This window comes from Haliotis rufescens, unplaced genomic scaffold, assembly GCF_023055435.1.
Source record: "Haliotis rufescens isolate VD_foot unplaced genomic scaffold, xgHalRufe1.0.p SCAF_1, whole genome shotgun sequence".
NCBI lineage: Eukaryota > Metazoa > Mollusca > Gastropoda > Lepetellida > Haliotidae > Haliotis > Haliotis rufescens.
The window spans coordinates 67561152-67625776 of NW_025963779.1; the positions used below are offsets into that span (position 1 = coordinate 67561152).

At 40.5% G+C, this 64625-nt stretch overlaps 4 protein-coding genes across 4 annotated transcripts in view; 2 read left to right on the forward strand and 2 right to left on the reverse strand.

Annotated features, from left to right (window-relative positions):
• LOC124134101 (very long-chain acyl-CoA synthetase-like) overlaps window positions 1–5555 on the forward strand; it is a 13191-nt gene extending 7636 nt beyond the window's left edge. Inside the window, exons 7-11 of the mRNA XM_046498749.2 lie at window positions 566–757; window positions 1589–1682; window positions 2004–2202; window positions 3952–4049; window positions 4648–5555. Coding sequence (XP_046354705.2) covers window positions 566–757; window positions 1589–1682; window positions 2004–2202; window positions 3952–4049; window positions 4648–4964 — 900 coding nt within the window. The 3' untranslated portion in view covers window positions 4965–5555. The remainder of the gene's footprint in view (window positions 1–565; window positions 758–1588; window positions 1683–2003; window positions 2203–3951; window positions 4050–4647) is intronic.
• Window positions 5556–9575: 4020 nt separating this feature from the next.
• LOC124134150 (very long-chain acyl-CoA synthetase-like) lies at window positions 9576–22596 on the reverse strand. The gene is made up of 10 exons (XM_046498830.2): window positions 22013–22596; window positions 21350–21460; window positions 20152–20361; window positions 19139–19297; window positions 16776–16900; window positions 15032–15223; window positions 13017–13110; window positions 12092–12290; window positions 10756–10853; window positions 9576–10414 (listed from the first exon to the last, which is right to left on the reverse strand). Exons 1-10 carry the CDS (start codon window positions 22413–22415, stop codon window positions 10098–10100), a joined length of 1908 nt encoding a protein of 635 aa, XP_046354786.2. The 5' UTR covers window positions 22416–22596; the 3' UTR covers window positions 9576–10097.
• A 939-nt stretch (window positions 22597–23535) lies between these two features.
• Window positions 23536–26965, forward strand: LOC124134100. Its single transcript, XM_046498748.2, has 4 exons — window positions 23536–23651; window positions 24457–24614; window positions 24948–25222; window positions 25702–26965. Exons 1-4 carry the CDS (start codon window positions 23633–23635, stop codon window positions 26786–26788), a joined length of 1539 nt encoding a protein of 512 aa, XP_046354704.2. The 5' UTR covers window positions 23536–23632; the 3' UTR covers window positions 26789–26965.
• Window positions 26966–32674: 5709 nt separating this feature from the next.
• On the reverse strand, window positions 32675–60559 carry LOC124134099 (zinc transporter 5-like). Its single transcript, XM_048399944.1, has 16 exons — window positions 60105–60559; window positions 57086–57208; window positions 53449–53515; window positions 52112–52197; window positions 51444–51531; window positions 50516–50606; window positions 49698–49780; window positions 49066–49236; window positions 41348–41636; window positions 39702–39907; window positions 38172–38329; window positions 37884–38013; window positions 37280–37580; window positions 35777–36003; window positions 35479–35607; window positions 32675–34465 (listed from the first exon to the last, which is right to left on the reverse strand). The coding sequence occupies exons 1-16, from the start codon at window positions 60140–60142 to the stop codon at window positions 34292–34294; spliced, it is 2361 nt and encodes a 786-aa protein (XP_048255901.1). The 5' UTR covers window positions 60143–60559; the 3' UTR covers window positions 32675–34291.
• Window positions 60560–64625: the final 4066 nt, after the last annotated feature.

A 64625-nucleotide genomic window follows, 5' to 3' on the forward strand; every position in this document is an offset into this window, starting at 1 on the left:
TGTGAAAAACGGATGCAAAAATGATAATTGACGGACTATAACAGTTGAAGCGTTCGCCCGTCGCGCCGAAGATCCGAGTAAAGCCCATTAATGGCGTCCCGCCGTGATATTACTGGAATATTGCTAAAAGCGGCGTAAAACAATACTTACTCACTCACTCACTCCAACTTTATGACTGATTCTTGATAATTGATTCTGGACCAAACAAACCAGTGATTGATATAGCAACGCCCCACACCGCCGGGATATGGTGACACACTATCAATCAAGTCACCCAACCTGTCCATTTCGTTGCTACGTACGACGAGCATAGGTTTCTGGGGGGCTTTTTCTAACCCGGACTACCCACAACATAGCAGTAAAAGTATATGTCAAGAGGCGCGTTGGCGGACAAATTCGTTTTTTGGGGGTATAACATTATTTCAAAAACTAAATAATTTTTACATTTTACTGTCTATTGATAGATAGTAACATATTAACCGACTGCATGTCAGTAAGCATATGATGGGGTATGTGTCAGGAGAAGAAAATGGTGGACCTTAAAATTATTCTGTATTTTGCATAGACCCAGGAAGATGGGATTCACACTATCCGGACAGCTGTAGGCAACGGGCTGCGAAAAGACATCTGGGAAGAGTTCGCGACAAGGTTCAGGATACCGCAGGTTCTGGAGTTCTATGCAGCGACAGAATCACCAGTAGGCTTCACCAACATCTTCAACAAAGTTGGCAGCGTTGGAAGAGCCTCGCCACTGACGGTAAGAATAGGTGAGGTGAGGTGAAATGGGTTTTAACGTCGCGTTCAAGATTATTTGGGTTTACGTCGCATAAGATTATTGCACTTACATAGCGATGTGCATGCACGTGTGTGTGTGTGTGTGTGTATGTATGTGTGTGGGTGTTTGTGTGTGTTTGTTTGTGTGTGTGTGTGTGTGTGTGTTTGTGTGTGTGTGTGTGTGTGTGTGTGTGTGTGTGTGTGTGTGTGTGTGTGTGTCTGCTTGTAGTAGATACCATCTCGCAGTATAACATGAATACCCCACTCAGAAACAGGACACCGTCCAGTCCTTGTTATATGCCCTTTATGCCGAGCGCCAGGCAGGGTATCAAGTACCATATTTTAACGTCTTTTGATATGACGCGGCCGTAAATCTAACCTCCGAAAAAGTTCTATTCAAGTTTCAATGTAAGGTGAGTGAGTTCGGTTTAACGCCGCTTTTAACAGTATTCCAGTTATATCGCGTCGTGTCATCTTAATGCGGGAGGAAAGCCCGAAGTGATGCAGGTCTCAGACGTTTACCACTTCGGTGAAACCCACGAGCACGACTATGGTGCTGACAAACCTAGAAACATAATCGGGGCGAAACGGGATTCGAAGCCACAATCAAAGGTTTCTGGCGTACCCAAGGGACGAAACTCTGCAAAGCGAATCACTGCGCCTTAGACGACTGGGCCACCCGTGCCCCTTCAATGTAAGGAATCAAGATTTGATCAGCATCACAATTGTTGACGGCGACGGCAAGACATATTGGGTATCGAACCCTGGTTCGCTTGAGCTAAATTTTCACCAAGTATATGTGTTCATTTTACAGAGCTTGCTTTTCCCGGCTGTTTTCGTTGAGTTTGATGAGGCTACGCAGACCGCAAGGAGGGACGCAGGTGGACGTTGTATCAGGGTGGGGAAAGGCAAGAAAAACACATTCATAATATGCGCAAAGAATACAAAACTGCTTGACAGAATTTGATGTGTTTTGATGGGGTTTCACATGCAGTCCTATTTGTGAGTTGTTGTTACTTCAGTTTGTTATTTGTTAGCTTCTAGAAATTACTACATACGTTTGCCTATTGCGTACGGCATGTGCAATAAAAATGCATGTATTATGATGGCATTAATTTGTAGGAAGGGGTCAACACATAAGGGTCTCCCCGACTGAATATTCACAAATATAGTTTTCTTTTTGACATACGTATAAAATATTTTAGACTCACGTTTGTTTTTAATTTCAGATCGCGTAGGGCTCCTGATTTCGCCTCTAGATAAAATCAGGACATTTGAGGGCTACCATAATCGCCCCGTAGACAACGAGAAGAAGCTGCTCCGTGACGTCTTCAAGTCTGGTGACGTCTACTTCAACACGGGCGACCTCTTCTACGTGGACAACGAATACTTTGTTTACTTCCAGGACCGCACTGGAGATACGTATAGGTCAGTAGTAACTCTACAGTAGGTTCCAGACAGTGCGCTGGTTAAGTTGAACACCACTTTGAACAGTATTCAGTTTTATTATATTATAATGCGAACATTTCGCCATATTCATTGGCCTAGAAGCGGCCCCTTGTCTTTCGACAGTAACGCATATAGCCAGCACGTCTGGTCTTCCAATTTACAGATTGACTTGAGTTACTAAAAACAGAATGTGAACTACCCGGAAGAGGTATTCCCCAAACCTAAGCCAATTAGATGTCTGTTTGTTGGAACTTCCTAACGTTATTGTAGCTCACATAGATTCCAAGAGTAAGTCGGTTTTACTCTCCTTGTTATATAATAAAACCTGTAACAAATGTCTGAGGTTTTATGGTCCGAAAAAAGGAAAATTGACCTCGGACTAGTACTTCGTCCACAGTACCGAACTAAGATAAATTGTATAATTGTATGATATCATGGAGTGACAGCGTGACGTGGAAGGGAAACCCGAAGTGACGCATGTTATAGACGTTTACCGTTTTAGTGAAACATACGAGCACGGGTATGGTGACGGCAAAACAAGAATTATGGCTGGTTTGAAGTGCAAAACCTTTTTTACCTCCTTTCTTTAAATTTCCTCAGGAAATGACATCCCAATATATAACTGCATCGTGCACGGAACAATCAGGGGTTACTAGCTACCAGTGTTTCCCACAGCTCTGTGGGCAGTAGGTCCTCGCCGCTTGTAATAGAATCACGAAACATCGCGATGGTAGTTAACGAAGATAGCTGCCTGTATGTTAATACCTATGACGTGATACAAAATTTTAAAGTATGCTTTTCAAGAAATAGCTATTTTGCTTGCGATGAACATCATCATTGAGTTTTGATCACGTGTTTACTCTCCGGGTAATCTTCGGCAGGTTAGGTGACAATATTTAGGTTATATCAGTAACGTGTGCAGCTTTCCTACATTACTAGCACGAACAGAAAGAAACAAACGGGCTGGTGTATTTAAGCGCTTTTGGCCAAGTTTACTGCTAAATATAACCTCTCGCGATCACTTGACTGTCGATTCTTGCCCGGATTATAACCACGTGATCAGAACTCAATGATATTTATCGCTAGCAAAGTGGATATTTCTTGAAATGCGCACTTTGCAGTTTTTGTCATTAAAGTAATTAATACTCCTTTTCGGCGGAATGTCTTGTTTCCACTTCTAAATATTAGCTCACATGGAGTTATCTTTGTTAAATTAATCATCGCGATATTTCGTGATTCTATTTCAAGTGGCGAGGACTATGGGAAGTTGACCTATCCCCAAGTTGAATCCCATAGGTATATATAGCGAAGCGTTAAAAAAAAAACCCAGCTCACTTTTAGCTCACTGGATTCGCTCGTCACGCCGAAGACCCGGGCTCGATTCCCGACATGGGTACAATGTGTGAAGCCCATCTCTGGTGTCCCCCGCCGTGATATTTCTGGAATATTGCTAAAAGCGGCGTAAAACCATACTCACTCACTCACTGGTACCGAAGCTTTTAAAATTCCTGTTCTGGAAATGTTCACACAACTCTGGATTTGTGAACAGCGGGGATGAGGTTTGGAAACACCGATGTTACGGTTTGCTTATGGGCCCCTGACCTAAATTTGCGAATATTCATGAACTTTCTGGTGAGCTACAGAGTCTGTTTGTATGGTTTGTTCAGTAATGATAGAATCGGCTCACCATCCTATAGTGTTCTGATACAAAGTCCACATGTTGTACAGGTGGAAGGGGGAGAATGTGTCGACTAATGAAGTATCCAATGTGCTGTCCACCGTCGACTTCGTCCACGATGCCAACGTTTACGGCGTCACTGTTCCAGGTACGACCTTACAAGTTCACCAATATGTTTGGTGTGTCTGTTTGGGTTTTTTTTGTTTTTTTTATGAAACATATTTTATTGTCCAAAAAGACAAAGGGATTGGCCACAAGTGCACCACGTAATACCGCCTTCTCCCTTGCTGTTTAACGCCACACTAAGCAATATTTCAACCATACGACGGTGATCTGTACATAATCTAGTAGGGACCGGACAATCCAGTGATTGGCATTATGAACATCGATCTTCGCATCAACTAAGTCAGACAGCCTTACCGCTCGATCCCGTTAGTCGCCTCTTTTGACAAGCATGGGTTTACCACACATCCGAATCTTCACGGGGACCAGTATCCACTAGGCTCACTGTTGGTATCGTTAACTGGAACTCCTTTAACTCAATATATTAAAAGTTGAAGTAATGATGAGTGATTATTGATGCATAAGAAATCTTGCAGCCATTGGCGGTGAATGATGGACCTTTGGCGATAATATGGCCTAATGTCGAAAACCCTCTCGCCTACAGACAACTCGATCTTTATAAAATGTTTCCATTGACTTCGAGTTATAGGGTATCACTGTTGTCTTCGACTGTTCATCTCCAGGTTGTGAAGGCAGGGCAGGAATGGCTGCTATTCATCTGAAGGAGGACGTTCAACTTGACTCTAAAGGCCTGAAAGATATCAGTAGGCATTGTGCCCAAGAACTTCCGTCCTATGCACGACCCAAATTCTTACGCGTTCAACGACAGATGAGTCTGACAAGCACCTTCAAGCAGCAGAAAGTTGACCTTATTAATGAAGCATTTAACCCTACGAAGGTTGACGAGCCTCTCTACTATTTTGACAGTAAGAAGAATGCGTTTGAACCAATCAGTGAAGACATATACGAGGACATTGCAAATGGTCGGGTAGCTTTGTGAAAAGGCTTCGAGTAGTTACTTGGTAAAGTGAGGGGTAGGTTGGTGAGCTATGAACCCCCAGGCCTTACTGTAACCCGTCCTGTCTCACAACATAAGCAGTGTTGTCGGTCAGTTACACCGGAGAGATTATCTCCGACCATGCCAGGTGAATGGTTCAACATACACCACCTATATGAAGGCAACTATTCTCATACGTGAGATCCGTGTAAAAGACCTTGAGCGTTCACATCCAGCGGTATTGTAGCAAAATGTCCGCGTCATTTTGGTCTGATCAAGGGCGACAACAGGATGAAAGTACATTCAGAAATATCCTCGCATCTTCGCAAAAATAACCTTCCATAGTTGCAGTAACGATGTCTAATACCCCGTTCACATGCACAACATTTACTAACATAAGTAATTTTGCACATGTGTAACTATATACACATGTGTATATGTAAATGTACTATGCATTCACGTGAAACTTAACTTAAAGGGGAAGTGTACACGCAAAAATCACTTTCTTTCTTTTTCTAAACAAAACGCAATTTTAGAATTAATTAGTATCTGTGTTTGAAAATATACACTCATTTTTTTCACAGTGAAAGTAGGAAGCTCACAATAGTGTGAAAATGATATGCCGTCATGAGGCCTTCGTTTTTCGAGCTAAACAGGCCTGAGTTATCCCCCTTAGATTATGACGTAATTGGTGCCAATTCAACTGGGTCCCTGTCTATTCTCAACGCAAAATATATCAAGGACCAGTTTGCGGTTAAACAACATGGTCTACGACACACTCCGGCGCAGTGGTGACTCAGCATAACACAATTCTGGCTGGCATCTGAGACGCTAGAATCACAAAACTGTACCTACACCACGTGAAGCGGCTCTAACAAAGCATGATGACGTCATAATGTTTATCAATTGGCACCAATGACGTCATATTGCAAGGGGCATAAGCCATGGTGTTTTTGTTGTGGAAATAGAACACTTGGTAAATGTGAAAAATATAAATCGTTTTAATGCGAAAAATATGTTAATTAATTGTGATATTTTTATATTTTTGTCTATGACACTTCTAGGTTAACACTTTTAATGTGGAAAAAGTACAAGAAAAATAGGTTCATTTCCGTGTGAACTTGCCCTTTAAGTGTGTAAATAAGGTACGTAAATGGCGTAAGGCACACATCCCTCTGTTCACGACTTTCAACATGAAAAGGTTGTTTTCGAATCATTAGAAGAGAGTTACCTACAGAAATCTTCGCATGAAGCAAAATGTGTTTGATTTAATATGTACAACAATTTTTGACTCCTTGATACCCCAAAAAATACACCGTCCACCCAGCTCTGGATGTCAGCATTAAAGTTGGTATTGCTGTAGTCTGAATAGTGTCATTTTGAGAACTGTTTACAATTTGTTTGGTGTTGGCAAAACAACAGATATATCGTAATTAGATCATCCTCTGACGTAGGCATAAACATTCACATTACAACATATACGACATACAGTCAAATTTACATTTACATTTGCACCTGCTCAAGACATGATGTAAGTTTGCTCCTGGTGCTAATATACATACGTGAGTAATAACAAGTATACTCACGTATGTATATTAACACACGTGTGCAAATATACACCCGTGTTTAGAGGTGCACGTGAAAGGGGTATTAGATAATAATGCCTGCTTGATATTTGGTAATATTCTGCACAAAAATAACAAAATGGTTGAAAGTGCTTGGGTTGTTTCGAAATATATGACTATGTGATGCATTTGATATATAGATATTGCACGTGCCGCTTTATGGTTATTTTCGTATTCATAATCGTGGTGAACAAGGGTATGTTATTCTAATTGTTCAACTTCAGAGTTTATATTTTATCACGCTTTTATTTGCAGAATCTGAAACCAATAAAATATATTTTTTACTAATATGAATGTGTACATGTTTATTCGTCGTTTTCGCTGTGCAGAGGTGCGTCCCTTGGTCACGCCAGAAACCTATGATTGTGGGTTCGAATCCCGGTTCGCCCCTATTATGTTTCTAGGTTTGTCAGAACCATACCCGTGCTCGTGGGTTTCACCGAAGTGGTAAAGGTCTAAGACGTGCATCACTTCGGGTTTTCCTCCTACATTAAGCTGACACGCCGTGATATAACTGTAATACTGTTAAAAGTGGCGTTAAACACAACTCACTCACTCACTCACTCACTTATTCGTTATTATGATCCTGATATTCAAGGTCCCGTAGAGTCAAAGGAAAGGATGCCGATTGTGTACACAGGCGAAGGAACAGCTTGGCCTGGCGTATGCGAAGGAAAGGATGTTCCGATATATTCACAGGCGAAAAGCGCGATGTGTGGTTTTGTAGTTTCTTGGGAGAGTGTGATCTGGTTTGTTTGTTTGTTATATAACGTCGTACTCCGCAATAATCCAGTCTGGGCCAGATAATTCAGGGATTGACATCATGAGCATCGATCTACCCATTTGGGATATGGCACACCATCAACAAAGTCAACGAGTCTGACCACCGATCCATTTCGTCGCCTCTTACGACCGGCATAGGTTGTTGGGGACGTATCATTTTTAACCTGGAATTCCCACGGACACTCGTAGGCCAACAAGGCGAACATAAATGAACATTAAGTATAAACGACATTTTTTACTGACGGTAGAAAGCCTTGTTACTTATACTTGCAGACAGTTAAATCAAGGTCGTTATGAATATTTCTTTCATTTGATGATTTATTTCAGATAAAACCTTCGTGTTGTTTGAGACAATTAGACAAACATTAATATATCATTATTTACATTTGATTTGCAAACGGTCTTACAAAAGTGCATGTTTGGTCTTTGAGATTAAAAATAAATATTGTGCTCATTTTAAAAAAACCAACTAAATTATTGCCAGGCGTTATATATATGTAGGTATTGTTGATGTATTGCTAATGCTGAACACAATTGTTTCCCTTGGTCGATGGGCATGTTTAAAAGTTGTCAAACCGGTCGATGCCTAAACAAACTTTACCGACGCGGTAACACGCTGTACACATGACGAACTTACACTGAAATCAATACACGTGGCGTCCCCAGCTTGCAATAGGTGCGTGGTTAGTTCACCTGTGACACAGCTTCATCAACAGCTTCCTTGGTGGGCATTGATTCATGTTATACCAAACGTACATCGGTGACCGAGACAGGTTACATAAATCTCCCATTACAAAATACCACACTTCAAACTTGCATAACTCATATTACGTTTGAACCCGTGAAGACCCGGGTCAGAATAAGTCTTCAGCAACCCATGCTTGCCGTAAGAGGCGACTAACGGGATCGGATGGTCAGGCTAGCTGACTTGGTTGGTGCATGTAATCGTATCCCAATTGCGTGGATCGATGCTGATGATGTCAATCGCTGGATTGTCTGGTCCAGACCCGATTATTTACAGACCGCCGTCATATACCTGGAATATTGCTGAGTGCGGCGTTAAACAACAAACAAACAAACAACATTACGTTTGAAGACCGCCTCCGTGGTCTTGTGGATAAAGCGTCAACCAGGAGGGCGGAAGATCGGTTGTTCGATGCCTGGCTGCATCACGACTAAATTAAGACATACAAATGATGTACTTGTTGTTTCCCTTCCTGGCGCTCGCCTTTAGGGGGATAAAACATGGACCGGTCGTCTCGGAGTCAGTACAGCATCCATGTTCAGCTGCATGGTATCACAGGGGGTTAGCACTATAAAACCGGCATTGGTCTGGGTGCCGTTGTACAAAACAACCCTAGCGCTACGACTGTGTAAGTCTATGTTAAGGTATAGGAATTACGATCCCCTTAGGGTTAAGATAACTTTGCACAACGGCACCCTGGACTACTACAAGCAGCCCACACGCTATACAAGTGCAAATATCTTGAAGCTACACTAAACCCCATTTCACCTCACACGTTTGAACAGACTGACGTATGGAGTTCTGGGCAGGATAGGTCCCAGGTAACCAATGCTTGTTCAGCCGAGCAGTGCTTCTTCACTGTGACACGACGGCGTGGATTTTGGTCATGATGTTAACCACTAGTTTGCCTGGCTCTGATGATGTACAGGCTACCATGACACAGCTGAGACAATGCTGCCTGCTGCGTCAATTGACAGGTGGAGCAAACAGTGTCTTTGGCATTATAACGGCATCAGATTCCGAGAGTGAGTGAGTGAGATGACGGCGTGTCAGCTTAATGTGGGAGGAAAGCCCGAAGTGATGCAGGTCTCAGACGTTTACCACTTCGGTGAAACCCACGAGCACGGGTATGGTGCTGACAAACCTAACGAACCGGGATAGCGAACCCACAATCATAGGTTTCCGGCGTACCAAAAGGGACGCAACTCTACACAGCGAATCGCGGCGCCTCTGACGACTGGGCCAGCCGTGCTTCTACGAGAGCGTTGTCACTTTTCGATATGCAGTGAAGTTGATCAAACGGTATCTGTGTCAAATAATGTATGTGGACCTTGTATTATGTAGTAGAAAGGGTCAGAACCCGAGTACACAGATACAGAAGCTGGCAGTGATATATATATACCTTTGAGATGTGCTCAAGTAGCCATAACGTATAAAAAAACATAACGTATAACACTGGGCTTTTTTTTTTAATTTATAAATTTCTCGGAACCATTTGTCAAACGATTTTTGAATGACTTCGTAGAGTGCTGTGTATGCTGACAAGAAACTAAATCACTACTAAGGGTCCGGACAAGACAAAGCAGTGGTACATTGTCGGGTGGCTATAGAACGACGCGCACCATCAGTCACCCAGTGCTCGGCTCTCACCACAAGCATGAGATTTAGGGACACATTCAGCCCCGGAAACCCATGGGGTCTTGTTAAATTGAGAATAAAGCATCTTATCTAAATGCTGCAAGCCGATACACTTGGACGTTACCGTGGTAAACCAGTTTTGACAAACAAGTTCCGGATCTACAGTTACCATAGTATAACATTCACGCTGTGTTTGTAGCAGTCAATAGAATCCCTGTTAACTGAATACCAAACATACTTTGTAATTATGACTTCAGCTGAGGCTGAGTAAGGGATTGGTGTGACTGTCCTAGTGTCCTAGTTCGCTCATGAAAACTCTGTTGGCGACACTTCAGTCATGTCTCCTTAGACAGTGATCTTCCCAACAAAGATGTCTGCATACACTGCCCGTGTGAGGACCCTGTACTGGTTTGAGACCTTGTCAAAGTAATACAGCGGTTCGTCTGTGATGGATGGATCAAATCCGTCATTCACTAGCCGAACCTTCTGGTGCTTGAAGGTGCTAGTCAGGTTCACTTCTCGCTGAAGGCGTATGAATTTGGGACGTGCATAAGCAGGAAGTTGTTCCGCGCAATGTGCACTAATTTCTTGAAGTTTCTTGGAATCAATAGAAGTATTGTCTTTCAGACGAACAGCAGCCATTCCGGCTCTTCCTTCGCAACCTGGTAAAGGAAACAGAGACTGACGAATTTGTAACCTACGCAAAACATTATTTATTAACATAGTAATAAAATTTTAAAAATCGATCATAAACGTCATCTCAAACTATAAAAAATTATTATTTATAAAATATATTTACAACATTCACCAATTGCCATGAGATACAAACCAGGAATATGTCGTTTAAAAGTTCCAACATCATTACCGTTTACCCACATAGATCATGACATTCTGTAAGTGCTATTAATTGTGTTACATCTGCTTCAGACAGGTTCCTGCACATATGCTGCTGAATGAGAAGTTAATCCCAAGGCCGACATTAGAGGAGCATAAACACACGAACCTGGGACAGTGACGCCATACACGTTGGCGTCATGGATGAAGTCGACGGCGGACAGCACAGTGGCTACTTCATGCGTGGACACATTTTCTCCCTTCCATCTAAGTCAAACATGAGACACAGATATATAGAGCATATCTCCCTTACCCCCGTCACGAGATGAGAGAAACATGAAATATCCTATTTATGATATACTTTTTGTGTAGTTTTCTCCCGGAAAATTAAATTCTTTCATTACAAATGTAAAACCTTGCCACATAGGGAAGGTTCACTACTCCTTGTATTTTGCGACTAAAAATGTATTTGCGTGTTTGCAAAATTAAAAAAAATGTAAACAAAAGTTTCAAAATATATTTGGGGTCACGAAAATTCTTTGTCATACATTTCGATATGATTGTATACAAAATCAACTTTAACAAAAAATATTCTCGAAAACCAGGAGACCGCTGTTGGAAGCGAAAGAATACACGCTGGTCAAGTAACAAAAATGGCGTTTTGCAAAACGAACAGTCTTGATTGACGAGTTAATGGTCACTACTGGTGTCTACGGATCTGTACTACATTTCCGATTGACTTATTTAATCACTTACCTCCAAATACATCTACGTATACTTTTTTTTTTTGGGGGGGGGGGGGGCGGCGATATGAACATTGAATGAGAATTCCTAATAAAAACAACATAGCGGCCCAAACGAAAACACTCACTGGCTTTTGTTTTCAAAATGTAGTGACATAGAGAAAAACTGACATTAAAGAGATGAAGGGTTACGGTAACCCCAGTACGGTTACTGGACACAAAGTGTGTGAGTCAGTCTCAATCAGGTTTCGACCCGTGAGTGAGTGAGTATGGTTTTACGCCGCTTTTAGCAATATTCCAGCAATATCACGGCGGGGGACACCAGAAATGGGCTTCACACATTGTACCCATGTCGGGAATCGAACCCGGGTCTTCGGCGTTACTACCCGACCGCCCTTCGACCCGTGAAGATTCCGGGGTAGAAAAGGTCTTCAGCAACCCATGCTTGCCGTAAGAGGCGACTAACAGGATCGGGTGATCAGCTGGAATATGGCTGGAATATTGCTGAGTGCGGCGTAAAACAACAAACCAACCAACCAGCTTAATCAGGTTTCAATATTTTAGACCAAAAGGTTTATTTCAAAACACTCATGCCCACTTTCTGCAAGATTATTAAGTGCCTGAATAATTATAAAGGGGTTTAGGGTGGACATGCCTATGCCCTTGGTTCCAGTCGGTCAAATGGCTCAACGGCTTCTCTTGGTACACTCGTATATCTCGCTCGAACTGGTAAAATGTTACAGTAGCATAAGTAGCAATTACCTGTATGTATCTCCCGTGCGGTCTCGAAAGGAAACAAAATATTCGTTGTCTACGTAGAAAAGGTCGCCCGAGTTGAAGTAGACGTCGCCAGACTTAAAGACGTCATAGAGAAGTTTCTTCTCATTCTCAGCCGGGCGGTCAAAATAGCCCTCGAATGTCCTCTGTTTGTTTACCGGAGAGATGAGAAGGCCCACACTGTCTGAAAGCAGTAATAGAATGTCGTTTACCGCCGTCAGCTATTCCAACTATATAACGATCGCATGTTAATAACCGAGTCTCGACAGGTCAAACCAGTGGCAGAAAGCATGAGCAGCTATCCACGATGACGCAATCAGCCACAAAGCCTGACCGCCTTTCCATTTTAGTCGACTATGACAATCATTGGTTATGCTGGAGACCAAATGCACATATGTGCATTATACATATAAATCTACACAATTATGTTAACATCAAGCACTTGGTGTTAAAACTTGCCAATTATTAATTTATATTAGAATACATACCGGTTAATTGACATCAATCATCCATCGCTGATATCACAAATTCGAATAAATGATATCATAAAATAAAATTATTGATATCATAAGTAATTATTGATATCACAAATTCGAAAATAAGATATCATAAAATGAATTTGTGTTATCTAAAAATGTATCACCGAAAATACATCGGATTGATTCATATCTCAAGATTGAATTTGTGATATCAATTAATACATTTAATATCTCAAAATTGAATTGTGATGTCAATAAATGAATTATTGACATAAAAAATAGGAATAATTAGTAAAACGGCGCCTCATAGAAATCCAAGTATTACAGAATGCTTAATGTCTCAGGCAAGCAGTGCTGCAGTAATGTTCTTGTACTCAGATTATGAAGCTTTGACGTGATGAAGAAACTGATTACAGCCCAACGATGTTCACCTTTCCCTATCTGTACGCATCTCCCTTGAGCATCTCTCTTGGCAGTTTCAGTCACGTGATCAAACTGGACAAATATGGCCGGTGCAAGCAGCCTCTGAATTTAAAGACCATATAAGGAGCACACGTTAAAGATAGTAGATAATAATTATATCTTACACTGAAGGAAGGGAAACAAGTGGAAACAAATAATGAAAGTGTGGACCAACAGGTCAATAATAACATAATATAAACCACGCAGCTGAATATACTTGGTAGTAATCAGTTATGGCTAGTGTACGTTTGATACAGTTTACAGATATCTGTGTACGCCGAGGGTCATAATCGGGTCCATAAGTTTAACATAGTTCATGCAAAACCCAAGGTAACTGCAGAAAATCTGCGATCTCAAGTCTCAGTACTGATAGTCAGCCTCATTACAATCCGATATGTTACTCCGATATGGTCCCTCTCTACGTGCAGATCTGAGCACATATCCAAGCAGCGAGGTATATCGTGTCGGAGTAAAAGATCGGATTGTCATGAGACTGGGGTAATAGTAGACAGTAGGGTGAACATGTACGGGGAGGTCATAGAGACATGAACCAGTCTGTTACAGGTATATAATTGTTATAGACAATGGCCTATCGATATGGTGTAATTTGAGAAGAACCAACGAGCAGCTTCGAGAACTAAGGATAGTTGTCCCGAGTGAATGAATGACTGAGCCAGGTTATTCTTTATAATTACCCACGGACGGTCTAAGAACTAAAATCAAGGACGTCAGATATCTCAACCCTACAGATAAAATTCACTGAAGGCGCCTAAACATCAAAGCACTGTGATGTAATATCGCTTCAACTGACCAATCAGCACTGAAAATCGCTATAATACACAAGATATTACACACGTCGGTCTACCCCACAGGAACTCCATGATAGCAAGTATAGCATAATATATTCGTAGAGAAAAAAAATCCAACACCTCTATACATATAGACCATATGTATAGAGGGATGGGATTTGTTTTTTCTCAACGAATATATTATGCTATACACGCTATCAATATGTATAGAGGGTGGGATTTTTCTCTCTCTGCGAATATATTATGCTATACACGCTATCATCGAGTTCCTGTGGCCTACCCTTATGGGTAATATGAATAAAAAGCGCCCATGTAGGTTGTTGTTCGTAGGTTCAGGCAAACTTGAATACCGCGTGTTTCAGGAATGTACAGTACACAATGGACATGTTTAATGACAGAGGTGGTGAAAGAAACATGTCAGTTATGTTGTTAGAAATGAGTTAATAGGTCAGCTGTTGAGATGAGTTAATGGGTGAGTTGTTGAAATGAGGTAATAGTTCAGTTGTTTCAGAGGTATGTCGTAGTTTGGGTGTACGACGGTTTCCTATAGCAGTAGCCAAGGGCATGTGTTAACGTATGGGTACAGTAAAACCATACCGAAGCAAGAAACAATGATGTGTTTTAAATGATTATAACCAGTGAGGTGTATAGACTATAAAGTCTCCCTGTCTTAAATTTATATATTTATTTAATTGTGTTTGTTTATTTTTATTTTATTTTTTAATTAATTAATTAATTAATTAATTAATTAATTAATTAATTAATTAATTAATTAATTAATTAATTAATTAATTAATTAATTTATTTATTTATTTTATTTTATATTTTTTTTGAGGGGGGAGCAAGAGCAAGTCTGTTCAGTTGTAATCCCTATTATTAAAATTAATTTCATTCTGGCTCGTATGCGTGTCTGCGTGTGTACGTACGTGCGCCCGTGCGTGCGTGCGTGCGTGGATGCCGGTTGTATAGCGCTGGCTCACCATGCCGCAATGTAACATAAATACCCTACTCAGACACGTACATGTATACAAACTCCGAGCCAAATAGTCCTTGTTTTGTCCCCTTATTGAGATTTAACTTATTCAATGTTCACATTTATGTTACTTGCCTCGGTATGGCTTCCTGGTATCCATACAGACCTGGAGAAAGATTCTACAAGTAGCTATAGAACTCACCGTCAGCGGAGAAGACCTCCCAACCATTCCCACCTTGTTGAATATATTTGCAAATCCTATAATTGACTCAGTTGCAGAGTAAAACTCCACCACCCGCGGGATCTGGAACCTCGTTGTGAAATTTTCCCAGATGCCCTTTCGAAGACCGTTTCCTACTGCCACCCGGATGTTGTGATGTACTTCTTCTGGGACCTGAGAAAAAATTGGCTAGATTTCGAATCGCTTAGACGGGTTTCTTTCGCGTTCGTACTCGTATCATCATCATTCAAACACGTGTGTTTCGTAAACATATTCATGATATCTTTGATGATTCTCGCTGATGAATATACAAAACACGGGTGCATTTTGTACGTCCACTCTCTGGAAGCCTGTGCATCAAGCTATTGTTTGTCTGGTTGTTGTTTCACGTCGCCCTCCGCAATATTCCAGCTAAATGACGGCGGTCTGTAAATAATCGAGTATGGGCCAGACAATCCAGTGATTCACATTGGGATACGATGACATACATCAACCAAGTCAGCGAGTCTGACCCCCCGATCCCGTTCGTCGCCTGTTACGACAAGCACAGTCACTTTTTACGTCAAGCATGGGTGGCTGAAGACCTTCTCTGACCCGGAATCTTCACGGGACACGTCAAGCTATTAAGTGGTATGTAGTCACATCATTAAAATAAGTCCACTCAGCACATCTTTCATGAAGGTCTGTCACAAGTATGTATCTCAGGTGATAACATGTTTCTTATTGTTTCGTTTAACAGCGAACTCAGCAATATTCCAGCTATTTGATGGCTGTGTGTAAAGAATGGAGCCTGAACCAGTATATCCAATGATTGATGTTGTGAGCAACGATCCAGGCAATAAGGACAGAAGATATGCCATCAACCAAGTAAACGAGCCTGGCCATCCGGTCCACTTTCAGTCTCCTGTTACGACAATAATAAGGTGCTGTGGGCCAGATTTCTTACCCGGAATCACAAAGGGTGGTAAGAGGTTTCATCAATAAATCATCTTGTATCCCAATTGCTGTCTTTTACATATTTATTACAAAAGTATATAGCTGTAACTTAATATAGCTGCCACAATTTGTAATGCGTCCCTCAACCTAATGAAAATGGGTTTGAATTCCACATTCGCTCTGTTAGTCCTTGGTTTGTCAGCCCTACCCCCGTGCTCGTAAGTTTCACTATTGTGGTAAACATTTGCATCGGGAAAGGCTTGCATCACTTTCCTCTCACTTCAAGTCTATAACTATGATTGTGGGTTCGAATCCCGGTTCGCCCCGTTTATGTTTCTAGGTTTGTCAGTACCATACCCGTGCTCGTGGGTTTCACCGAAGTGGTAAACGTCTGAGACCTGCATCACTTCGGGCTTTCCTCCCACATTAAGCTGACACGCCGTGATATAACTGGAATACTGTTAAAAGCGGCGTTAAACCCAACTCACTCGCTCACTCAAGTCTATAAGCCGTGATATAACTAAGATGTTGAGTTAAACTCACTTACTAATTTACCAGTTCTTTTAGTAAGCACCATTTTGAAAACGTAAATCATCGATGTGTTTTAAGATATGTTTCCAGTTTTAAAAATTCCTGACCATGCTTCTTTTATGAAAAAATATATCAAGATTTTCTGTATTATTCTATAATTTTTCCATTTCACTGAATACGTATATACTGTTTTAATCATGTTTCATTAGCCATATTTCATTGCGTCTCCATTCCTCTTTGCCCTTCGATCGATCCTTACCTTTGGTCTGTTGACGAGGTACCGGCACATTTCCCCGATGTAGTGCACCACGGTGACGTTGTGTTTACGACAGTCGTACCAGAAGTTCCTTGCGGAGTATTTGGTCCGCAATACCATGACAGCACCTGTATGTATACATAGATAATGTCTTCAGTTACTACACAATAACAACAACGGGAGGTAGGGTAGCCCGGAATATTAGCTACAGCGTCCGCTTGTCACGCTGAATTCGAAGACCCGGGTTCGAATCCTCACCAAAGATGTGTGAAAAGCAATTCTGATGTCCCTTGTTTTGATTTTGCTGGAAAAGTACTGAAGCGGTGTAAACAAATATTCCCTCACTCACGCTTTGACAATTACAGCCAAAGAACAGATGTCCAACAGATCAAACTCTATTAATCCTGCACTAAATACATTTTGTCTGTCTATATTCAAGTTGTGGGTGTATCGATGTGACAGATGCAAAGTAGATGGACGCAGGGTTATATGCAGTGTTCAGACATGTGAAGGTAAATACCATTAACACTGAGGTGATCTTACTCTCCGTTCAGTTACCTACCTACCACCAGCCCACGTATACCGACGTGTAAAAATAGATACACCACAACCTATTTACTAACTGGCCTGGAATGACATGGCCTACTGGTAACGCTCGTCGCCAGTGAAGGTCAAATTCACCTGTCTATTTAAGCAAAGGGCATCATTCGGGAAACACCCCGGACGATCACTGAAAAGTGGATTGTCTTCGACAACGAAGATGTACGAGCAAATATCAAAAGGTTTTGGGTCCAGCATGCATATATCTGAAATACTGTCGTGCGCTTTAATTATTTTTCAACAAAGTCTCCTTGCAGATTAATACACCTGTTCCTTCTCCGGGTCAGTTATCCCTGTTTGGTAGAAGGTCCCACCCTGATCTGTCAACTAGCCATCCACAGCGGCAACCAGTTCTTGGCCCTCGTTTAATCTCTGACCATGTAAGTGTATTTTCAAATTTGTAAGTAGACAGTAGTCACTATAGCGGCCAGATCTGATGAAAAATGTGGAAGTACCGCAGCCATTGCAACATGGCTGGTGTGAACTGGGGAGTTGCCCGGATGGAGGAGAAATCCACCTTAAAAGTGTTTCCACTCCATGGATTAGTGTTTTCTCTCGGGATTATAATGGTGGTTCTGGGTCTCATCACTTGTCACTCTCCTAGACTGAACATTTTCTGCCTTGCGATTATGTCTGGTTACAGGGGTATTAGAGACGGTTACCCACGTAGCCTTCATTTCATCCGACAGATTTCCGGGAACCCGTCGGGCACAAACCTTTGACATGTCAAAAATGTTCTACTCTAACGCATGGAGTGTAATACACCTGCTGTTCAGGGCCAGGTTGTGGACGGCATCAGTGTTTTCTATTGTGGTGCTGGTGGTTGGTCGACTAGAGCTGAGGCCATCTTACAAACTCCCTCCCATACTCAAATTCCTTCACACAACGTTAATTGTGGCGTATTTTGGGGGAAGCTTCCCATAAACAGCATGTAGCCTATCATAATTATTCTTTGGTGATTGACCATCTTGGATAAAAAGATGTGATGACTGCTCAACGCTCACATTTGTCCATGTGCTAAGGAGTAGGGTACGTCACGAAGTCAATTATCAAGTCACTGGACCAAATTGTGAAACTTAACTCAACTAACAGGTCAATACTTACATATACTATTCAAAACAAGTTAAAGAACACCCCCAACTGGGACGTTGGGAAGGAAATACCCGCCAGCCATGACAGATTAAATATAGTTATATGAAAGAAGCAGGTATTCTTTATTGGTTGGTTTGTTGTTAAACGCCGCACTCAGCAATATTCCAGCTATATGACGGCGGTCTGTAAATAATCGAGTCTGGACCAGACAATCCAGTGATTAATATCATGAGCATCGATCCGCGCAATTGGGATCGATGACATGCATCAACCAAGTCAGCGAGCCTGACCACCCGATCCTGTTAGTCGCCTTTTAGGTATTCTTTAACTTGTTTTGAGTAGTATATGTCACATGTAAGCATAACGACAACCTATACTTTCTGATATCCCCTCGTAGTTTTACCAAGTACTGGGTGGCCACATTCTCAAATTACAAATATGTATTCTTCGGACATTTTAGAGAGAATATTGCTTCAGACATGATAGAGCTGATAACTTCCAGAACGTGCCATATTGAATGGGATGTCTCTCTATCTGCTGTACCGCGATGCAGCATAATTGTCAAGATGTCAGAACACAAACGCATTCTCGTATTTTGATTATTTTAGTCATCTCTGACTGAACGACATTGTCTGTAACCCTTCTATTCGGACGAACTATATCGTGGCACTGACCTGTCTGAACCACAGAGAACACACCGATAGTGAGACCCGCGGAGTGATACAGGGGAAGGGTTTCGTAAAGAATGTCACGTTCATTGAAGTTGAAGGTTGAAAATATAGCAGTGGCAAGGATGGTCCGCTTGTGGGTGACAATGGCGGGTTTCGGTAAACCTGGAAAGAAATAGCGAAACTTGCATTGAAAACTTATAAAGATATCCACGCCGTCATGGCATCTTACTAAAAAAACTGAATTATATGTTGACTGAGGAATTGGAATACACGGTAGCATGCAACATAAATTTACATTCTCGTGTGACGTTCGTCTCTTGCATGGATTTCACGATGTTCTAAAGTAATCTTCAACTCTAAAACTGAAGAATACTTAGGGACAAAACCCTTCCCATGACCACTAGAAATTCCTGCTATTTAAAAGCAGAGTCGATTGTACGATTCCGAATGTACCACGAGCATGTGTTTATGAATCACTATCAAAAAGTGATGATACCAGGTGTTCGAGCGTATCCTGTCCCACCAGTGGCACCTGTTACAAACACATGCAAAGGCAAGTCAATTGTCCACTTGAAAAAACAACACGGGAACGTATGGTACAAGTCATAAATACGGAATTGCATCGGACATCATTTTTGTACTGATGCGCCAGATGTCTTCCATAAAACCTTTTGAAAGCTTAACTGAGATCTTCAGTGTTGTAACCTTCATCAAAAAAACTTCTCAGCAAGAGTCGCATGCCGGTCTTTGAAATCTTGGTAGAAAGAGCATGCTCGATTGTACATCAAAAGCTGTGAAACGTAGACATCAAAGGCTTGAGCTGTTGGACTACTGCTCGACATGAAGCGAAAGGTGTTTATGGGAGAGTTATTGTCCTGAAGCAGTGAGAAACATGTTTCGTTTCCATCAATTATACAATGTTTTGGAAATTGCTCTACCTGTAATGCTAAGCGTAGTAGCAGATATACTAAATTCAGAAAATTCCCTGTACGGCGTCTAAGCAAAATGCCACACACCTGTTGTACCGGAAGTAAAAATGAACGAGGCAATGTCTGAGGCTGTTACGTCCGCTCTGTACTTGTAATCAACAGTGTCTGTCGACTCGCGTTCTGCTATCTCTGTCAGTGAATCCAGGTTGAATCTTGCTGGTGTCGGACCATGTGCTAATACCTGTATGTATTTGATGTCATCCCGTATTGTGTGCACGGCTTCAGTAAGTACGTCATCTACAATAAAAATAACATGAGTTAATGAAACGGCGACTGAAAACAACACTTTTCATCGTTGGAGAGCTACAGTGTCTGCAACATATTTTGTTCGATAAAATCCCAGTACAAACATCCCCTTGCCTCATCTTGTCCGAACAACCACTTAACCCTATCTTGACCAAAATACCCACTTAGCCCCATCTAGTCCAATCGCCATCTTCCCGAGGCAAGGGAGTTGACTGACTATAAAAGTCCAGTTTCCACCAATCCCGAACTAGGCAGGAATTTCGTTGTTAGATCGTTGCGCTACCAATGACAAGGACGAGTTATGTTCCTTCTAGATGTCCCTCATACTGACCAATCAGATTCCACTATCATATTACTTGCACTTGCTTCAAACAAAATAGCGGTGCCCAGTCAAGACGATCTGATCCATACTCAACATTTATATAATATTGTAATAAAACGGGTCTTACCTCGCGAAGTGCAAATTAATTGAATATCGTGATTAAAAACACCCACTTAACCCCATATTGTCCAAATACCCACTTAACCCCATCTTGTACAAACACCCACTTAACCCCATCTTGTCCAAATACCCACTTAACCCATCGTGTACAAACATCCACTTAACGCCATCTTGTATAAACACAGACTTAAACCCGTCTTGTACAAAAACCCACTTAACGCCATCTTGTACAAACACAGTCTTAAAACCGTCTTGTACAAAACCCCACTTAAGCTAATCTTGTACAAACACAAACTTATCGCCATCTTGTACAAACACCCACTTAAACCCGTCTTGTACAGATACTTACTCAGCCCATCTTGTCCGAACATTTCACGTGTGTCACGTGTTATTGTTACGACAAAACACAGCGGCATTGTATCATTCAGTGATATAATTGGTACAGGGTTTTTTCTAAATAGTAAGAGACAAAACATTGTTACAGACGAGAATAATAATGGGTACATCAAAACGCGCGCGGGTTTTATTTGTACTGACCTTGACCTACGATGAGTAACTTCGGCTTGCAGCTGGTGATGGAGTGGGCGAGAGACTTGTGACGGAGGTGGTAGTTGATGAGAGAGACGGACAGGCCGATCTTCTGCAGACCTTAAACAATAGGGGGAAATGTAGGATACAATACTGAGCATTCTGTGTTGTGACAGAAAGTAATGGTGGTAAAAGTAGTAGCATCTGCCCGAGGCAAGAGTGTCCACAAGCCTTTTTATCAAAGTCTTGTAGAAACTAGGCTTTGATATAGGCTAGTGGACACGCTTGCCCCGGGGAGATGAATTATTATTATTATTATTAATAGTAGTAGTAGTAGTAGTAGTGGCAGTAGTCGTAGTAGTAACATGAGTCGTCGTCGTTGTAGTAGTAGAAGTAGTAGTAGTGTCGTCGTCGTAGAAGTGGTAGTGGTAGTAATTTGGGGACCTTCACAAAAACGTGCACTCACAACCAAATGCCAGGTCTAACCTGCATTGCCTTTCTATCGTCGAACACACGTGCATATATTATTTTTTTTAAGTGCAAGTATATAGCAGGAAGTTCAAAAACGCACTTTAAGAACAGGGTTGTTTTTTAACTCCCATTTCCTTGTGTCTAACAACATAGGATTCTGCGATTATAACTAGGTTTCAGCAATTTGTAAATCATGCCTACCGAAATATGTCCAGATGAACGCGGGTTCGTTAGTCATCATGATTGCAGCAACATCTTTAGCCTTGAGTCCCAGTTTGAGGGCAGCCCGAGCTATCTGATTAGCTTTCTGGTCCACGAACTCGTAGGTGTAATTGTTGTCCTGGTAGATGATGAACGTCTGTTTGGGCCGTTCACGCACCTGCCTCTCCAGACAGTCCACGGCGAAGTCGCGCTTGTTGGTTCTCCTCTTTATATTCCGGACTAACCTCAACCCTGTTCTCAGATACTGCAGGTCGTATTTAATCCAGGGGAATGCCCAAACGACAAACAAGCACAAGGTGACGACTGCAGCCGCAGAAGTACCCAATATCGTCAGCAACATGTCGGCGTTGTCACCACTGATGTACGGGAATTTTCGGTCCATTTATCTCAAACCTTTTTATTTTGAAATATGATTCACAGTCCATAGCACGCACTTTCCACGTTCGGAAAAGGGGATGGAAACATCGGTCTTTTCGTCAATACCCAAGTAAAGATATTTCCATCACAGTGAAAATGTTCATTATATTCGATGATGCTGTTTACAGCGTCAAACTAGTTCATAGCACCGCGTCTGATAGAGAATGACTGCTCTCATATGTCAAAACTCGTCCTTGAATATCAGAAACCTAAGTCACCATCCCGAGCTTGCTATTGGATATATATATATATATATTATATATTGTTAATTGGATGCCACATGGCGTGATCTATATTTCATATTAAGAATGACAAAAACACATTTATTCAATCAGCTATATATATTTATTAGTGTATGTGTATATTACTTAACAAATCGCCTGACACATTCATCGTCAAGGCATTACGCTTGAGTCAGTGAGTTTGTTGGGTTTAACGCCGCTTTTGACAGTATCTCATTTATACCACGGCGTGACAGCTTAGGTATACGTGGTAGGAAAGCCCGAAATGATGCAGGTCTCTTTTGGTGCTGACAAACAGAACCATAATCAGGGCGAACCGGGACTCGAACCTTAGATCATATGTTCCTGGTAGGGCTGGGACGGGTAACTCGGGTACCCGGGTCAGGTGGGTACTGAGTAGGACCCGGGTACCCACAGGACTACCCGGACCCGTGGTTAGTCACGTGATATATTGTTTGATGACAAAAATTATCCAGAACTCTATGGTTACACTACAAGTCACTAATGTTCGCATTTCTTTCTGACTATGCACCCATTCCTTCTGATTTTTCATGTGGTTGAATAAAGATATAACTAAATTCGACTTCAGTGTGTGAATGACCAGATTGTTTAATACATGTATCTACATACGTTTTGCCAGGGATATGCTAAAAATGTTCCCATTCGAACATTTTGAGACATCTCCTGAGACCTACAGTGGGTACCCGGTTAGGGTCTTGTAATAGGGGGGTGGGTACCCGGGTAGTAAATTTGGGCTCGTCCCAGCCCTAGTTTCTGGCGTGCCTGAGGGACGCAACTCTGCATTGCGAATTTCGGCACCTAAGGCGATCGGGCCACCCGTGCCTCGGACAACGCTGCGGGACGACTTTGTCCGAAATTTTCCGAGTGTTTAGTCACGTGATATTCTACGCCATTTTCGAAGTCGACGAATGTGAAAGAAATGAAGAGAGATAAGGGCGGTATGACGATACATTTCATGATTATTAGTAATGTCCTTCATGAAGAATGATTTCTTTAACTTCGTCCTTGTCCATTATTTTGTTCTTTCTCATTCGATCTACGATATCGCGACGTTCATGGGAGAGAAGCCAAATTTGAACGTGGTTGTGGATTTTGTAAAGAGTATGCTGGATCTATTCATTTATGTACTGTCATGGTCTTATTATTACGGTAATCCTCTTGTGAATTAAGTAATGAATCATTCAGATGATATCAGATAGCTTATAATAGACTTGTCGCTTATATAGTCCTGTCGTCGATCAATGAAGGTACGGGAGGTAACTCTTAGTGTCGGCAAGTGTTTATAAGAGTTGTTTCCCCCTAATTATTTAGTGTCGCCTACTAAGGTTACATGAAAAATGCTTCAACGCTCTGGAATATGTAAACTATTAGTGAAGTATTATCACTACTTTAAAACCAAATAAAAGACATTTTCATGATTTTGATCATGTTTATAAGGCATACAACTACATAATAAGCAAATAATTTTTTCAGGAAATTATTGAACAACAATCACTAGATTCTAGCTGTGAGTTAGAAGGCGTGACAGGGTATTTTCATATTTAAACCATTATCATACATCACTGATTACACCGGGAAACAAGAATGGATGTGTGTTTATAGCCCTGTCCCAAGCATTGTTTCAGATAAATCACCTGAAATTTCTACCATTTTTTAGCATATTTTATGAATTTATTTGAAACTTTATTTGTCAGAAAGGCAATGTAATGAACATAATTTGTTTTTACATTTTTGACAATTCAGGCATGGGAACTACCTGGATGACGAGCAGACAGGTTGCCCCATTCCAGGCTTTAATGAACATGATCAAAGTGAATTACTTTGCCAAGTCTGAGGTATTCAGAGCTCTGATAGCTCTACTGTGTGACTACGACAGTACATGTTCAGAAAGTTTTAGAAAGGTATGTTTACTGTTATACGAGTTAAAACATTGTCTCAAGACTCATTCTTGCAGAATCTAGTTTTCTCATGAGCAAAATACCTCAATGTAGAAATAGGACAAGTAGGGGTTCATCTGGTGAATTTAGACCTTCAACTAACAAAGCAACTTGAAAAACACTATACAACTTAAAGTATCCACTTTGTCTGTTTTAACTTCAGGTTGACTTGAATATTAATTATATATATTGGTCAAGTGACAAATAAGCCCACTCTAGTCTGAAGCATTGTCATATATAATATGATATGTATATGTCTTCCATACACAAATTATTTCAAAAGTATTTTCATTCCAGACCTCACGCTACATTAGTGTGCTTCTTGGAGATAGCCAAGACCTTGCTGATTGCCTGATCTCCTTCCTGCCTCATCCCTCTCCCCCAGCCCCACCTCCACCTGAAGTTGTTACTACCCCCTCCTGGCATCCACCTATGGTCAAGCCAGGTTTGGTGCCATCTCACGCAGTTCAGAATATCTTCCATCTTCAGTCAGGAAGTGCTGCTTCAACATCCAATCTCAACATGCATGATCTGACAGCAACATTAAGATTACAGGAAGGAATCTGTAGATGGTAATATCTGTTGGGGGAAAATTGGGGAAATGATAAATCACTCATTTTTCTCATCAGTCAATATCTTTCGATTGCTTGGAGAGAATACATAAAAAGGAAGCAATCAATATAACTTAAATGTTACTTTTGGAATGGAAACACATGGGAACCCGGGTTAGAATGTGCCCAATAACCTTATGCTTGTTGTTAGAGGCAACCGAAATGGATTTGGGGTGAGGCTCAGTTGATTGTCATCCTAACTATGCTAACCAACAGCAAGAGGCGATGTCATACTAACCACTAGTGACAGACTGGATTATCAACTGGCCACAGTGATATGACTGGAATATTGCTGATTGCTGTGTTAAATAACATTCACTCACTTCAGTATATTTATATATTCTAGTGTAAATGATATTCACGCATCATTCTAGATTTTCAGTTGGCTCGGATAAAATTAGTGTCCATATTTAACCATTACGTATATGTTGGCATTGTAGGTGTGCACCAATGATGAATGAGAACATCAGTATGCCTGGATTAGTCCGGCCAAACATCTCTGCTAGTATGCAGAACATGAAGACTATTGCAACAGCCAAGTTTGGCTTTGATAGGGCAACCCCTCTCCTTCGTCCCTTCATGATGCCTCATCCAGGAGGTGATGCTAGCAATTGTCCCAGGATTCAGTCAACATTGGAGAGAGCTCCTGTCAGACCTCTCTCAGGCAGTACTACCCAGTCTGCTAAACATCATACTTTTGGCTTGGGACATCTCCCATCTGACCCCCATCATCTGCAGGTGCCTAGAGATCAGAAACCCCTGGATCTGTCTAAAGGTGACATAAGAAGTCTCACAGACTGTGTAACTGATCTTGTGGATCAGGTCCTTCCTCTGCCAAATCCTGTTACCAGTGGTCTCAATGTAAATCAAACGAACAAAACTGAACCAAACACTGCATTACCATATAGGGCACTAAATCAAAATTTTACATCACCAGAGTCTTCGGGTATCAAGTGTGTACCACCTGGCAACACTCCACTTTCCCATCTCCTGAATATGACAGCTTCATATGGAAAAGGACACTCTCTGCACACTTTGACCAACGGAAAACACACGAATGACATTCTGGACCAACACCATACGACTGCTGTGAAGAAGGTAAACCGACTGAAATCAAAGTCTGGCCGGGAACTGGAGTCTCTGAAGGAACTGACGGGGAAGCTCAAACTTGCTGAGAAGAAAATAAAGTTGTCACAGCAGTATGCCAAACTTTTCCACCCCACAAGTCCAGGTCAAGTTGGATTCACATCTACAGGAATCCCATTCCGGGTTATGGACCCCAAGATGCAGTATCCCATTCAGGAAACAGCCAAGAACTTGACTTCCTTCCCTTACATCCAGAGGGTCATCTTGCCAGATGGCGAGATGCGAACACTGAACTTCGACAACTCATCTACTAAGGTGGAGGACAACAGTCAAGAACAAAATTACGTTGAGACACATGCAAGTGGACATAATTTGCCTTTAAGGCAAGATTCCAGCGATAAACCCAGGAAGAAAAAGAGTAAGCACTTGGTGAAGACCTAAATCGGGGCATTCAGAAATCCTGATAAAAAGCATGGACTCCCAAGGGGTACCCCAAACAGACTCTTGTAGTTTACAAATTGATTCTTTTGTGTTTCAGGGGTATTCTTTCACATAAATCATGTGCAATCAAACATGTTAAAGTTAAACTCTTGTTATAATAAAGTTTGTTCCAAGAAATGACTGGATTATTTTTGTTTTGTTTAACTGATGGTGGAGGTGGTTTCAAGAACATCTTCCTTTTTCACATATCGATCAAAGTACCCATAGTTACAAGTGTAACACTAAGACAGATATGTGAAAAAAGCCCTGAAGTCTAAAGTTTGCAAATATTTCTTTTGAAACTTCAGAATGTTAAATGATTAATTTTTCTTAAAAATAAAATGGAAAAAATATAAAATATTGTTACGTCTTCTCGACGGATATAAAGCCCAATGACGTGAAACTAAGTGTGCTAGGCAACAATGTTATGCCTACTTTTGCAGATCAAATAACATTGCTAATATCATAAACGGATGTGTGAATTTGAATTGATACAATGGCCATAACCACTTGGAATGTTGATGCTGACAAGGCCACAATAAGAGAAAGCCTTTGTTTTGAGCAACCCTCACGACCCTGCAAAAGACCCTCACATCAGCATTGGTCGTCCCTAACCATCACTAATGGTCTCACTCCGGATGAAAAACAAACTCCTACCTACCAATGCAACAGATGCTTTTAATGATGGCTCAACTTCCATTAGGCTGCCTTGCTGGTATGCCCAGCTGGTGACTATCAAGTGAGCTTAAACTGGTACTATTCTTTCCATTCATTATTGACAGTGTCTCTGCTGGAGATGTCTCAAACTAATAGACCTGTGAACATCTGCCTCACCATCTCTACAAGATACAGGACATATCACAAAGCTGTCACTATATTCAAAAGTATGTGTAAATATACAGTTATTTTAACTACTGCCCTTGAATGGTTCTAAATACTACCGCACAGCATTTACTGTGATGGGACTTTTTTAACCACCTTTCCATGCATTCGTGACAAACTTGTGTTATTCCGGGACAAGCCGAATAGCGACTCGTGCCCCTCTATGGCCATATTTGTGACTTGGACCCGTCTTAGCGCAAACGGGCAGACCTGAAACAATTGTCAACTCGTTGCGTAATGGTTCACTTATATATTTCCCCATATATTATACATATTTTAGATGCAATTTAAAGCACAGCTGGACATGCAGAATTATACAGTATGATTGAACACATTTAACTGTCTTGGGTATATTTTTGGATGCAAGACATATGTAATATCAAAAATTATTTCTGAGGGATTCTTTGACAAAGAACTTGAAATCATACACACATTCTGATTGGTTTGTAGTATTTTCACACATAACATTCATCGATAGGGGGACGAGTCTTCTTGCAGGTTACGGAAAGGGGCGAGTGGTGACGAATGCTTTCCATGATGCCTTGGTTGGACTTATCCTTGCTCTGTGACACCCGGTCTGTCCATACAGGTGTGAAGCTCAACTGAATTGAGGCAACAGGTGTCAGTTGGGTATTCAAAACTTGTTTAACTTATGGGTGATGGTGCTGCAAATCTGATAAATGGGACTAGATCCCAGAAATCCTTGGAACCTTTTCACTGCAAATGAGTATCTCTCTCAATCAGGAATTTAAAATACAAATACCATTTGTCTTTGTGAAATTGATAACAAATTAATTATATATCAACTTTGAAAAATAATTATCAAAATAATTATCAAAATAATTATCAAAATAACCTAGACTTAGATTTTTTCTTCTTCACATTTTGCTAACCAGGCAAGTCTCATGGAAGCATATGATGTTATCCATCATATCAATGCTATGGAAAAAATTATTGATAACTTCTGTATCTTATAATGTTGATAAGCATTATGTGTTTTAATAATCTCGGTGTTATGGAGTATTTGATGCCTGGAAGTTCTAACATTTGAAACCTCGAGCGAACACTATCAGTTCAAAATGAAATTTCTGGGTGTTGAAGACTTACTAACACCCACAAATCTGGAAACAAATGTATCTCCTTACAAGATACTACTATTCAAATCCAGCTGTCATTGTGGCCATCTGATTCACATTCTAAACTACAATCACTCACAAACAATGTCCTACACCAAGGGAGCAGTTCAGAAGATTTATGCTGAAAACAAAACTTTATTCTTTAAGTTTTCTATTCAACAAAATCAGCTTTTCCAGGGATTTAGTTTTTCATGTTATGAAGTAACAGCTCTGTTTGTCTTATTTCTTAGCATATCGACCGTATGTTTAAAGTGAGTTGAGTGGAAATGTTGTCAAACTGACATAGTCAAATGCTCTGCCTCGCCACCAGCTTTAGGTGAGGTGAAATTGGGTTTAATGTCGCGTCCAAGATTATTGCACTTATATAGCGACGTGCATGCACGTTTGTGTGCATGACTGCTTGTACTAGTCCGGACTGATGCCGATTTATAGTGCTAGTTCACTGACATACCATGCCGCAGTTTAACATGAATACCCCACTCAGACACAGTATACTGACTCCGTGCCGACCAGTCCTTGTTTTAGCCCCTTAATGCCGAGCGCCAGACAGGGTAACAAGTACCATCTTTTAATGCTTTTGGTATGACGCGGCCGGGATCGAGCCCCGGACCTTCCGCTCTCTAGGCGGACGCTCTACCACTAGACCACGGAGGCGGTCGCCACCAGCTTTAATTTTGGGGGCAAAGTAGGATTCACTTTACAAAAGAATCTCTTTGAGGATGCCAGTATTTGAACAATTAAGTCAAGTCAACATCAAGATGAACAACAAAGATTAGTTTCATAAATATTTATTTACAAAATAGTACATTTTTCTTATATTTTTTTACAAAGATACTGCATAATAACTGGTCCATCAATGACTATACATGTTACACAATGGATAAGCACATGTATTTATCAGGCTAAAACAAACATAATGATTCTCAGACTTCTAAAGATGAATGTGGATAGTATGAAAATGTGATAAAGTGTGCAACTTGCCTGTCAGAATTTTAGTATTTAGCTTCATACTGAACTACTAATTTTATTGCTTTTGTGCAGGAGTGTTTTAACCGATACACCAGTGCCTGAAATCCAAGATTAGGAAACAATTCCTTATCTTTTTTAATTATGGATAAAACCTTCTTTGACAGAAGTAAATCCATGTACATGTTATTGTGAACATAATATTAAATATCTTGCAATTTTAATTTTTTGTTTAGTTGCCCCACTCAGCAATATTCCAGCTATATGACGGCAGTCTGTAAATTATCAAGTCTGGACCAGACAATCATGTGATTGACATCATGAGCATCGATCCACGCAAATGGTATACGATGACATTTATCAACTAAGTCAGCAAGCCTGACCACCCGATTTAGTTGCCTTTTACGACCAGCATAGTCGCCTTTCACTGCAAGCATGGGTTGCTAAAGACCTATTCTATCGCAGATCTTCACCCAAACACTTAAATATTGGTATTAATATTTTAACTACTACGATAGAAACTGAATACATTTCACACATGACATTATTTACTCTGAATGAAACAATAAATGTGTGTGTGTTACATACAAATGGCAGGAGTGGGAGAGTTTGGTTTAATTCCACTTTGAACATTATTTCAGTCATATACATCAGGGTGTGCCAGCATGATGTGGGAGGAAAGCCCAAATTGATGTAGGTGTTTTATGTATACCATATTGGCATGTTGGTGAAACCCACGAACACGGGTATGGTATAAACCTAGAAAAATAATCAGGGCTAAGAGGGATTCGAATCCACGATCACAGGTTTCTGGTATGCCAAAGGGAGGCAACTCTACACAGCACATGGTGTTGCCTAAGTGGACTGTGCCACCCATGTTTAGTTAGTGAATGTTCTTTTACAGAGCAGTTTGTAATAGTGCTGCTACTACCACTGTGATTTTTACATTAACGACTTTGGACCAGACAAACCAGTGATTGAAAGCATGATCAATGATACACATCATTTGGTTACAATAACAAAAAAAATCAGCCACACACACAGTGCATCCACATGATCACTATCTTTAGACAGTCTTTACCACGAGCTTTAAGTACCACTATGAGTAAGGAACCTATTCCATCCTAGAATCCAGGAGGACAATGCTTGATATGTACACATGTTACATGTATGGTTTCTGAGGGCAAGACATTGACTTAGTGGATCTGTCCTGAACCATGTGCATTCTTTGACATTCCGCTTCCAGAACTAAGTGTGCAGTGGTGTTGAGTACACTGTACAGATTGCATGTTCTCTTTATCATTTTTGTGATTAAGGACCCACCATTTAATATTCTGGTGGGGTGGGGGCTGTTTGATTTATTTTCTTTTGGTCACTGCTTCCAAAACTGCAATATTTTCTTTGAAAAGAGGAACCAAACATTAAAATATAGAAAAAATATTAAACCCCAGTTCTGTCAGCATGGTCATGACATCCACCAAACAAAATACTTCTTTCCACTTACTTCTGGAATAAAATATTTTATTATAAAAATTCTAACCACCCCAGGATATCCAGCATAGTTGTACATGCAATTTATACAAGCAAGAAGCAGTGACTATGATCTTGTCTTATACTGCAACAAGCTACTACTACTGCTCACACACTACTATACACTACTTTCTCCTAAATCTACAAAAATTATCTTTTTCTAAAAATTGATATACTTCCAGATACTACGACATATGTTCTAGTAAGTATATTGGCGCCATTATCTGTATTGGCTGGGAGTTACTAAAAGGAAACTTGATACAGTTCATTAAACACATAAAATGGCTGGAAGTCTACACGATGTCCTCACACATGCTGGGAAACAGACACCACAAAGTGTCACCACTCAGCAGTGATCACATCAGTCTTAAAGCAATATACAGCAGTCACTATAGACTAACATCTAGTTTCTGAAATGAACATATCCTACAGAAAAAAACAGTTGTTCAGTTATCTTAATAAAAATATAATAAAAGGGAGCCCAGTGACTCTCTTCATTTTCAGACTTGCCAAACATTATAGACTTGCATGGGCTGTATTTGATATATATTTGTATCAGGGCCTGTAAGACAGACTACAGTCACTATGTCAAACCTGAATACACTATGTACACACTTGCATCCAACTCAAGCCATCTCATTCAGACAATCACATGCAATGAGAGCTGAAATAAAACAAATGTTATTATGTGTGAATAATTACAATGTGCAGAGGTATTTGGAAACAAACATATAAAACAAAAAATCTAAGACAAAATATTTCTCTTTTTTTGTCTTCAGTAATGCTTAGGTATGGTCAGTTCATCCTTGTGTTGTGTTCTGGTCACAATGATAGCTGACCACACCTGCTTACTAATTACTTACAACCACAGTTTCAACGTGAACACTCACCTAGAGCGTGCAAATCTGGTAAGAACTTAAGGATGTCTGCTAGCCTTTGTTCAGTGGTAACAAAGTATTAACATTTTTAAAGACATATAATCTGAATATTTTAATCTTACTGTTCGAATGAAGACATAGATGAGTTCTGTCACCATCACCACGACAACTGGCCAAATAATTTGTTTGTTTTTCACTGTTTTACAATTAGGTGAAATGAAAAAACACACAAGATTTTATCATCTGTTCATAAGAAATGGTGAATAATATATATAAAAATCATTATTCTAACAACAGACACAGTCAAGTATCTTTTGGTATCTTCTTGTGTTGAAACAATTTTGTTTTTCATTCATTAGTCATGTTAGTAGCAGTGACCTTAGTGGAAGTTGAGAATTATGTTAATGTTGTTTTCGACCTACATTCGATTTTGGGCCAAGATTTTTGTAAAATAAAAAATAAAAAATAAAAGGCAACAATAGACCTCAGACTGCCCATGCTGCTTGAGCACGTAAAAAAATGACGGAGTTGTCCAGCAGAAACAAAAGGGAACCAGCAGACATCCACCCACAAATATTGCTAATAGTGGCCTTCAAACATATTTTAACACAACATTCCATCTATAAACAAATCAGACACCCTGTCACACAGCCATACATTCAGTTGGCTTCACACGCACACACACAACAGCTGATCATTGCGAGAATATTGACTACCCCCTGTTGTGGTCAATACATCATTACACAGACACACATGTTCATATAGCACCTTGTCAACTGAGGCTGTGGGCAATTTACAATCAATTCAGTGAAGGTTATTGCTAGGAGACTAACAGTGCTATACTAACCAATAAGTTTGACACAAAATACAGATACAACAAACTCCATCGACCCTCCAAACTTTAGTTTTGATCCCATGAAACGTACAATGACCCTACATTACAACTCCTCCATTAGTTCAGACAACAGTGCTCAGAATGAAGGATGGAAGTCAAGAGGGTCCTTATGGGGTATACTGTTTAGCATAAAACAAGAAATGTAAATGTAATCTTTATCGTAAAAGATTAACGTAGAATGTGCATAAGAAACTGAAAAGCGTAAATTATAACTTAACTGTTAGCATAACCATGCTAAAATCTCATAAAAGTCGTATATGTACATCTACATAACTCAGTGTTTCGTATTTGCAAAACATGAACTGCAGTAATGAAACGAGAGAAGAAACAGCTGTCACCATGTTTCCCAGACTGATGATCTGCATGCACATAAATACAATTTCACATTTTGACAGCTTGTCCGCTATTCACATGTTTTTTTACTGACAAAGACCAAAAGATAATGACTACTGACTAAAGGCTGTCAATTAAACTGTCTGCTTGTGACCCCCCAACAGGACCCTCAGCCAAGGGGTTCCTGTCACATTACTGAGGGTTAGGGTGTGGGGGTGATGCCAGTGCACCCATTTTCAGAAACCTTTGTTTTCAACCTTCTTCGTCTATCCCTCTATCACGTGTTGTTTTTTAAACTCTGTGACTTGGACAGTGTGTACCACACTCTTTCACCCATCCCAACCCACACTTAGTCTTTCTTAAATCCTGGATCTGCCTCAAAATCAAAAATCAAATGTATAGAAATTTAATGCTGACATTGTCTTTAATAAGTTGCTAGTTCTAAAAACCATACTGACACGGGACTACTCACAATTTGTACAACTGGATAGAGTTCATCACACCTGAGTATTCACTCTGCTGAGCTGATTCAACATCACTGTTCTTATCGAACATTCATTTTCAATCACGAGTTTATGGATTCTGTCCTTCAATGTTGATCATGTTAATGTATTTAAGACTGCAAGAAACAAGGACTAGATCACTATTTTCCAAAAATTGAAAATACATCCTACTTTTAACATTTATATATCATAATATATTTCAAAATATATTTCAATCATTATTCTATTCATACTTACTTTTCAAATTTGATAATAAATTGCACACAACCTATATGACATACATCTCTATTTGTTAGGAAGATATATACACATATATCATTGTATATCACACTATGCTGTTCTCATATAGATTTCACTGTGAATGGTTCTTCAAAGGTGAGGATCTGCATGTCATGGGTGGCAGCGGCCACATTGTCCAGCGACGCCCCCAGCCCAGACAGGTGAAGGAAGAACGATTCCTTCTCTACCTGCACTGTCAGATTGGTAATTCCAAATTCTCGGAAAAGTGATGTCACCTGCAAAGAAGATAACTTGGACACTTAGTCTATTATATCAATGAGAGTTCAGAGTATTCTATGTGTCAGTGTCAGGTCAATATAAATACACATGACTAAATAAAAGCAAAGTCACTGAACAGTCTCAGTGATTAAGGTCAACATTATAGTCTATTAAGCCTAGGTGGTTATTTGACACATATTGGCAATCCAGACCATTATTTGGACAAGCAATGGGACATTTGAAATAAGTATTTAACTCAACCTGAACCTGGTAATGGAGTAAAATCACTTCTCATCACTTCAAATTGGGCTCAATATGCCAACAATGTGCGAAGCCAATTCCTTGTGAACACCCCACCAATGATATTGCAGGAATAATACTAAAAGTGACGTAAAACTATACTCACTCACTCAAACTGAAGTTTAGCACTCTGTCTTACATATCTAGCAAGAGCCAAGACGTTTTACTAAAATGTTTTCCTTTCCAAAACAATATAGCTTAAGGCTTATCAGATAATCCTTTTCAAATACATGTAACACCAATTCAGCATAAAGTTATGTTGTCTTGTTTTATCAGCTCCATTTCCTGGCTTATCCCAACAAATCCATGTTTACAGTGATGCTGCAGTAGCCGAGTAGTCTGGAAAGATCCTGATTCAGTTCCCACCATGCATACAGAGGGTGAAGCCAATCTTTTGTCCCCTTCAGTGATATGGACCTATCAAGATCCATGGTAGAATAGGTCATCAGTAGCCCACCCTTGCCGTAAAAAGTGACTATGCTTGTCGTAAGAGGGATCGGGTGGTCAGACTCGCTGACTTGGTTGATGCATGTCATCGTATCCCATTTGCGTGAATCGAAGCTCATGATGTCAATCACTTGATTGTCAGGTTCAGACTCGGTCATTTACAGACCGCCGTCATATAGCTGGAATATTGCTGAGTGTGGCCTTAAACAACAAACCAATGAACAATCAGTGGTATGGTTAGACTACTGATCAAATCAGTATTAAGGCTCCACACATTACTTACCTGGGTAATGATTTTCTGTTCACTTTTGTCGGGCGCCACTTGAACATGCAGCATACCGATGACCTTTGATGACGTATGCCACCAGAAGTAAGGGCGTCGGTATGATATTACACCATCTATCGTCAAAACCTGCAACACCAAACACAGCAACCAACTAACATTAGTTATTTCATACAGACACATTGATATTTTCATGAATTATGTTCATTGCTCATTTCGACCACTACACAATTTGCAGCTAACAATGTAATCAAATATTCAGTTGTTATAACAGTCTCACTATGTACAATGATCTTACCTTTTGTAAAATATGTGTTAGATCTTTTTCCATTTCTGTCGGAGTTCTTAGAAGTAAAACTGTTGTTGTATCTTTCAGTAAAGGCAACACACTCAACAATATGAGCGTCGCAATGAATAATGAACATATAGGGTCAGCCACGTTCCAGCCAAAGTTCTCTATAATCAGCGTTGATATAATGACGCCAACACTGCCCATGGTGTCTGCTAGCACATGTAGAAACACCCCTGAAAAACAACAAATTCTGTCAGCATTATGATTACATTGCACATGACCAGGTACAATTAACAATGTTTTCATTCTTGAAGACCACCTTCCACAAGTTTAACAAGCATGAACACAGTGAGTGAGTGAGTGAGTGAGTGAGTGAGTATGGTTTAACGCTGCTTTTAGCAATATTCCAGCAATATCACGGCGGGGTCACCAGATATGGGCTTCACACATTGTACCCATGTCGGGAATCGAACCCAGGTCTTCGGCATGACGAGCTAACGCTTTAACCACTAGGCTACCCAACCGCCCCAGCATGAACACAGTGACAAAAGGACGTCAACCAGCACTATAGTGTGTCCTTCCTTCCTTGTTAAGCATTAGAAATTGACACTAGTCCTATAGTCCTTGTGAAACTGCCCAATAGTTTAGTTATCACGAGGTCTTGTAGAAACTTGTCATTTTTAAGGGTTTTGCTATATATTATCATTATAAGGACTAGTGGACTAAAAATGTTTGCTGTGATGTGGCAGTGATTGAGAATGTTTAGGGAGTAATAATCATGAAACACATGTACAATTGCTATAGAAGACAAACTTAAGGACTTGCATAGGTCATTACTGTGTCAAATAAGCTACTTTCATATTATTTTCCTGATCATAATCCTTTTGTCTGAATGATCAAATCTTCTTCTGTGAACAACATATAACATACCCAGTTTTCAGGAGCTTCAGTGAAACAAACCCACTGGGACAATTAGATTAACAAGTGATGAAAGTCAGTCATCAAGGAGGAAAATAGAATCGGGTAACATGCATGTCATTCTTATGAAATCATTTTAACATGGTGTCATCATGTGTATGCAAAACATTATCAAACATGGCAAACATGTTATGACTAAACGAATGAGGCAAGGTTATGTCAAGAGAGGCCAGTTAATCATTGAAATCTGGAAATTGGAAAAAATAGAATTTAACACTGCATTAAGGGAGAAGGCGGTAATAAGTGCTGCACTTGTGCCCAATCCCTTTGTCTTTTTGGACAATGAAATATGTTTAATAATAATTTAATAATAATAAGTTGTATTCCAGCAAAAGGGATACCAATAACAGGCTACACACAACGTACCTATGTTCCAAATTAAAACCAGGTCCTCGGTGAAAACACAGTGAGATAGTGAGTGAGTCAAAATTTACAGTCATGTCGGCAGTATTTCAGCCGTTTTGTGACAGCTATCACACAGCCACTGGCTAATAGTAAAATGTGTGCAGCTCAAGTCATAATGTCACTTACCCTGCATGTTCGTATTACTCCCAAAGTGGGAGTGACCATGGGAAGCATGCGACGGACTTCCATGGCTGTGTCCATGATCCCCCCACAAAGAATGGCTTTGTTCACATGGACTTGAACTTCCATGTGAATGGCCATGACTTCCATGATTGTGACCTTGACCTCCATGAGAATGACCATGACCTCCCCCATGTGCGTGACCTCCCCCGTGAGAGTGGCCATGACCTCCATGGCCGTGTCCATGTGAACTACTGAAGGCGAATATACCAATAAGATTTACTGCTAAACCAAGAACGGAGACAGTCTGAAAAACAAAGGAAAGCCATTTTACAAGAAAAGTTTTTCAAACATCAAATACTGTTAAATTTAGGCGAAAATATGAAACAACCTCTTCCCCAACAACAAGAAGAAAGAAGAAGAATGCTTCATGGAAATAGAACTCTACACAAGATAGGGGACAATATAGTCAGATGGTCTACTTTGAGTCCCAGTGTTCTCTCGCCTCTTTTTGTTGCCTGTATATTCCGTTTAGTCTACCACGGTTACTAAAATTCTTTTACAAAATTTTGCTTTAACAACTAGACTTCTCCACTGCCCAAAGTCTTACCAGCAGTTTTGCTGTTTTGATCTCCGGTGGCTCAAAAAGTCGCGTGACGGCTTCAGCAAATACAAATATAGAAATGATGACAAGGAAGAGGCCATTAATAAAACCAGACAGCACTTCAACCCGATCATACCTGAAAAGAATAAAACCATAAACAATAAAACAGTGCAATTTCACAACAAAGTAAAATAAAACAAACTTATAGTCCTGATTCAGTGTATCATCTACACAATATTCACAAACAAATTTTAATGATAATTTAATTATTTATTTAGTAATTGAAAATCTCACCCGTATGAGAATATTCTTGTTGCTTTCCATCTGGTCATGATGGAGGCATACAAGCCCATGACGAGGGCCGAGCAATCAAACAGCATATGGAACCCATCAGATATTAGACCGAGACTGTTGGTCCACACGCCGTACAACAGCTCTACAAACGTGAACATCTGCAACACAGTAAGCTACATACAGCACCAGCAAATACCAAGCCATCACAAGTACAACAACAGCAACTATGGATGTTCAACTCCACAGTCAACAATATGCTAGGTGTGCCTGTCAGGGCAAGACAAACCAGTGGTTGATAGCATGACTGCTATCAGGTCACAATGACATCCTTTGAAATGCACGCTAGTCTGCTAGCCTGAGACTACTAAATTGGGCTGAGGACAAGTAAAAATCCAATAATGGCTATTATTCTGAACCTTTAAATGTTTCACTTGTGCTACAAATTGGAACTGAATAAAACTGACAGAAAATGTAATCATATTAAACAGTTTTGTCTCAATCAAGCAGGGCTGGGGACCTAGCTGAGCTCCAAAGGAGCACAAATAACCAACATCAGATGTAAGACATCACCACATTCTGAACCGCTACCATCTATTCACACAACATTTAAACTTTACTCATGACCTCGGCCCCTTAGGCAAAGCATATTATAGCTACAGTTATTTTAACTCTTATACTTTAACCATGTTAACATATGGATTAATAATAAATGTATTAAAAGCAAAATACATTTGCAAAGTGATTTCATAACAAGTTATTGCAGTGGTTACTTAGAAGAGAAAAGTGCTAGTTATATAATATTAAAAAATATAAGATATCTATGCAATGAATCTTAAAGAACAATGTTGTCTTTTTTTTTTTTTGTTTAACGCCGCACTCAGCAATATTCCAGGTATATGACTGGTATGGTCTGTAAATAATCAAGTCTGGACTAGACAATCTAGTGATTGACATCATTAGCATCGATCCACATAATTGGGATCGATAACATGCATCAACCAAGTCAGCGAGCCTGGCCACCCGATCCCGTTAGTCGCCTCTAACGACAAGCATAGTCACCTTTTATGGGAAGAACAGGTTGCTGAAGACCTATTCTACCCCGGATCTTCATGGGTCATGTTACTAATGAGAGGGATGTTTATACAATTGCAGAATGATCGCATTCAAAAGTTGGTGAGATATGGCAATATCTTTTGGGAGAAAAGGAGCAGATGTGAAAATTGTGAGAATATCCAGGAAATACCAAAAGTATTTTAGGTTGCTGCGCCTGTTTTAATGCATGATGCACAACTACCACTCATTGCTTATTTCTTAAATACACAACGTTGAGGTTGAGGCTCGCTGACTTGGTTGATACATGTCATCGATCCAAATTGTGTGGATCGATGCTCATGATATTAATCACTGGATTGTCTGATCCAGACTTGATTATTTACAGACGACCGTCATATAGCTGGAATATTGCGGAGTGCAGTGTTAACAACGAACCAACCAATTACAAGAGGTTGTCATTTCTTGAGTGCAACCCACCAGGTTAATACACAAGAAGTAGAAGATCTTGCGGGAGTTTGATTCCTCCAGAATCTGTCGAAGGCCGTTTTTGAGAATTATGAAAGCTGACTGTGATGTGCGATGGAAAGCCTCCCCTGCAAAACTGTACAATGGAAGTCCGGATGGAGAGTAGCCAATGAAGCTGCCCTTGGCACTGCGGCTTGGGGACACCAGCAACCATGTACCTGGTGGAGCAAGGTAGAGTCATAAATATCCTAATTTTCAAAATATTTGTACTTATGAAGGACATCTCTTTTCTTAAACTTTAAGAGTGGTGAAATGTTGCATATGGGTGATGAAAGAAACCAAGATATCTTGTCATTTTCTGTTCCAGTGCACAATAAAAGAAAACACATATGCCCTCTGAAAATATCAGTGTGGGATTCTTCATCATGTTAATACAACAAGTCTAAGGTTGACAGTTAACAAGTCTGGATTGTGGGGGAAATACCAAGGACCGATGATGACCAATCTCATTCAAACCAGATTTCAGTGTTTGAACCGCTACACTAAACATGCTAAAGATCTGAGGACATCCCATCATGCCCATTGCAGGTTACGTCAAAATGATCTTTGCGAACTTTGACCAAGCAATGCAATGACTAACAGGAAGTCAACAATAGCCAATGGGAAAGCAGCTTTCTCCAACTTCACGGCACTAGTATCAAAATGTCGACCTCCATACTAGATTACGCTTTGAACAATACTTTGACAAAGTTCTCAATTCAAAATTTGAAAACTGAACAAAAGAATATTCTGGAATGTCTAATAGATGTCTGGAAGATTGTATGTACTTCCCACAGGCTGTGAAAAAATCTCTTCTGCTTCAAATGTTCATCCCACAGAAGCAAGCGACAGATGACGTTGAACATATGGCATGAGTCATACAACCTGAGCTTTCATTCAGAATACCATGTGTTAACCTTTCCATGGTTACATGATTAGAAAACACATTCAAACCTTCGTGATTTTGTAAGCAACGTTCTTATTGGTCTGATTAAAGGTTGTTCTGACTTGACCTGTAATGGGATGTCCTCAGATCTTTGAGTAGCAGTGATGTGCACTAAGATCTGATTTTAATGAGATTAGATGATAATACACAAAAGTTCAGACCCGCATATAACAGTCCTTGGGAATGGATTCATTAGTTTATGGGTACTTTTGCATTTGCCTGCAATCTCAAACCATCTGATTAAACATCATCTGGTCAATAGTAAGTCTGTCATGAATCTCTTACTAATTCACAAGAATGACCTTCAAAAAGACACACAGAAAAAATGTCACAACATATTTGGATTTGTGGGGAAAAAGTTCAAGATTCTTGTAATGACCGCTTGCACACTGGTGGCAGTGATGATACTGGGAGGGTGAATCAGCGTTAGAAATTGGCACTAGTCCTGTAGTCCTTGCCAAACTGCCCAATAGTTAAGGTATCACAAGGACTAGTAGAAATTTGCCATTTTTAAGGGTTTTGCAAGATGTTATCATTATAAGGACTAGTGGACTAAAACTGTAAGTTTCTATTGCTGGTGAATATGTAACAAAGTTGTCACATGCTGGGAGGCAGCTTGCATAACATTCAGTTATCTAGTGATTATCATATATAACCCTGCTCCTTAACTCACCCAGGATGAGAGCCATGAGGCTGAAGACAACTCCCCCCGAGAGGACATGGTCCTCCGTGATGACTTCCCTCAGCTTGTGCATGGTGGTGATCTGGGCCATGTAGGGGTGATTCCAGGTGGAGCTGAGGAACAGCGCCCCCAGGGAGATGGCAGCCACGCCGTATAGAGCCGTCTTCTGTGGCTGTAGATGGTTTATGGACACTGCCTCGATGTAGAAGTCAATCAGGAAGACGAACATGATGACCAGCAGAAGAGGAAACAACAGGTAGAGCCATGACTGTATGTCACTCTGGAAGTAGCATACAAACACTGATATACAACAGTAGAGCCATGACTGTATGTCACTCTGGAAGTAGCATACAAACACTGATATACAACAGTAGAGCCATGACTGTATGTCACTCTGGAAGGAGCATATAAACACTGATATACAACAGTAGAGCCATGACTGTATGTCACTCTGGAAGTAGCATACAAACACTGATATACAACAGTAGAGTCATGACTGTATGTCACTCTGGAAGGAGCATACAAACACTGATATACCACAGGTACAGCCACGATTGTGTCACTCTGGAAGAAGCATACAAACAGTGATATACCACAGTAGAGCCATGACTGTATGCCATTCTGGAAAAAGCATAAAAACACTGATATACAACAATAGAGCCATGACTGTATATCACTCTGGAAGTAGCATAAAAACACTGATATACAACAAAAGAGCCATGACTGTATGTCACTCTGGAAGTAGCATACAAACACTGATATACCACAGTAGAGCCATGACTGTATGTCACTCTGGAAGGAGCATACAAACACTTACATACAACAGTAGAGCCATGACTGTATGTCATTCTGGAAGGAGCATACAAACACTGGAATACAACAGTAGAGCCATGACTGTATGTCACTCGGGAAGGAGCATACAAACACTGATATGCAACAGTAGAGCCATGACTGTATGTCACTCTGGAAGTAGCATACAAACACTGATCTACCAATGTAGGGCCATGACTGTATGTCACTCTGGAAGTAGCATACAAACACTGATATTCAACAGTAGAGTCATGACTGTATGTCACTCTGGAAGGAGCATACAAACACTGATATACCACAGGTACAGCCACGATTGTGTCACTCTGGAAGAAGCATACAAACAGTGATATACCACAGTAGAGCCATGACTGTATGCCATTCTGGAAAAAGCATAAAAACACTAATATACAACAATAGAGCCATGACTGTTTGTCACTCTGGAAGTAGCATACAAACACTGATATACAACAATAGAGCCATGACTGTATGTCATTCTGGAAGGAGCATACAAACACTGATCTACCACAGTAGAGCCATGACTGTATATCACTCTGGAAGTAGCATACAAACACTGATATACAACAATAGAGCCATGACTGTATGTCACTCTGGAAGGAGCATACAAACACTGATATACAACAGTAGAGCCATGACTGTATGTCACTCTGGACGTAGCATACAAACACTGATATACAACGGTAGAGCCATGACTGCATGTCACTCTGGGAGGAGCATACAAACACTAATATACAACAGTAGAGCCATGACTGTATGTCACTCTGGAAGAAGCATATAAACTCTGATATACAGCAGTAGAGCCATGACTGTATGTCACTCTGGAAGTAGCATACAAACACTGATATACAACAGTAGAGCCATGACCGTATGTCACTCTGGAAGGAGCATACAAACACTTATATACAACGGTAGAGCCATGACTGTTTGTCATTCTGGAAGGAGCATACACACACTGATATACAACAGTAGAGCCATGACTGTATGTCACTCTGGAAGTAGCATACAAACACTGATATACAACAATAGAGCCATGACTGTATGTCATTCTGGAAGGAGCATACAAACACTGATATACAACAGTAGAGCCATGACTGTATGTCACTCTGGAAGTAGCATACAAACACTGATATACAACAGTAGAGCCATGACTGCATGTCACTCTGGAAGTAGCATACAAACACTGATATACAACAGTAGAGCCATGACTGTATCATGTGTATGTCACTATGGAAGTAGCATACAAACACTGATATACAACAGTAGAGCCATGATGACTGTATGTCACTATGGAAGTAGCATATAAACACTGATATACAACCGTAGAGCCATGACTGTATGTCACTCTGGAAGGAGCATACTAACACTGATATACAACAGTAGAGCCATGACTGTTTGTCATTCTGGAAGGAGCATACAAACACTGATATACCACAGTAGAGCCATGACTGTATGTCACTCTGGAAGTAGCATACAAACACTGATATACAACAGTAGAGCAATGACTGTATGTCACTCTGGAAGGAGCATACAAACACTTATATACAACGGTAGAGCAATGACTGTATGTCACTATGGAAGTAGCATATAAACACTGATATACAACAGTAGAGCCATGACTGTATGTCACTCTGGAAGGAGCATACAAACACTTATATACAACGGTAGAGCAATGACTGTATGTCACTATGGAAGGAGCATACTAACACTGATAGACAACAGTAGAGCCATGACTGTTTGTCATTCTTGGAGGAGCATACAAAAACTGACATACAACAGTAGAGCCATGACTGTATGTCATTCTGGAAGGAGCATACAAACACTGATATACAACAGTAGAGCCATGACTGTATGTCACTCTGGAAGTAGCATACAAACACTGATATACAACAGTAGAGCCATGACTGTATGTCACTCTGGAAGGAGCATACAAACACTGATATACAACAGTAGAGCCATGACTGTATGTCACTCTGGAAGTAGCATACTAACACTGATATACAACAGTAGAGCCATGACTGTATGTCACTCTGGAAGGAGCATACTAACACTGATATACAACAGTTGAGCCATGACTGTATGTCATTCTGGAAGGAGCATACAAACACTGATATACCACAGTAGAGCCATGACTGTATGTCACTCTGGAAGTAGCATACAAACACTGATATACAACAGTAGAGCAATGACTGTATGTCACTCTGGAAGGAGCATACAAACACTTATATACAACGGTAGAGCAATGACTGTATGTCACTATCGAAGTAGCATATAAACACTGACATACAACAGTAGAGCCATGACTGTATGTCACTCTGGAAGGAGCATACAAACACTTATATACAACGGTAGAGCAATGACTGTATGTCATTCTGGAAGGAGCATACTAACACTGATAGACAACAGTAGAGCCATGACTGTTTGTCATTCTTGGAGGAGCATACAAAAACTGACATACAACAGTAGAGCCATGACTGTATGTCATTCTGGAAGGAGCATACAAACACTGATATACAACAGTAGAGCCATGACTGTATGTCACTCTGGAAGTAGCATACAAACACTAATATACAACAGTAGAGCCATGACTGTATGTCACTCTGGAAGGAGCATACAAACACTGATATACAACAGTAGAGCCATGACTGTATGTCACTCTGGAAGTAGCATACTAACACTGATATACAACAGTAGAGCCATGACTGTATGTCACTCTGGAAGGAGCATACTAACACTGATATACAACAGTAGAGCCATGACTGTATGTCATTCTGGAAGGAGCATACAAACACTGATATACCACAGTAGAGCCATGACTGTATGTCACTCTGGAAGTAGCATACAAACACTGATATACAACAGTAGAGCCATGACTGTATGTCACTCTGGAAGGAGAGTACAAACACTGATATACAACATTAGCGCAATGACTGTATGTCACTATGGAAGTAGCATATAAACACTGATATACAACAGTAGAGCCATGACTGTATGTCACTCTAGAAGGAGAGTACAAACACTGATATACAACATTAGCGCAATGACTGTATGTCACTATGTAAGTAGCATATAAACACTGATATACAACAGTAGAGCCATGACTGTATGTCACTCTGGAAGGAGCATACTAACACTGATATACAACAGTAGAGCTATGACTGTTTGTCATTCTGGAAGGAGCATACACACACACTGATATACAACAGTAGAGCCATGACTGTATGTCACTCTGGAAGTAGCATACAAACACTGATATACAACAGTAGAGCCATGACTGTATGTCACTCTGGAAGGAGCATTCAAACACTGATATACAACAGTAGAACCATGACTGTATGTCACTCTGGAAGGAGCATACTAACACTGATATACAACAGTAGAGCCATGACTGTATGTCACTCTGGTAGAGCATACTTACACTGATATACAACAGTAGAGCCATGACTGTATGTCACTATGGAAGTAGCATATAAACACTGATATACAACAGTAGAGCCATGACTGTATGTCACTCTGGAAGGAGCATACAAACACTTATATACAACGGTAGAGCAATGACTGTATGTCACTATGGAAGGAGCATACTAACACTGATATACAACAGTAGAGCCATGACTGTTTGTCATTCTGGGAGGAGCATACAAACACTGACATACAACAGTAGAGCCATGACTGTATGTCATTCTGGAAGGAGCATACAAACACTGATATACAACAGTAGAGCCATGACTGTATGTCACTCTGGAAGTAGCATACAAACACTGATATACAACAGTAGAGCCATGACTGTATGTCACCCAAGTGACGCCTACTAACCTGTAATGTGTAAGGGAAATAAGGTCTATTCTAACATGGATACCACCTCTCTGGTGGGAGACAATCAAGGTCTATTCTAACACGGATACCCATCTCTCTGGAGGGAGAGAATCAAGGTCTATTCCAACATGGATACCACCTCTCTGGTGGGAGAGAATCAAGGTCTATTCTAACACGGATACCCATCTCTCTGGGAGGAGAGAATCAAGGTCTATTCCAACATGGATACCACCTCTCTGGTGGGAGAGAATCAAGGTCTATTCTACATGTTCTAACATAGATGCCCACATCTCAGGTTGGTGACCATCAAGATCTATTCTAACATGGATACCAACCTCTCTGTTCTGAGAGAATCAAGATCTATTCTAACATGGATACCACCTCTCTGTTCTGAGAGAATCAAGATCTATTCTAACATGGATACCACCTCTCTGGTGGGAGACAATCAAGGTCTATTCTAACATGGATACCACCTCTCTGGTGGGAGAGAATCAAGATCTATTCTACATGTTCTAACATAGATGCCCACTTCTCAGGTTGGTGACCATCAAGATATATTCTAACATGGATGCCTACTTCTCTGTTCAGAGACAATCAAGGTCTATTCTAACATGGATACCACCTCTCTGGTGGGAGAGAACCAAGATCTATTCTAACATCGATGCCCACCTCTCTGTTTGGAGACAATCAAGGTCTATTCTAACATGGATACCTATCTCTCTGGTGGGAGAGAATCAAGATCTATTCTACATGTTCTAACATAGATGCCCACTTCTCAGGTTGGTGACCATCAAGATATATTCTAACATGGATGCCTACTTCTCTGGTGGGAGACAATCAAGGTCTATTCTAACACGGATACCACCTTTCTGGTGGGAGAGAACCAAGATCTATTCTAACATGGATGCCCACCTCTCTGGTGGGAGAAAATCAAGATTTATTCTAACATGGATACCACCTCTCTGTTCTGAGAGAATCAAGATCTATTCTAACATGGATACCACCTCTCTGGTGGGAGAGAATCAAGGTCTATTCTAACATGGATACCACCTCTCTGGTGGGAGAGAACCAAGATCTATTCTAACATGGATGCCCACCTCTCTGGTGGGAGAAAATCAAGATCTATTCTAACATGGATACCACCTCTCTGTTCTGAGAGAATCAAGATCTATTCTTACATGGATACCACCTCTCTGGTGGGAGAGAACCAAGATCTATTCTAACATCGATGCCCACCTCTCTGTTTGGAGACAATCAAGGTCTATTCTAACATGGATACCTATCTCTCTGGTGGGAGAGAATCAAGATCTATTCTACATGTTCTAACATAGATGCCCACTTCTCAGGTTGGTGACCATCAAGATATATTCTAACATGGATGCCTACTTCTCTGTTTGGAGACAATCAAGGTCTATTCTAACATGGATACCAACCTCTCTGTTCAGAGACAATCAAGGTCTATTCTAACACGGATACCACCTTTCTGGTGGGAGAGAACCAAGATCTATTCTAACATGGATACCCACCTCTCTGGTGGGAGAGAACCAAGATCTATTCTAACATGGATACCCACCTCTCTGTTTGGAGACAATCAAGGTCTATTCTAACATGGATGCCCACCTCTCTGGTGGAAGAGAACCAAGATCTATTCTAACATGGATACCCACCTCTCTGGTGGGAGAGAACCAAGGTCTATTCTAACATGGATACCCACCTCTCTGGTGGGAGAGAACCAAGATCTATTCTAACATGGATACCCACCTCTCTGGTGGGAGAGAATCAAGGTCTATTCTAACATGGATACCCACCTCTCTGGTGGGAGACAACCAAGATCTATTCTAACATGGATACCCAACTCTCTGTTTGGAGACAATCAAGATCTATTCTAACATGGATACCACCTCTCTGGTGGGAGAAAATCAAGGTCTATTCTAACATGAATACCACCTCTCTGGTGGGAGAGAATCAAGATCTATTCTAACACGGATACCAACCTCTCTGTTCGGAAAGAATCAAGATCTATTCTAACATGGATGCCCAACTCTCTGTTTGGAGACAATCAAGATCGATTCTAACATGGATACCACCTCTCTGGTGGGAGAAAATCAAGGTCTATTCTAACATGAATACCACCTCTCTGGTGGGAGAGAATCAAGATCTATTCTAACACGGATACCAACCTCTCTGTTCGGAAAGAATCAAGATCTATTCTAACATGGATGCCCAACTCTCTGTTTGGAGACAATCAAGATCTATTCTAACATGGATACCACCTCTCTGGTGGGAGAGAACCAAGATCTATTCTGACAAGGATACCTATCTCTCTTGTGGGAGAGAATCAAGGTCTATTCTAACATGGATACCCACCTCTCTGGCGGGAGAGAATCAAGATCTATTCTGACAAGGATACCTATCTCTCTGTTTGGAAAGAATCAAGATCTATTCTAACATGGATGCCCAACTCTCTGTTTGGAGACAATCAAGATCTATTCTAACATGGATACCACCTCTCTGGTGGGAGAAAATCAAGGTCTATTCTAACATGAATACCACCTCTCTGGTGGGAGAGAATCAAGATCTATTCTAACATGGATACCACCTCTCTGGTGGGAGAGAACCAAGATCTATTCTAACATGGATACCACCTCTCTGGTGGGAGAGAATAAAGACTTATTCTGACAAGGATACCTATCTCTCTGGTGGGAGAGAATCAAGATCTATTCTAACATGGATACCCACCTCTCTGGTGGGAGAGAATCAAGGTCTATTCTAACACGGATACCCACCTCTCTGGTGAGAGAGAATCAAGGTCTATTCTAACATGGATACCCACCTCTCTGGTGGGAGAGAATCAAGGTCTATTCTAACACGGATACCCATCTCTCTGGTGGGAGAGAACCAAGATCTATTCTAACATGGATACCCACCTCTCTGGTGGGAGAGAATCAAGATCTATTCTAACATGGATACCCACCTCTCAGCTGGGAGACAATCAAGGTCTATTCTAACATGGATACCCACCTCTAAGGTCGGAGAGAATCAAGATCTATTCTAACATGGATACCCACCTCTCGTGTGAGGTATATGAAGGCTGCCCAGGGCCACAGTAGACCAGCTGATACAAATGTTGACAGAGCATGAAGACGTTTTGCCCCGCCCACTTCCACTGACAGTTTTTTAGCAGCTGCATTGTAGCCCACATGAAGACACAAGGTGATGAACAACAGCACCACACCACCCTGTAACAAACCACAGTCATACTTTGATGCATATGTTTGGGACAATAAAGTGAGTGAGTGAGTGAGTATGGTTTTACGCCGATTTTAGCAATATTCCAGCAATATCACGGCGGGGGGACACCAGAAATGGGCTTCACACATTGTACCCATGTCAGGAATCGAACCCGGGTCTTCGGCGTGACGAGCTAACGCTTTAACCACAAGGCTACCCGACCGCCCCCGGGACAATAAGTCAGTGAACAATAAGTGAACCAAGTCAGTGAGTCACATTTAACTCTTATTTAGCACTGGAATCAACCACTGTTAAAGAAGCATGCATTAATATCACAAACTGTGTTATAATGTTTATATAACCAAAATTAAAGAACAAACAGCATCTGATTATAGTAACTTTATTATAAAATATATAAAGTAAGGTGGAAGTTTCGTAAATGTGAAAGCCAGGAGAGAGACAGACTTACTTTGTGGTCAGACCATCCAACCAGATTTACAACGTGATAGAACACATGAGAAATAAACGTCCCATGGATGTCATCATGGCTGGCTGCAAGAGGAACATTTCAGGGGATAATGAGTGGACACTGTGTTCAAACAGTATTTCAGTTGTATCAACGTTAATCATTAATGTGGCAGGAAACATCAAAGTGAAGTAGATATTTAGACAGAAACTGAATTATCATGATTATACTTTAAACCAATCACATAGATGCTTAAAAAGCATGTCCGAAACAAAACACTGTCTAGACGGGTGGCAGAGTGAGACACACCAAGACACAGATTTCAACATCATGTAGCACCACTATACAACTGATTTCTATATAGGTGGTGAGGTGAAGTGAAATGGCGTCCAAGATTAGAACACTCATATAGCAACATACATGCACATGTGTGTGTGAGTAGCAGCTTGTACTAGTCCGGACTGATGCCGATTTATAGTACTAGCCAACAGAGATACAATGCCGCAGTTTACCATGAACACCCCACTCAGACACATTATACTGAATCCGAGCCGACCAGATCTTGTTTTAGACACTTAATGCCGAGCGCCAGACATGGCAACAACAATACTATGTTTTAACTTCTTTTTGTATGACACGGCCGGGGATCAAACCTTGGACCTTCTGCTCTCTGGGCGGACGCTTTACTACTAGACCACGGAGGCAGTCCAATTGCTATATAGAAATGCAGTCATGAAATGCAGGATTCAGCAGATAATAAAGCTTGAACATACTGAAAATATACTTCCAGGATGAAATATTAACTATGACCATGACCTTACCATCATGTTCAGACATCATGTCAAGTTTCTCATCATGATCAAACAAAAGAAGTGTGACCACGGCAACCAAGAAGAAAACAGCACCGCGGGACTGAAACAGGAGAAACAAAAAATTGAAAGCTTATACATATGATTTGTGTATGACAGAAATAAGTAAATGAATTACAGTTGCATTGTCTACATATACGCTATAAACAAGGATATGAAGAAGTTATGTGGGAGGCTTTATTGCACAAGAGTGTGAATTATAGAGGTCGGCTGTATTTCTAGTTTTGTCTTTCCATTAGTGCATCTTCCCGAGGCAAGAGAGTTAACTGACTATAAAAGTCCAGTTTCCACCCTTGCTGAACTAGGCTGGGATTATGGAGTTACATTTTGGCTGGTCTATGGAGTCTATGCATAGTCCAATCAAAATCGCGCACCGAAATCGAAATCCGGTTCGTAAACTGTCATGCAGAGTTAGGTCGATTGCAGGATTTGCACAGCATGTGCACCGCCAAGTCGTTGTCAACAGATATTTTCCAAATCTTTTCAAGTTTTTAATCAAGGTGCTCACGTGATTTGATGCACTTGCGATGTAAGACCAGTTTTATTACAATATAGATCTGATTATCTCTGGAATATTTGAAATTTTCACAAAAAGGGGCCATGTCAGAAAATTCCCCCAGTGAACCCTGATACATGCCAGAAGCATTAAAAAAAGCAAACTACCATAATCTAATTGTGTAACCATGGTACCATAGGACTATTAGTAGTTGTGCATCAATTAAGTAACAAGAAATGAGAACAAGTGAAAATCTAGTTATGTTACACAGACACTTGTCCAAAGTAAGCTGTGGACGAGATGGAGTTAACATGTGTCTGTCCGTCATGTCAAACTGTACATGTGTAACCCATGTCTATCGGTACTGATGACATTTGGCATCACCTTCGCAGGGCCTCCTCCATTGTTTGTGAAGAGAGCTGTAAATCCCGCGATGATCACAACATCACTGTGCTCGAACAACAAAATGGTTCTGAAGCAAAGATACATAGTTTTTAATGAGTGAGTGAGTATGGTTTTATGCTCCTCTTAGCAGTATTCTAGGAATATCACGACAGGGGACTCAATATTATTCCCACGTGGGGAATCAAACCCAGGCCTTCAGTGTGATGAACAAACACTTGAACCACCAGGCTATCCCACCACTCCACATACATTATAAGATAGGGGACAATCCAGCCAGAGGGTCAATATTGAGTCCCCGTGTCCTCTCACTTCTTATTGTTGCCCGTTTATTCAGTTTAGTCCTTTATCATGTTTAATCAAACTCTTATTTCAAAGGGTTCTTGTCATGCTTATAAAAAATAATTTGAAATTTGATATAAGATCATCTGTTTATCTCATATTGTTTCAAATTAGGTTTACACAGTAGGCACATTTTTACAACTAAAAATGGATTTTCTGTTTGGTGTTCTGATCACCATGAGTTAAATGTGAAGACCATTTGTGAGATTGTACTCGAACTACACTACGGACAGTGCTGGAATCTAGCTTACTAGCTCTGAGTGGGCTATGAACATAATGCATGGAAGCACAGTTGAACATCATCTCACCTGAGGGGACCACACAAGGTGAGTCCAAACATCCACAAGAAACCAATAAGGCTGCCAACAAATGCATGTCTCACTATCCGGAAGAGCTGGAACAAGTAGAAAATACTACAGTACAAGGACCCCAACAGTACAATCACCCAAGAGGACAAGCATCCCAAGAGTACAATTACCCAAGAGGACAAGCACACAAGAGGACAAGCACCCAAGAGGACAAGCATCCCAAGAGTACAATTACCCACGAGGACAAAACACCCCAACAGTACAAGCACCAAAGAGGACAAGCATCCCAAGAGGACAAGCACCCCAACAGTACAAGCACCCAAGAGGACAAGCATCCCAACAGGACAAGCATCCCAAGTGTACAATTACCCACGAGGACAAAACACCCCAACAGTACAAGCACCCAAGAGGACAAGCATCCCAAGAGGACAAGCATCCCAAGAGGACAAAACACCCCAACAGTATAAGCACCCCAACAGTACAATCAACCAAGAGGACAAGCATCCCAAGGACAAGCACCCAACAGTATAAGCACCCCAACAGTACAATCAACCAAAAGGACAAGCACCCAAGAGGACAAGCATCCCAAGAGGACAAGTACCCCAACAGTATAAGCACCCCAACAGTACAAGCACCCCAAGAGTACAAGCACCCCAAGAGTACAATCACCCAAGAGGACAAGCATTCCAAGAGGACAAGCACCCAACACTGAGTACTGACTGAGTATGGTTTTACGCCGCTTTTAGCAATATTCCAGCAATATCACGGCGGGGGACACCAGAAATGGGCTTCACACATTGTACCCATGTCGGGAATCGAACCCGGGTCTTCGGCGTGACGAGCGAACGCTTTAACCACTGGGCTACCCGACCGCCCCTCAAGCACCCAACAGTACAAGCACCCCAACAGTACAATCACCCAAGATGACAAGCACCCAAGAGGACAAGCACCCCAACAGTACAATCACCCAAGAGGACAAGCATTCCAAGAGGACAAGCACCCCAACAGTACAATCACCCAAGAGGACAAGCATCCCAAGAGGACAAGCACCCAAGAGGACAAGCACCCCAACAGTACAATCACCCAAGAGGACAAGCATTCCAAGAGGACAAGCCCCAAGAGGACAAACACCCCACCTTTAACTTTCAGAAGATAACGAGGAGGAGGATAAGCCTTGTGAATCCAAACAATGCAAACTAGTCGAAAGCATTGTTAACCTTTCAGACCTCATGAGAGCTCATGGAAATGAAGTAGAATGTGACGCCCATGCCTCATGGTATAACTGCTTTGATTTGTCTTTCTGTTATTTCTCTTTGAAGAAAGGTTCCCATGCTTACCTGATTTTTTGTCAGTCTCCTGCCTGTGCTCAAGGGCTTCTGAAGAAACAGCAGTGGTACAGCAGTCCTGAAACAAACATGCAGACCAACTGTCAGTCACATGGGGCCTGTCACAATGATGGCACTGTTGCTTTATCAGCTTTATCAAACAGAGAATTATCCACATAAGTTGTGAGGTGAAATTGGGTTTAACGTCGCATCAAAGATTATTGCACTTAAGTCATACATGTATAGTGACGTGCATGCATGTGTTTATGTGGCTGCTTGTACTAGTCCGGGCTGATGCTGATTTATAGTGCTACTGAGATACAATGCCACAGTTTAACATATATACCCCACTCAGACACAGCATACTGACTCCGAGCCAACCAGTCCTTGTTTTAGCCCCTTACTACCGAGCACCAGACAGGGTAACAAGTACCTTCTTTTAACGTCATTTGGATCGAACCCCGGGCCTTCAGCTCTCCAGGCGGACGCCCTACCACTAGACCACGGAGGCGGTCCACAGACTTTGTCCTCCGCTTCTTATGATATAACCTTAGTCTTTAAACTTATCATTGCACCAGGGCCTAAGTCCATCTTTTATCATCCAACAAGATGAAGCAACAACTTCGGGATGAAATATGATGCTGTGACATCACCATTATACAAATGTTTATTTAATGATTATGAACACACCACATATTTAGCGAATATTGCCAGCTCCCTCGATCAATATCAGTTTCTTGGGCCAATAAAACATGATATTCCCCGAAATGTGGTCAATAATTGTTTTATTACACAATATAAAAAAGAACATTTCAATTTGAGTTTTTAATAACTCATGCTGCTTCACAGTAAGCTTTTTGAGACGCTCTCGCTGACTGGCTGAAATAATTTCTCTGCTTTGAGTCCATTGGCTTAATATTGTAATCATGCAGGGTAATACCACTTTTGTTCGCTGCATGGCAGGGTGGGTCTCAGGATAATATCGTGTTTTAAAGGTCATGTGTTCTTTTCTGAACTAATGAAATTACATATATAATGTCTGTGATGTACCCTTACCTTAACCCGGTAAACTATAACAGATAATCATGATGACAAATGTGTTCATCATGTGTATGGCTATGTTATACCCACTGCCCTCAGCATTGCTCAAGGCATGACTAGCAGTATTGTTAAACGAAGGAGTGTAATCACATGGTAAAAGTTCAGTGTTGGAAAACTGACCTCTTAATTTGTGTTTGATAACGGACATAATAGTGAGTGAGTGAGTTGGGTTTAACGCCGCTTTTAACATTATTCCAGTGATATCACGGTGTGTCAGCTTAATGTGGGAGGAAAGCCCGAAGTGATGCAGGTCTCAGACGTTAACCACGTCGGTGAAACCCACGAGCACGGGTATGGTGCTGACAAACCTAGAAACATAATCAGGGCGAACCAGGATTCGAACCCACAATCGTGTTTCTGGCGTGCCTCAATCAGACTGCTGACTGGGGGTGGATCGCTGCAGCAAGGTCACTATACTATATGTATCACGATATATAGGTCAAGATACGACACATATCGTGATACACATATTTACGTCATAACGAGTTGAATTTTCTTGACTATAAATATGTCAGAGTAGATTTAAAAGGAAAAGCTCCATTTGTAGAGCTTATTTTTAGTAGTTAATTTTAAACAATAACTGTAACATATTTTGCAATATTTGACTCACAAAAATGCTGGGTGTCTTTAAATGAGTAATAAGTAATTTATTTTAGCAATTGTATTGTCTTGTACCGATACAGAAATAAATGTATCGTGTATTGTATCGTCACATGTAACTCATGGTGCACTGATGTATTGTTTTATCCCCATTGCTGTTCTCCTATTATCATGTTGTAACATTTGTTTCAGGACGCATTACCACATGTCCAAGTAAGGAGGCGTTACCTTACTACTCTGATGTACCCGTTCATAAAAACTAAAGAATGTCATCTTTACCATATTTACCTCATGATTTTTGGCTTAAATCAAAGATACTTTTGTTTAGAGACAGATTATATATTTTTTTCTGTTTACTGCATGTTTTCAATCTTCACATAATTCATAACCAGTGCTTTCAGTTTAACATGTTTATCAGCATCTTCCTGAGGCAAGGGCGTTAACCGACTATAAAAGTTTTCACCCTTGCGGAAATAGGCTGGTATTCCGATGTTACATTTTGGCTGGACTACCGAGTCTATGCATAGTCCAATCATAATCGTGTGACGAACTTGACATCCGGTTCGCAAACAACATTGATTTCAACATGCAGATTTCGGTCGACTGCATGTCTTTGCAAAGCATTTTTACCTTCAACTGGGCATCGACAGCTATTTCGCAAATCTTTTCATGTTTATAAATTAAGGTGCTCAAGTGATTAGATGCACTTTGCGAGGTTACACCTGTTTTATTACAATATAGATCTTGATTGTTGATCAGATCGTCTTGACCATGTTGACTCGGTGCCACCATTTTGTTTAAAGCAAATGCAAGTGACATGAGAGGTGGAATCTGATTGGTCAGTAGGTGGGACACAGAAGGGACATAATAGGATTGTAATAGCCACTGGTGGCGCTACGATTGAGCCCGGATTCCAGCCTAGTTCGGCAAGGCTGGAAACTGGACTTTTATACCGGTTGTCAGTTAATGCCCTTACCTCAGGAAGAGGGTTTATCAGCCAATAATGTATGTTGCTCTGTGTCTCGTTACAATTATACAGGAACAAATACTAACATGTGTACTGAAACCTATTTCTCTACAAACATGACAAACACCCAGAGGCAACTACTAATTGAACAAGTGAATTTGGATTTCATGCTGACATAGGCAAAGTCATCTAAAATATGTTTATCAAAACGTATTAATATGATAATATGATCAATTGGTGTATCACCATGATCACTAATCATGCTAATCACAATAGTTTACATTCATAAAATAATTGGATTGATGTACATATACTATGTATGCAGTAGACACAGAAAAATATCCTGCATAGAACAATGTTTTTTGTTTGTTTATTTGTTGTTATGTTGTTATTGGCAGTCTGTAAATAAACGAGTCTGGACAAGACAATCCAGTGATTGACATCATGAGCTTCGATGCATAGAACAATGTAGAACATGTAGAAATTAAGTAGTAGAATATGTAGAACATGTAGAATATGTAGAACATGTAGAAATTAAGTAGTAGAATATGAAGAATATGTAGAGACATGTGGAATATGCACATGATGTAGAATATGTAGAATATGCACATGATGTAAAACTTGATGAATATGAAGAACATGTAGAACATGTAGAACATGTAGAACATGTAGAATATGTAGAAATATGAAGAATATGCACATGATATAGAACATGTAGATTACATAGATAATGTAGAATATGCTCATGATGTAGAATACATTGAACATGTAGAATATGGTATACAATAAATAGGAATAACATCAGCAAGTCTAGTAAAATTCTGTTTGGTTCAGTAATCTGAGCTAATAACATGAACAATAACCCATAAACATAAACTCAATAAACATTCTGTGCTTATTGATATGATTGAACTACAAATGTTCTTCGAGGTCAAGTAGCCAATAAAGGGAATTATCAGGAGTAGACATGGTAGCTCTTACCCTGCCTTCACAATGAAGAGGAACTGTACCACAGGAATCAACTTCAGCAGATCATAGGCCAGGAATAGACCAACTGCACGTAGGAATTTGGAAAAGGCTAACAAGCCAACATACAGGGTCAAGCTGCAAACAGAAACAGACACTCATCAAGATTCACTCGCATCAAGGATGTCGAAAATCAAAACAATTCATATTCATAATGTCAACTGAAGATAATATGATTGGTCTCAACAAAGGAATAAGTAACACATCAAGATAAGTGAGAGAGTGAGTGAGTTGGGTTTAACGCCACTTTTAACATTATTCCAGTTATATCAAGGCGTGTCAGCTTAATGTGGGAGGAAAGCCCGAAGAGATGCTGGTCTCAGACGTTTATAATTGGGGATTCGAACCCACAATCATAGGTAGGTTTCTGGCGTGTCCAAGGGACGCAACTCTGCACAGCGAATCGCGGCGCCTTAGACGACTGGGCCACCCGTGCCCCCCATCAAGATAAGTAAGCCAGTCAGCATGGTCAGGGACAGAAATAAGCACTAGCCCAGAACAGTTTAGTTAATGTTGAAGGTATCCTAAACATGTTAAGGGATCGCAGAATTTCAAACATTTTGAGGTATAACTATATTTTATTACTATTTCGGCTAGTAGACTTTCTTCATTAATTTCTATCCCTGCCAGTACATGGTGAAAGCAATAGTTGCTTCACATGGTAAAAGACGCAGCTGATCATGCTTATCAACATGTTGACTTCAAGATGAAACTTGCTGACACAAGCATGATTTGTGACAGCTCAAAACCTGCACCATGAAACATAAACATGCCCCACTGAAATATTACAGTGATTAATCACGAAACTAGAGATAAGAGTACAGCGTACTGAGCACACCGGTAATCAGATTTAAACTGTGCAGGTATTGCTTAAGAAGCTGAAGTGCTGCATACTTTCAAATGCCTCTCATATATATGCTAGTGAAGAATAATGTTTGAGCATATCAATGTACCAGTACATTAATACAGTATACTTTGTTCAAAGGCTATCATCAATATTTCCAGGATTTTTATGATAATGTCATGATAGAATAGAGAAAATTTAATCTCATTAAAAGAGTTAAAATTTGAGGGCACCTCCATAGAACTTAAATGGTCGTGTCAGGTGAACCCTGAGCAAACTTTGACAGCCCACTCTAACATGCTCTAAGTCAGTAGGAGAAGATTGCATGGGTTTTGGGCCGTCAGCTTTCGAAAATGTTCGGCTTCATTTTATTACCATCATTATTCAGAAAGTTGTACAAATTATCAAAAACAACCCAGAGAGAAGAGAATATTCCTTTGACAGTACTGTTTTGGGATGTAGATCATCGTAAGTTGATGCCACAGCGCTCAGAAATGACAGAGTGGATGAAAAAATGACGACAATATAATCATGATAATGGTGCTGCTATATTTTCTACTTTTGCAGCCAGTCATTTCTGTTCGGTTTCAAGGTAGAGAAATCAAATATGCTGGTTTGAATTTAAAAGCCCTGACGCTGGTTGGAAAGTTCACCTGACACGACCTCCTTTCTTTGGAGCAGTCCTAATACCTTCACATGCAGATTTATCATATCAGAGAAAAAAATCGGATTTTGAAGAGATTGAAGATATATAACTGGTGTCAATGTAGAGCTAGGTTACGTGTAGACTTAACCACTCCAAATTTAAAATCTCATGCTCTGTGTTTGGTTCCAAATTCAATTTTGAACAATTAATCATGAGAAGAGTACTGGTCACCTAGCTCTACATGGACAACACAGTGTTTATCTCCTAATTTTGGTGATATTCCAAACCATGAAGACAATGCATCATTGTGCTAAGTTTATCATGTTTATTTTCATAAACACTTTGATCATGTTGTTTCTTTGCATCTCCAACAGCTGATATTGATTGAAATTAGACTAGAATATATACTAAATGATCATGATGACTTATATTCATAACTGTACACATGGTACAAGCCCTTATATCGAAAACAGAAAAAAGACATGGTGCCATCTTTGGCTTGTAAAAGTTTTCTGTTTTCACTGCACAAATTTTTTACACAGTCCTTGTTGACCACATCTTGTCAGGTGACAATGACTGAGCATGCTGAGTGCAACTTGTAAATCATCAAACGGGAGTGGCGCACATTTTCAGATCTAATTAGCGTTATCATGGTTATGGGGGCACAAACGCGCTTCGCCAGCTTCCTGGTTTGGCTATAGAATGTATTGATTATTTGACGCTCTACCACTGCATCAAGAGTGCCATGACATGTAATTAGTGCTCGTTTAATGGGTCATTTGTACCTCATTAACACGCATGTGCAGTTAAGTAAATAATGAATTGCACATGCATGCTACTGACATCACCATGATCACATCCTCTCCATTTATCTTTTTTAGGAAGCCACGCCTGCCATTGTCTATCAAAATGAGTAACCAATCAAGCGACGAAATGTGTTAAAATGGACTATACTCTAATAGGATTACCCTCGTTGAATTATCGGAAACACTAATGAAAAGGTAAGAATTTATGGCTAACCCTAGCTCTAACCAGGCTAACCTTAACATGCTTAAGGATCGAAAAGGGGTGTTGGATTGGAAAGGCATGTCAGCTACCTAAGATCGAAAAGGGGAGTCTGATTGGATAAGGGTGACAGCTCCATAAGATCGTAAAGGGGTGTTGGATTGCCAAGGCATGTCAGTTCCCTAAAATCGCAAAGAATTGTCGGATTGCCAAGGCGAGTCAGCTCCCTAGGATAAAAAAGGCGTGTTGGATCGCCAAGGCATGTCAACTCCCTGAGACGGGTGCAAGAGCACTCAAGCGAGAACCAGTACAACAGTATAGAGTCAGCTGTATCTACAGCATGGTAATTGAGCTGTTGGTAGAAGCTGCGCCCGGTAAACTGCATTGTTCAATTTGTGCCCATAAAACTGTATGACAGGCATGCGGTTATCTAGTCCATTCCCTTAATGAATAAATAATAACACTTTTGGTAATCTTACCTAGACGTTGAACTGTATATAGCTCGACCTGACAGCATTTTTGACAAATAGACTGCTTGCTTACTCCTGTGAATGATTCAATATCCAGATAGACCGTTTAAACTGCCACTTTATAGTTTATCTAAGGTCTTCTTTGTTAATGGCATTGTTGAAAGGTCCTTTCCTGAAACTCCCTTCAGCGTAGGGTTTTGTTGTACAAAATAAGCAGATAATCTACTCGCAAATGAATCTGAACAAAACATCGATGCTTCTGTCAATAACTCGGACAACAGCCGGCACTGAGGCTTGGAGTCGTATCTCCGTAATTTGGTAACAATTGAAATTTTCCCTTATAAATGCGCTCAGATCTATCCATGAAAATGGTCTGAGTGAAGTTGCTCAAATCAATTCCGCACGATACGTGTAAAACAAAACTTTCTTCGTAGCCAGGCTGGCACTTTCATCCACCGGAAGGAAGCAGCAGACGGGATTCCGAGTCTGCGCAATTGAGAGCGATTTATTCAAAAGTTAGAACTCCTCGCTGAAAAGTGATTTTATTTACGAGGTGAGGTGAAATGGGGTTCAGCGTCGCACTCAAGATTATTGTACTTTTATGGAGTCATGCATGAACGTATGTATGTGAGTGTGGCTGCTTGTACTAGTCCTGACTGTTGCCGATTTTAAAGTGCTAGAACACTGAGATACCGAGCCGAGAGCCGCGATGGGGTCCTACAGTCAAGACATGACCCGACATCACGGCCGAGAACATCCAATGTAGCACCAGCACAGCATAACCACTAAACCAGGAAACAAGGCCGGCTACCGTCGAAACATAAAGTGAAAGGGTTATCGGTCTGTTATTACCTCAAGTTGTGGTAATAAAATTATGACGAGTACGTGTATAGATAGGGAAATTATCTGGGAGTACAGCTATATCAACTTTTCAGTCCCAAACCCACGGGAAATGTTTTTAAAAAATCGCAGAAAAATACGAGGGTAATCGGCCACCACAGGACCCCATCGCGGCTCTCGACTATGAGATACTATGCCGCAATTTTACATGAATACCCAACTCTGACACAGAATACTGACTCCGAGCCGACCAGTCCTTCAGCCACTTATGCTGTACGTCAGACAGTGTAACAAGTACCATCTTTTGACGTCTTTTGGAATGACGCGGCCGGGGCTCGAACCGACGACCTCTCCGGGCAGACGCACTAGACCACGGAGGTGATCTTTAATTCACGAAAGGCCATTTATGTGAAACGTATCCTCGCTGTAGTGTTGACGCGTTTTCAGGTTGATGGTATCTTTCATGTCGTTTCACTTCATGGTGACCCTTTCTGGTTGGTATATCTTTTGAAAAACCATGAACTCATTTCACATCGTGGAAAATACAACACAAATACGTAAATATATAGCGATTATTAAACGAACAAGTGTGTCATACTGATTTTACGAAACGAGTGGCATCGCAGTCCACGGCATGCTGATAACATTGATCACTGGCTTGTCTGGTCCAGACTCGGTTATTTACCGGCGGCGTCATACAGGTGGACTATTGTTGGAGTGCGGCGTTACAAAACAAACAGACATAATACACCTTTCATTATTCCTCCATAAAACTTTGCAAATATATCAGGTTGGTAGTACCACAGTGCCTATTGTAATCACAGAAAGTCCTGATAACTGGAGTAAGCCTAAACACACCAAATTAGTCAAAGTCTAACGAACAGCTACATTCTAAAATTAGCAACAATAGCCATGACAGAGAAACATACTTGACCTGTTCCTACGCAGCGATATCTAGTATTTGTCGGCTGAGCTTCTAATTGAGACATGTGTGAAGCCCATTTATGGTGTCCCCCGCCGTGATATTGCTGGAATATTGCTAAAAGCGGCATAAAACCTTACTCACTCACTCTAATTAAGACACACTTCACAACGTTTAACCGACCTGTGAAATGAGCGCGTAAATAATCTACCGAAGAGTACAGTCAATAACGAAGGAACTGTTTCCGTAATTTGTTTGTTTTCCCGACATTTCTAACATCTTGTTTACACTGATGCATAGTTTTCGCATTGAATTTAATCCTACGCATCACTAAATTGTCTAGAATTGTTTCCACAAGGGAAGTAACTCTGCTATACTTATCAGTCGTCATTGTTGGCCTTGCATGCTGACTTGCTGTATTGATTGTTGTCATTAAGGAGTGTGGTTGTGGACAGTGTACATATTTTTCATATTTTTACATAATTACAAAATTAGAATTGTATAATCATTGCAAAAACAGTTTACAGTGCAAGCAATCAATTTGGAAGGCCTATATTGATTTGGATTCTGAGATTGCGTGTAATACTATTTGCAGCAATAATAATGGTTCGCGTGTATTAACGTTAAACTAGAACTGCTTTCCATGTCACCAGGCTACTAGCTCAAGATCATATTTTAGGCGTTGCTGGACAGACTCTAAATGAAAGCAACTTAGATTACAAAAGATTACAGGTTCTCAATTTGCAGAATCAGTGACACTTTCAGCTGACCAGATTTCCACCGGCAAAAGGTCAATGACTCCCCTGAATGCACACTGACGAATTTATTGTACAATGATTATATGAAACTATTCCGTGTTGTCGGGATAATGATGAAATACGTGTAAATTCGTGCACAATGGTTACGTCGAAAAGATTATAAAAATCTTAAATTCTGTCGTTTCTTCTGCCCTCTACATGTATATACTATACTTATGGAAGTCTAGAAGGGACATTGTCGCGTTGTCGGCCTTACAAAAACAAGCAAAAAGTGTTAAAAACACAAACAAAGCGCGACAATGCGACATTTTAGCCACTTGCCGCATTGTGGCGTTGTCACCCTTTGGTAAAATAAAACAAAAGATTATACAAAGCGCGACAATGCAACAATGTCGCTTCTAGGATTTCATACATACTAGATATATAACATATGGATATGCAGTCACACAGCTGTCATTTAATCGATGGATATAGGCCTAAATGAGGCATACTAGTTCAATATGTATTAAAATGTATCGATTATTAATAGTTGATTCGCCTGTGTCAACCGATGTTACGCTATTTCTGGCAACCAACTTGGTTGATGATTTTTTAGCGTTATTTTGAACTTTCTTGTCGTTTTATATACGTTAAATTGAAAAGGTACAATGGCAACTTTACCCCAAACACTCGTTAACCTCTCATAGATGGTGTTATAGCAATACCTACGACTATTGTGTTTCTCCTTCGCCTGGTAGCCATTTTGTATTTTATTTGGAGTTCTGCCCAAAGGTAACCTGCATTAACACTGGTTAACTCAAGTTAATTCAGACCGCCTCCATGGTCTAGTGTCCGCCCGGAGAGAGGAAGGTCCGGGGTTCGATCCCCGGCCGCGTACCATACCAAAAGACGTTAAAAGATGGTACTTGTTGCTACCCTGTCTGGCGCTCGGCATTAAGGGGCTAAAACAAGAACTGGTCGGCTCGGAGGCAGTATACTGTGTCTGAGTGAGGTATTCACGTTAAACTGTGACATGGTATCTCAGTGAGCTAACACTATAAATCGGCATCAGTCCGGACTAATACAAGCAGCCACACACACACGCACACACACACGTACACGCACACACACACACACACACACACACACACGTCACAATAATCTTGGACGCGACGTTAAACCCCATTTCACCTCACCTCAAGTTATTTCAAGTCAACCCTGGGTGCCCAAACTGTTGTTATATCGGTCGAGTCGGTAATAGCGTGTTGATTAAAAATATAAACAATGTGTCGATCATAATGTTTCATCTTCGTATTTCTGAATCAAATATCCACAAATGCCCAGGACACCGCTTGCAATTATTTAGGATATTTAGGTCGACTCATTGTAAAATCTCAACTCGTCGTTATTCTGTTGCCACGGTATGACGAAAATCACGATTAAATAAAGAGACCAGAGGGGGAATCTGTCTCAATTTAAGCCATATTTCTAACATTCCAACAAGCAGCGACAGATAGGCTGTAAGTACTTACAAGGTTAGATTCGTGTATGCGTCCTCCATGCCACATACGTATGTGTGATCTATATACTAGTATTATAAACCATCGCAATAAACACGTGTACATCTGTTACATGCAGGTCATTTCGACATTGTGTGTCAAACAGATGCTTACATTGTATATATTGTATTGTTGATAGAAAATGTATTCTTTAAAATGTTCTCAACTAGTTTTAAAATCGAAACTTTGATACTCTAGTTATTCTAGTGTCCTTCGCTGACAGGTTTTTATTCCTTTAAATCTATGTATAATGTGTCAGTTCTCGTCACGATATGGCTGAAATATTGCCGATGTGACGTTAAATATTAACTCACTCACTTACATTGTAACACACATAACAGGTAAAAAAATAGGTTGGATGTGTACAGTTTATGTTTTGACTTATTGAATGGTAGCCTTAAATTTATTTAATTTTATCGGAAAGAAAACACAGCTATATAAACACATTATTGGTTTGTGGTACGAACGAATA

Coding starts and splice junctions, on each gene's coding strand:
- LOC124134150 (XM_046498830.2), bottom strand. CDS start 22,415: ATGGACCGAAAATTCCCGTACATCAGTGGTGACAACGCCGACATGTTG. Junction 10,854..12,091: donor CGCACGGGAGATACATACAG/GTAATTGCTACT, acceptor TGTTTGACTTAG/ATGGAAGGGAGAAAATGTGT. Junction 10,415..10,755: donor GTATGGCGTCACTGTCCCAG/GTTCGTGTGTTT, acceptor TTCCTTTACCAG/GTTGCGAAGGAAGAGCCGGA.
- LOC124134100 (XM_046498748.2), top strand. Junction 24,615..24,947: donor GTTCAGAAAGTTTTAGAAAG/GTATGTTTACTG, acceptor TTTTCATTCCAG/ACCTCACGCTACATTAGTGT. Junction 25,223..25,701: donor CAGGAAGGAATCTGTAGATG/GTAATATCTGTT, acceptor TTGGCATTGTAG/GTGTGCACCAATGATGAATG.
- LOC124134099 (XM_048399944.1), bottom strand. CDS start 60,142: ATGCTGTCAGGTCGAGCTATATACAGTTCAACGTCTAG. Junction 49,237..49,697: donor TTGGATGGTCTGACCACAAA/GTAAGTCTGTCT, acceptor GGTTTGTTACAG/GGTGGTGTGGTGCTGTTGTT. Junction 35,608..35,776: donor TAACACATATTTTACAAAAG/GTAAGATCATTG, acceptor TTGGTGTTGCAG/GTTTTGACGATAGATGGTGT.